Genomic DNA, 67,572 nt, shown 5'->3' on the forward strand with positions numbered 1-67,572 from the left:
CATGAGTTAATTTCGAACCCAGGTATGGCACCTCCAAGTAAACTCACCCCAAAGTAAACTCGCCCCCGCTGTTCTATACCTCCCCTCCCAAATCTAACATAGGATGGCACCTTCAGGTAAACTCATCCCTAAGTAAACTCACCCCTGCTGTTTTATACTTCTCCCAAAGCTATCATAGTATGGCACCTCAAGTAAACTCATCCCCGCTGTTTTATACCTGCTCCCCTTAGATCATGGGATCTGAATGCTGAACTCAATCTTGAGACGTGGACTGGATTTGATATTAGGACAGTCCTACATGATTTAGTTCTGCAATTTCTTGCTGAATTCTGGTTGCTTTCATTGTAACTACTCATGTAGTCATTTCCATCGGTGGAAATGTTCAAATAGTTACAGTGTTCCATCTCTTTTGGGGTGCCCCGATTGTCTCACATTTACATGACAGCATTAGAGATACATTCATAGAATGACTACTCTTCTCGAGAGACTCCCATTAACTCAATAGCTTACAAAATATGTCACAATAGCCATTAATGCAGTTTACTGCTGCAGAGAGGAAATGTAGTAGAATGATTCTAGGATCACCATGATGGTTGTGAACTAGAGACTCACCGAACTGGAGGGCTGAACAAATTTGTCATAATTATCAACACATCATCTAACTCGGTCAAAAACACATTTTTCTCCATGTATACTTAAAAACGTGCAGATAGACTAGTACATTCCCACACATTGATGATCGATGTGTTAGCTGTTATCAACATATTTTGATGGCGGTAGTCATTGAATTATTATAATCTCTCTGCATGCATCAATGTATATATGAGGGGAGAATGCATAGACTTTGACAGATTTGAGTAAAAGGTTTTCCAACTTTAGAGAAAATGACATTTAATTAAATTAATTTTGAAATTTACACATTTGCCTATGTATCATTTATACGAAAGATTTAGCGGATACTGGTGCACAAACTAAAAGACTGGAGTTTCTGGAGCTGTTTCTGAAATTACTGATATCATGATGTTCTCAATACTGTTACAGCTACACATACGGTACCAGAGTGAAACTACTACTTAAAGAGTTTGAAATGGCAGACAAATTTCTGGGGTCAGCTCGACACACTTCCTTACTAGAGGCAGATGCAGTACTTCTGGGTCACATGACACAAAAAGAAATCTTGCAAGAAGAATTACAGGAAAATATATTGTATTAATTTGTATTAAAGACATAAATGTGATGCATTGTTTGCTTCTTTATGAGGCCTGTAAAGTGAAAATAGTGTGGCAGTTCGATATTGCCTATGGCCAGATGTATGGAGCGCCAAATTAACATAAAACTCAAATAAAGAAGATATCTTGATGCGCGCAACAATTTGATCAAAGATCTCTTCAAATAATTAATAATATCTTCAATTCTGAATTATTGCACGCATTAATTGAATTGATGATAGCATTAATTCTTCAGCTGAATTGATGTGTGCTTTAATTGAATTAATGATCTCTTCAAATGAATTAATGATATCAACAATTGAATTGATGCACACTACAATTCAATTGAAGAGAGCAATAATTTATATAGTGTGCACATTAATTCATTTGATGAGAGCAACAATTGATTTAATGTGCGCATTAATTCAATTATTTCAATAGAACAGAACGATAACACGTATTGGCAGTCTTTGTCATGGCTTTACTTAATAAAAACGTATTTTCAATTCAACGACAATGTTCATATTAATACAAAACATCAGTATGTATAAATCCATGATCTACAACGACTTTTGGATAGTTATGTTGTAGCATCAATAGTCCATCCATGTTTCGGTCAATCAATCAATAATTCACTCAATATTTTCAATCAATCAATATTTCAATCCACCAATGTGTCAATCAATCAATATTTCAATTCACCAATGTGTCAATCAATCAATATTTTCAATCAATCAATCAATATTTCATTCCACCAATGTGTCAATCAATCAATATATCAATCAATCATTTCAATCAATCAATCATTTCAATTTGTCAATCAATCAATATCAATCATGCAATGTCAATAAGCCTAATTATTAGCCACGGACCTGGAATGAAACAAAATCTGTGGCAGGCTTAGCAAAATTCGGCCAAATGTCTTCATGTATGTATGAGAAATATTTACGTACATGAAGACATCCGCCACGAGCGGGCAAAATTTTGCTCGAGCCATGACAGGGAGACTGCTTATCAAATAGCCGTGTGGTTAAGGAAATATTCGAGCGTTTCTTTGGATGATGCTAAGCAATCCATCCCGGATGGTGTTTAAAAACGTAACCTGAGCAATATCCGACAAATGCGTACCGTCTCTATAAAACGTGGAAGAACATTGTTGAAGTCCTGGGTATTTTATGTATGCGCCATTGCGTGCTATTACAAATGGCGCTAAAGATTTGTTGATACGCTTACGTGCTTTATCGGCTGCAATATTTGAGAACATATGTCTATAGTAACGCCTGGGGAGAATTTGGGACCATATGAATCGAGTTTGTGGAAGAAAAGTTTGTAAATTTGCAAAAGTTAATTTCATGAACTTTTGCAATCTAGCCAAGGGCATTGTACCAATACTGTTACCCCCGCCATGAATTAATATAACGTCAGGTTTGCCCCTTTTTTGAACAATACTTTTAACTATTGGCTCCACCTCATCCCACACCATACCGCTCTTACCGGACCAAAAAATTGAGATATTGTGCTGTAGTAGATCCATATGCTGGTTTCCGAAATGCTTTTCTGCGTGGCGGGCAGCATGATTAATAATGGAAGAGCCAATGATCCAGACAGTAGTACGGGAACCTACAAACTTGGGTATTCAATTAGAACACGAAATGTTGCAGGTATACTAAAAAATTTAAACTTTAGGCTCTGATATAGGAATTAAATGCGTCAGATTTCCATCTGCCTCTAGCCTTAATTTCATCTTCGGGGATTCCTTGTAAAAACAAATGGGTAGTTCCACCTATTCTGAATGAATGAGACTTAAAAATAGAGGTATCTAAACCGATAAATTCAATAGACCTGTGCAATAATGATGTAAATTGATATCTAGTGAGCGGTTTGGCGTTAAGGTGGCAGAAAAATGGGCCACGTGATTGGGGTCTAATGGACAAAAAGTTGTGCAAGTGCTTGAACAATGAATCTGTTTGGGAGTTCAGTGGAATGTGCAAAGTAGAACCCTTATTGTATTGATCCGTTTTTGAACCAGTTATAAACAACGAAATATGTTCATCGCCTATTGATACGTCATTGTACAACAGTGTAGGAGTGGCATGACTAGTGAAGGTAATTTCGCCAACCCGCAACAATGCAAAAAATGCCAACTGAAAAGCGGTGGAAAACATAGTGGCTTCGTATGAGCTTGAACAAACTACAGGCAGGATAGGTATTAACTGGTTCAGTATACGAAGAGTGATAGGGGAACGGATATCCTTTGCTGGGTTCAGCATATGGAATCCCTCTAGCATTTTCCTTACTATGAATGCCCTAGTATTGTCAATACCGCCCTCTAACTGAATTTTGTAACTAATGCCACTTAGGTAACACCTAGCGGTTGAAAACGATACTTTGTTGGCACTCAAGAAAGCAATATAGTTAATAAACTGGTCAACTGGTGGGGGCCAACATAACTGCAATTTATATTTGATACGAAAGTTCAGAAAAGAGTTTAGGGCTTTTTGATAAGTTGATGCTGTGTTTTTTGCTATGGCGGCGTCAAGCAAACAATCTACTTGAGGTCTAAAAGAGTCAATAATGCCGGAGGTATGAGGGCTGGATTCTTGTCTGCATGTGGAGCGAGGGTCCTGAATTTTTCCCACTGAAATCGAGAAATAGAGTCTGCAATGGAATTTTTATAGCCCGATATATGAGTGGATTTAATCTGGATGTTGTACTTCAGGCATAACAATATTAGTGGCCTTAAGAGAGACATGGCGCGCTGAGACTTACTAGACTGAGAATTTAGTATGTGTACCAAAGCTATGTTGTCGGTGTTTATAAGCAATTTCTTTGCTTTAAAATGATCAGCCCAGACCCAAATAGCTAATAAGATGGGAACTAGCTCTAAAAAAGTAATATCCCGTCGTACCTCGTTACCCCATGAAGATGGCCAGGAAATTACTGCCCAATGATTCTGAAAAATTGCACCTCCGCCGTAGGATCCGCAACTATCGGTAAAGAGGTTAAGGGCCTGGTTAGTAGACCAATGTAATTCTGGAAAGGGGGAATACCCGTTGTAATGCTCGAGAAAATTGAGCCAAACATTTGCGTCGTCTCTGATTGCTTGTGTAACTTTGATTAGAAAGTAAAGTTTCCGTATGCCAATGGTGGAGTTATAGAATCTGCGGTTAAATGCCCTGCTGCCTGGAATGGCTTTAGCAAAGAAATTGAGGGAGCCGCATAATGATTGCATTTCTTTAAGGGTAACCTTTTTTAAAGCGACTAACGCATGAAGTTTGGACTGAAGTTCTTGAATCTTATTGTCTGGTATAAAAATGATCTGTGCTACCGTATCGATTCCCAGACCTAAAAAACACAATCGTGTGGTCGGGCCTTGTGTTTTTTTATGGTTTATTGGAACGCCTAATTCCTCACAAGTTGCCTGAAAATTATTGGCAATATCTAAACATTGTGAAGTATTTTGTTTACCAACGAACAAGAAATCGTCAAGGTAATGGGTGAGATTTTGATTGAGTGCCTTTCGGCCTACTAGCCAATGGAGGAATGATGAAAATTTTTCGAATGTTGAACAAGCGATGGCACACCCAAACGGCATACACATATCAAAGTAATATTGGTCTCGAATACACATGCCTAATAAAGCAAAATCTGATGGATGAATTGGCAAAAGTCTGAATGCACTAGACAAGTCCATCTTGCAAAGTAACGCCCCTTTACCCGAGGTTTGTATTAAGGAAATTGCCTGGTCGAATGAAGCATAGTGAACTGAACACAAAATGGGGTCAATATGCTCATTAACGCTAATACCTACAGGTGCCGATAGATTTGAAATTAACCTCCAACCCCCGTCTTTCTTAGGCAAAACGCCTATAGGGTTACAACGGAAATTGGGGAAAGGGGGGTTGGAAAAAGGTCCAGCTATACGTCCTAATGCGATTTCTTTTTCAATAATAGTCAATAACTGATTTGCATGCTCGCTTGCTGATTTCATGTTTTTCGGATGTAGGTAAACTCTAGGACCCGAGTAGTTCAAATAAAATCCGAAAGAGAAACCGTTAAGCAAAAATTGGGCATCTTCGGTATTTGGATATAGTGCTAAATATTTCGCAAGTACTGGGCGCTTAATTGGAGTTGAACCTAGGTTGATTAAATCTCGTCCGCTGTGGTTGAAAAGAATGTTTTGGTTTGTAATTTCGAAAATCGTTACTTTGTGGGGGATAGTTTTGAGCCGTGTTTGGACGAGGGGGAGTTGGGGTAGTAGACTTGGATTGAGGAGAGTTGAATGACCAACAGTGTATGCGGGGATGAGACTTGTTGCAGTGCATACAAACATGTTGGAATGTGCAGTGTGGTTTAAGGCATGAACCTTTAAAATTATAAATAAAACACTTGAATGCAGTTTTTGAGTGATTTGATGAGTAGGAGACCTGTGATTGCATATACATGAGCCATAACTCAGCATCAATGGAACCAAAGGAGATAGTGGGATTTTTTGAGATTTTTAGCCTGAACTGCCTATCGTACTCGAGCCAGTTACAATTTGTTTGGCGGCCATGTGCCATGCGAATGGTATGGATATATTTCAAGATGGCCTGGATGTCGGAAGGGTGCCTAGCGAGATATATACTTGCGAATATTAAAAACGCATCGATCCAGTTATCGATCGTGGCAATTTTAATATGTTTGACCTTGGGTTCTGCAACTAATTGACCCTCTATGATTGAAAATTTGTGCGCATCATGGCCGTTTTCTGATTCTGAATCGAGAAGTTTTGACAAATCAACATATTGTTTTGCCCAAATTTTATCTTTGATGGCTTGAGGGACGTGAACCCCAAGCTCATCAGTGATGCTTATAAGAGGATTTTCACCTGTTATGTAGGGTGTCTCAGGTGCTGCTGGTGGCTGTGTGGATACAGTTGCTTCCGTGATGAGGCTGGGAGGCTGCCTTAGTGGTTGAGCGAGAGGCGTGTCCTCTATCTGGTTCTCCACTTGGGGTTGGGTTGTCGAACGGGGTTGAGTCTGGGCAATAATTGCAGGGGTCGAAGTCCGTGTGGGCAATGAACGAAGTGCAGGGTGTTGTGCCGGTCTGGCATAAGGTGATTTGGAAGGGCGTTTCGTACGTCGCAACATTTTCGCAAATTATATATGTGTTTACTTTACCCAAATATGTTGGAAGTCAGTCGAGGACGGGCGATGGTGTTGAATTGGATTTCGTGATCGAGACAATTTGTATTTTCGTCGACATGGAACTCAAAAAGAACTAGCAATTCGCGCTTGCGCAGTAGATATACGCGGGTTAGAAAAGGGAAAGTGTCACGATAGGTGTTTGGGGGGATAGTGTCAAAACCGCGCAATTCTATCGAATGCGAGAGTTATGTTTCTTTGCCTGGACAAATACATGTTCTGTTCATATCAATAACTGGACTTAACTCATAGTGAGTTAAGTCGGATTATTGTTCTCTTCAATTGAATTATTGATATCTTTAATTCATTTGAAGAGAGCAATACTTCTTTTATAGAGAGCAGCTAAAGATATCTTCAATTCAACATATCCACAATTGAATTAATGATCTCTTTAATTGAATTGTTGCTCTCTTCAAAAGACTTATTGTGCGCATTACTTCCTCAGAATAGAAATGTGTTTAATGAATACTCCCTCCTTCCTGCTCATTTTCATGAAGTCCTCTGATGCATTTTGAATGATTTCACTGTCCTGGCAGAAAGAAACGACATCTTAGCGCAGAATAGCTCTGGTAAATACATATACAAATTAGTTTGTACACAAGACTGCATTTTGTTTTTATGGCTAATAAGTATGAAGAGAGATTCAAGTCAAAAAGGAAAATTTATGAAGTGATGTATGTACAAATTGATCTGAAATGGTTAAGTTCTGAAAGGACTTTCTGGGGAGCAGTTAGATTATTTCAATTAAAGATAACTTCAATTGAATTAAAGAGATCATCAGATTACTTATACTGAGCTCTGAATTAATTATTGCAATCTATATTTCTATGAAATTGATGCTCTCATCAATTGAATTAAAGAAGGCAATAATTGAATTAATACACGCATCAAATCTATTATTGCTCTCTTTAATTTAATTGATGCACACATCAAATGAATTGAAGAGAGCAATAATTAAATTAATGTGCGCATTAAATCAATTATTGCTCTCATTAAATCAATTGATGCGTGCATTAATTCAATTGATGAGAACAATAATTGAAATACTGCGCTTTAACTCATTTGATGAGAGCAATAATTGATTTAATGTGTGCATTAATTCAGTTAAAGAGAGTAATAATTGAATTGATGATGTCTTCAAATAATTGAAAATATCTTCAATTATTTGAGTTTATGTTAATTTGGTGCTCCATACAGATAGCTCAGGTGGTAGAGCAAACTTGCTAGAGAAAACGGGGGTCAGGTTTGAATCTTGGTCAGGATTTCTTGAAATAATCTTGAGTCAAAACTTTGTCTTAAGTCTGAGATTTTACTAAAATTTTGAGTTTCAAATAAAAAACACCTCAAACTTGAATTTGAGAGTTTTTCGAGAAATCCAAGCCTGGTCTGGTCTGTTGCATTTTCTACCTTCCTGTTACAGTAGTGGAGTGAAAGTATTGCAGATGTTGTGTAAAAATAATCTCCCTTTGATCAGCACTTGTCAAAATTTGCTTTCGATTGTTTCTCTTTTGAATTTATGCTGATCAGTACAGCAGAAGGAAGAACACTCAGTAAGAATTTTGATACTAGGCATCTGTATAATAATACTAAATGTAAAAACTTTTATGTAATTATATGGAGGAGTGGGGGGAAAAGTTTGGTAGAGTGCTCATCTGTAACAACTTGCTTTTTGGATGAAATCTCATTACGATAAATGCTATCTGAACCTTAGAAATGAAGCTACACACGACAAATTTCCAGCATGAGTTAAAGATGATTGTTTTTTAGGTACAAAAGGTCAAGGTCATTAGTTTGCATATGGTAAGAAGTGATTTCGGAATGATACGTCAAATACTATGTTAGCTTTAATATCGAAAGTTCATATGACTAAATAGCTGCAGAACTGTGGCTCTCCAGGAAAATGGTGCGTATGGGGAAAGACGAACATATCTTGTTTGTCCCATTATTTTTCAAGAGATCTACAGTTAGCAACCACCACCCATTTTTTAAAAATTATCCAAATCAATAAAAATCAGGTGTAATTACCAATTTTGAGTATGCTGATTTCAAATCTGGATTCCTTTTACTCCAATTTCTTATAGAAAATGAGATATAGTGTCTCAAACACCCCTACCGTCAGGTTGCCAAAAACGGAAAATGTTTCATTTCGCATCAAAAAGTGACCCAACTTTATTTCTTGAAACACCATTACCCAAAACAATAAAAAGCAGGTGTAATTACCAATTTTGAGTATGCTGAATCCAATTCTGGATTCCTTTTACTCCACTTCCTTACAGAAAATGAGGTATAGGGCCTTAAACACCCCTACCGTCAGGTTGTCAAAAATTGAAAATGTTCCATTTCACATTAAAAAGTGACCTGAAAGTTATTTCTTGAAATAAGGCATACAACAGAAAAGGAAAACAATTAATACTAAATTGTTCCATGATAATTCTTAGTTGTTTTGGAAAGAATATATCTCACCTCTGGACTTCACAGATACAGGAAAGGAAGAGGAATACAGATCGGATCAACGATCTTAAATTTAATCAGATTGGGCCATAGCCTAATGAGCTGATGAACAGGAGCAAAAGTACAATTAATAGGAAAACTGATTTATTAAACAACAGCAAGTCTTTTCCGAGAACTTCTGGTAGAGCTGTCGGGGGGGGGGGGGGGGGGGTGGCTGAGTTGCATCATTATCAGAATTTACCGAAACAGTGGACTCTCTGGCCAGTCTGGGGGCTGAGCTAGTTGCATCAGAACTGACAGAAGCAGAACTATCTGGCCAGTCGGGGGGCTGAGTGGTATCAGAATGTATTATTTATTTATTTTTATTTTTTCAAAATTCAGAAATTTAAAAACTGCATGATCAGATTTTTTTGTAACACTAATAATTAATGTCCCTTTATTGCGATGACTCTACAAGTACAAACCATGATATTAAAAAAAAATGAAATGAAATGATAGATAAATAAATAAATAAAATATTTGTAAGTTACTTTATTTATCTATAAGTAAGTCACTTATTAAGTGTAACTTGTGGCAGTGCAACTTGCAAGTGAAAATTGCATCATCTGTAGCTTATGACCCCTTTTGCCTTGCCTTGTAATTAATATTGTTGAAAATTTGGCAAATAGCATTTTTAACCCCCCAGTCCATACCCCACTTTTCTTTAAACGTTAAAAATCCAGCTAATTCAGTGAGGAAGAAATGTCACTACCATATTTCGAATTTCCTCTAGACTATATCAAATTAAATACCGCACTGCTATCAGTCACAGATTGACACTGGTAGGAGAATGGGGACCTGGTCTGCGAGTATGATGGAAAAGATTCTGATGAAAATAAAGATTCACTCATCATTCAGAAATGTATAAACATTGTATTATTGTATATCACCGGTACGTTGTGTGTACGTTAATAATGGGAGTTATCTTTCCTTGGATATCTAAATCAATCAAATACTATATGAACACGGGCAATTATCGTCCATGTTTGACCTCAGTATAATTTATTCATGCATAAAATGTATTAATATGTCACTCTTTGTTGCGTATTTCACCATTAAGTAAATGTTTACATATACTCGCTCTGCTTAATCGCTTCAATCTCAAAGGGATTTTCTGGAATATGCCTAATCACGTGAGATACGCTAAATATAGCTATTTTAGATCCGAACGATCAACTTTGCATCATTCGTAGGCTCTAGGTTTATCCATACTAGCCCGTAAAAAATAGGGTGGAACCTCGTCCCACTTTTCCTGTAGAAATAAAAATGGAACATGACGCGCCACCTAGCGAGCGTGGTTGTTGCTACTACAGTTCTGCAGCCAATGACTAAAGCCAAGGATATATTGTTTTTGAGGTTAAAAGGTTAAGGTCACCAGTTGAGATATGTTCTCTGGTGAATACTATTTGAACTTTAGCAACGAAACTTCCCTGGAAGAGTCTTTTTGACTTGATGAAGTCGACCCACATTATGTTCTAGGTCTTGGTCACTTGGTTAGAAATAATCAATGGTTTCAGAAACTGTTTTGAGATTTATCAATGAAATGTCATGGTATCGAATAATCTTGCACAAAAGAATTACCTCTATCACTTTTTAGATCTCCTGGGGTCAAATTAATCAGCTTACTAATTAAGGTAACAAATACATGATATTTATAATGTTATATTCAGGGCTGGAATTTGGCAGCTGGGGTCTTCCTGAAATGCTTCCGTTAATCGAATACAATTGGAAGATGGGGGACATTAATTTGTTAAATTTACCTCCCACTCACTCATCCACCTGAAATCCTGAAGGAAATTGGAAAAATGAGGGATGGGACCACCTCTCTTGTTCCCTGTCTCTCTTACCCCTTTCCATTTGACTCCGGGAATTAATTCTGAAAGTTATATTACTTGTTAGGTATGTTTCCCACCGGGTTGAACGCTACATACAGAGTGGCGATCCCGAAGCGGAGAAAAGACAAACAAGGTGAGTGAACGTGATTGTATATTGTTTAACGTCCTTCTCGAGAATATTTCACTCATATGGAGACGTCACCACTACCGGTGAAGAACTGCAAAATTTAGGCCTATGCCCGGCGCTTACGGCCTTTGAGCAGGGAGGGATCTTTATCGTGCCACACCTGCGGTGACATGGGGCCTCGGTTTTTGCAGTCTCATCCGAAGGACCGCCCCAGCCCCATTTAGTCGCGTCTTACGACAAAAAAGGGGTACTGAGGACCGATTCTAACCCGGATCCTCAACTTGAACTTCTTCATGTATCTATAGACTTTTAGGGGTATCAAAGTTATTAGGAAAGAAACTCTCTAAAGGTCAATTTTTATAGAGATTTGCGCCGAAAATCGAAAACTTTGATGTCCCGAAAATTAACATATACAGGGGCGGATCCAGGAATTGCGGTTACGGGAGGCGCCACTTTATGAGGCAGTGGGTCCAGGGCGAAGCCCTTGTGGGGGTCCGGGGGGCGAAGCCCCCGAAAGCTCCTGGGTTTTACAGATTTTATGGAGCTTGAAATATTTCTCCTATTTAGTCATTTGTACTATTTTCTATCATTTTTTAAAGGTGAAATTAATTAAATGACCCAAATTTTAAGGGTTTTTTGGAAAAAATGAAGTTCTCCCAATAAAGTAATTCTAAAGTAATTCAAGAAATCAAAAGATTTTGTAATTTATTTCTCCGGGAGTGGAAATTGTTGCTTCTTTTATCGTTTAGTACATTTTCCGAAACAAGATACCGCAATTTACCTTAAATTTACATAAAAGCTTCCTGCACCGCCCTCTAAATCCGTCATTGATATAGATATAGATACATATATAATATATATATATTTAAGAAATGAACATCACTTTTGAGCTGTTCATGGTCAGTATGAACGGATTTGGATTTGAGGCAAATTTTGCCTCAAATCCAAATACGTTCATATTGACCATGAACAGCTCAAAATTTGCCTCAAATCCAAATCCGTTCATACTGACCATGAACAGCTCAAAAGTGATGTTCATTTCTTATATTTATATTCATTTACTAAAACACCGTTTGTTTACATTGCTTCTATTTCGTTGCATAAAACGAACTCCTAGCCTCTGTCACAGTAGTTATTGTGACGTACGTCAACACATAGACATGACGTCACATTTCGTTATCAACATTGCAAGGTGCACTGTATTTTGGAGGTAGGAGACCGCAAGATTGGGATGATAATCCACGTAAGTTTACAATCTTAATCCAAAGATGTGACTTGCGAGATCTTTGTAACAGATGTTCTATTCTTTTCAAACCATTACGCGCTCTCAGTCGCGTGCGCGTGCTTTAAGCTAGTTCATAATCCGTTCGTGCAAACTTCCACCAGAGTTCGTTTGCTCACAAACCAAACTCTTCCACTTAGGCATTATGGGATAGCGATTTCTTAGGCCGCGTATACTGTGACGTCACTGTAGAATGACGAAAAAACATAACGTCAAACGTAACCAACTTTCAAAACAAGAACGTAAACATCAAATTCATTACTTTACACAATAATTTGAACAGAGTATCCCTACTTTTTAATGATCTTTTGATCATTTTATGTTTAAAATAAAATCCATACTTTTATATTAATGCTTTTAATATTGATATCTTCAGACTTTTAACTGCGAACTACTTCTTTAGTGTAATTTGTCTGCGTGATAATCGCGGACTCACAATATACAAATCTGTATATTGTGGTGCGTCACATAGGAGAGGTCTATTCGTAGGCACTGTGACGTAATGAGGCCTCGACGGGGAGTTTGTCCGTTCGTGCAGTCAATGTGAACGGATTGTGTCGCGCGCTGAAATTGGTTGGTTCATAGAGGAAAATGTGATTTTCAATATATGTATGTATATATAAATTGATGATCAGATGGAGTTCAATCACATAACATTTATTTCTCTACAGGCTGTTTCGTAAGGGGATGGTTTCCCCTCACTCGTCGGGAGAAAAATGACATCTAACATCTAATTTATGTAGCTCCGTGAGGCCACGTCGAGCACTCTAGAAGATTATATCGGAAATTTATCCCACTATATATATATATATATATATATATATATATATATATATTAGTTGATTCGGTACAGTTGCAAATAAATAATGAAAATCAAAATGACACATTCCATAAAAAACAATCATTTACTGCTAGCGCTTTCTCCATATACAATTATTGTTTTAGTCTCGTGCAACCAGACGCTCTGCTTTTTCCGTAAATATCCGAAGAGCAGAATCCTTTATGACATCATAATAACGTTAACCGGTCATCATCAATCCCGCTACAGCTACGGGTGACGTCGTTGGGGAGGCAAGAGGGATGAAGTAGCAGAAACCCTTCTCCACTCGGTTCTGTCTTGGGCCGTTGTGATGAGTGCTGGCATGGACAGTGTTGTCCACTCCTTCACATTATCTGTCCAACTTTTCCTTTGTCGGCCGCGGCAGCGTCCAACCTCCACGGTGCCCTGTAGTACGGTCTTTACGGTAGCGTTTGGTAATACGCAAGTTCCGAGATATCAACTTTTCTGAGGTACATTCAGTATTCCGTTGAACGCTTGGGTGGATACAAGATGTATACAAATGTTATAGACTAGCTATGTAAATAAGAATAAAAGTTATTAAAGCGTAAATTTTGTTTATATCAGCTGTTGCTATACATTAAACTGATCATATGAAGAATAATATTTGTTTGAATTAGGCCATTGAATTAAATATGAATTTTTTTTAATTTCCTCTTCTGCACGAGTGATACTTTAATCAAAGAAAGTTGGTGATTATCGATTTTTATTTGAGCTATTTTATTATCAAATAATCATAAACTTACTAAAATTGTGTGTCCTAGCAGTTTGGGTGCTTGCATGATGCCTGATAATCATCCTTTAGGTAATATGTGAAGGTAGAGATAAGCATTTGTACCCACCGCGTGTGGAAGAAAGTATGTTTTGCGTCTCACTGTGCGTAAGAGTTCCACAAAGGGAAAGAACTATTGGGCAACTCGGAAATTGTGTATTGTCTATAATTCCCACATATTTTGTAAAAATATTACGCTTAATTGTAGTTCATTTCTTCAAATAATTATTTTCTATGAAGCTTGGATTAAAAAGTTTAATAAAATAGTCCTCTTTGGCTTTGCGAGTTATTTCATTTTCAGTCCACATTTCAAAAGACCGCAAAATGTTCACTACATGGGGTGTCCGCACACTAGGATCTTTCATTTGTTGTTTATACACCCTCACTTGCGCATTAAGTTTGTTCGTTTGTCCTATGCAGTTTTCTCCACAAGTTGGGCAAGTAGCACAGTAAATAAGATTCTCAGATTTGCTGTTCATGATGACATTGACTTTCAATATTTTCATATCATAGCCCATACAGGGGGTCTCATATTTGCATTTAAATCGCAATATGGAGTCCTTTGTGCACATGTTGTGGTTTGGACGAATATTTTTAATGATATGAATCAAACTACAATTCCGCCATTCTGGAATGACCACTTATGAAAGGTAGCATAACTACTTGAAAGTGTTTTATGTAAATAATTCAAATTGAACACTTTATTTATATATATCATTATTGTACATTTATATAGGGCTTTATCTAAAAGACAATCAAATGGATGACATATTGCCAAAACGGCGTAAAACCATAATCAATCAATCAATCAATTAAGACAATGAATTACCCCCAAAACGCGTTACACGTAAAACGAACTAAAACAAAGAACAATAAATACATAAAAAGGGCATAAAATAAAACTAAAATTGAGGTGTTTTAAAAAATATATATAATTATATCTTAATGGTACATGTATAGAGAAACATATCTACATGAAAGTGTTTTCTGTAAAGAATTGAAATCGAACACCTCTATCGTTGTATATATAGAACTCTGCCTCATTCCATTCCTATCCACCCTGGGAAAAAGTAATCGGACATATCCGAGCTGAAGTCCTTCCTGAGACTGCTGTCGTTTCTTGCTACATTTTTGAAGTATATGGTGGTTCCATTTGCTAGAAAACTCCCCCACCAGCCAAAAGACCCCACAGTCATGATGGTGTGATTGCACATCGAAATTGCGCACATATCCACTTCCCGTGGGTTTTCCGGCGCGAAAACCACATCACTTCCATTAATATGGTATTTACACCATTTTACATCTTCAGCATTTGGATTTGTGAAGACGATGAACACAATAGGATGATATCTGTCTCTAAAATATTTGAAAGACCTATCTAGATATTCACCAGTGGCTAGAGTATAGCCATATTTGACATTTTTCTCTAGTTTATAGTCGCCCCGTCGTATATGAACCCCTACCACAGTCAGGTTTTCACTGGCGAATGGTTTGGTCAACGTCCTTATTAATGCGCTAGCTTTGTTTTGAATATCTTCCATGAACACGAACTGTTGTCGTATATCGTCCTCCACATTTTGGAAATATTTCCACGACTGTAAATATGACTTATGAATGTAGTTTACTTTGTTTCTTTTGAGGAAGAGGACGGCGCCCCTGTCGTATGCACACGGTCTCCTCTCCACGACTTTTTCTGCAGCATTGCAAAACTGTTTGCCGATCAAGTATTGGGAAGAAATATTGAATGTGTTAAACATTATGGACGCTGGTGTTATTCCGACCGACATGTTCCTGGTTCGAGCTATTCCGTAAGTAGAAGCATACTGAAACATATTGTTACCCAAGCCTCCCCGGAAGTAAACACACAACCGGTTTTCCTCGGTGTGGACAGGAAGTAGGTATTTTGGCCTTCTTAGGTACAAATAGAGGCAAAAAAAGTTGCTCATGAGACTGATGAACAGAATCATCAGCAGAAGATCTAAAAAAGAGAAAGGAACAACTTTCATGGACATCGGAAAATTTATGATCTCTGATTATTGATTATTGATTGATACGTAAAATCAGAGATGTCAAACTAATGATATATATCTATTAATTTCAATTTATTTATCTACATGTATATAGACAGTAGGATACTCACCCGTTCTGATAATTCGCCTCATCACTACACGCCCATGTCCCTAAAACGATACAATACATGTGACTAAAGATCGCTTGTTCTTTTAGGCATTGCAAGTTGTAATTGGTCAACAAAGTTAGTAACATGCGCATGTCGATATCGCGCCTTGCACTGTCTCAATACCTATCCATGTTATAGTACATAATTCATGGCTGCGCTAAATCCATAAAATATGAATCCCAGGGGCATCTGCTAATTGAATTTTTCTCCTTTTTTTAGAACAAAATCTTCTGTCTTGACAAACTGAGCACCACGCACAGCCGGTGTATTCCTAAACATTTCTTGTTATTTTTCTGAAACACTTTATATATACATAGGGGGGCCTTAAAAGACACAAACTCTTTAAATCATAGAATATTTGGAGTCTACGTTTTGGGTAGAGTTCTTTGTGTACAAATTATGACATACTTCCAGTGTTTTTTTTTTATGGTTTTGTAAATGTAAGCGTCATGTCAAGTTGAAATTTCTTACAGTGCCTTCATCGAGAAATAAAAACAATGAAACTGCAAAAGCTCACAGACCCTTGGTAATACGTCATTTAAGTGAGGATAACGAGCAGTGATCAATCTCATAAATTCTATAAAGAATAGAAAATAAAGAGTTGCGCAAACACGGACTCCTGAACACACCACACCAGAGGTACCCAGGAGGAGTAAGTATCCCCTGTTGACCGGTCACACCTGCCGTGTACCCTTTATCTTGATCAGGTAAACGAAGTGATCCGTAGTCAAAATCAGTGTGTAAAGAACGGCTCATTAATTGGTATGAAACACGTCAGACAGCAGTCGACTTAGGTTGTATATATAAATTAGATCATAATAACGACCACAAAATTTGCGAAATGCTAACTTCAAACGAGATTGTTGAAATCCCGGTGATATCAACTTATTTGTCAGTAGCCTGCCTCGATTTAATAATTAATCATACGCAGAATATGCTCTCGAATCAGTTGAAAGACATAAACACCATATGCAGGTAATAATAGAACATTGCTATATAAATACAGTGTATTGAAAGTTGATGATAGGGAATCTGAAGTCATCCCATTTGTCATAAAGTTGAGTTGTTAGTTTGCCATTAACATCTAAGTTCAGTAAAATATCCAAATATGAAGTAAATATGGAAGAATGTGTTGTCTACTGGGATACATCGAATCGACGTATGAATGAAAATGGGTATTGTTAATAGATAACACGTCATCGATATATCTAATGTCGAATTGAAGGCCACAGCAAGAGATTTCTTCTCATGAAGATGCTTTTGCACAAGACTTAGTTTTGCCTCATAAGAAACATGAAAACAGGTCAGCTAATAATAGAGCACAATTCGCGCTCATGTACATTCCAACAGACTGTTGGAAGATCTGATCATCAAAGACTACGTAGGGAATGTTAATGTGGAACTCCAGCATCTTTTCAATATCATATTATTTTGAATAGAATCGAGGTGGTGTTTAACAAAGTAATTATTTTGATGACTGTCTATGACATGAAAAAACCTAGTCTTTGATTTATCGCAAGGAATGATCGTGTAAAGTGTTGAAAAGTCATACGTTTTGGGAATGGTTTTGTGATTTTAATCTTTAAAAGTTCGTGGAATTTTTTAGAATCCACATTTGATTTACACCACTTCTCGCATATGTTGTGGCACAATATGTCGGAAGTTTCTCCTTCACAACTGTTAATATTTTCGCGAGGAGCAAAGAATAAGGGCTTGGTAGAGCATTTACTGGATCCAACAATGTGTCTATGTTTATATTAAAGGTGTTTAAAACTGAAGCATGATTTTGAAGAATTTCATCTTTTAAAAGGGAAGTTGGGGTATACTCCAGGTAAGTAGGATGACCAAATGTGGACTTAAAACCAAGTTCGTTTAAAAATAAGCTTTACAAAGACAATGTTGTTTCCAGCTTTGTCATCTAAGGACAATACATATTCCTTTTGTGACCTTTCTAATTCTTTCAACACTTCTGGTTTAGGGACAAGATCAAAAGCTCAATGTCTGACAAAAAACTAAATTCACAGTATTCACCAAGACCCACCCCCACCCCCCTTCAATTTAATTGTGATGAATGTTGAAACTAATCGATTAACAAGTAAAAAACATACGAGTATAAATGATACTCTGTATACCTTTCCTACTGTTTATTCACAAATTAAAGTATACAATAAAATGTAATATTGTGTGGTTTTTAACAGCCACTTGTTTAGCTCCCCCCCCCCCCCCCCCCCCACACACTATTTAAAGTATAATCGATGTCGGATAAAAGGAACTTACGGGAGTTTTTACTCCCCCTTCTCTTAACTATTTGAATTTAGATTTTTATCCGACATCGATCGATTTCGCCCCTTACTAAACACATGCAGAAAGATAAATGGTGCTTACTTTTATTTGTGTGTGTTTAAGATTTTATTTTTCCTCTTATACTCTTTATTATGCCCCCGTCACAAAGTGGTCGGGGCATACAGTTTTACCTTTGTCCGTCCTTCCGTGACACCCAGATTTTTTTTCCTAAACGCCTTGAGATATTAAACTGATCTTCTGTATGCAGATGTTTATTGATGAGCATTTACTGGATCCAGCAATGTGTCTATGTTTATATTAAAGGTGTTTAAAACTGAAGCATGATTTTGAAGAATTTAATCTTTTAAAAGGGAAGTAGGATGACCAAATGTGGACTTAAAATCAAGTTCGAGTATGAGTTCTGTTCCGGTTCGTTGGTTTTTGATGGAGTTGTGCCCCTGTAACGTTGAAAAATTAATGTTAGGTGGCAGGGGACAGTTTCTTTGGTTTTGAAACATGTGGATAGGGGGTATACACCAAAGTCAGATTATGACAGACTAATGAAAAATCATATTTTCCTTTTATGTCAATACTTGTATTTCATATTAGTGTAGTTAATAAATTATGACCCTAAATTACATGTAATCTATAGTGCTGGTGCACAAAACATGCTCTGAGCAGGTTCCCCTTTTTTGCTTTGATTTCCCCACAGGCACTCGACGTTTTAAATATCTATAATAAAAAAAATTGTCTTCCTGTAAACACAATATTATGTTTACAGGAAGACAATTTTTTTTTATTATAGATATTTAAAACGTCGAGTGCCTGTGGATTTTCCCTCATTTAGGCTAATCCGCACCACCCCCACACCATCACAGTACCAAACATGGGGATTTAGACACTGTGCACAATCAAGAACCCTATCTGCCCTTCTCAAAAATCTACCTCGCATATGGGGCCATCCACCTTCCCTCACAGCTACAGACCTTTTGCTAGACCATGCATGTTTTCACCGGAATTTCTTCAGCAACTGACCACGTGTCTTAGTTTCGTATTTGCACCCATCTATATGCTAGGAATCATGGTGACACCCAATCTCTCACCAGAGGGCGCATTACGCTGCGCTACTCTGGGTAGAGATTGGGTGACACCTACATGTTGTATATCAACATTTTTATGAAGCACTCAGCTACATTTGACATGCATCCTAAAATTATTGTATACATTTTTACACATGTAATATCATTTCAAATGTAGGGTATTTCCATTTTTTGAAAAAGTTAAAATTATTGTATACATTTTTACACATGTAATATCATTTCAAATGTAGGGTATTTCCATTTTTTGAAAAAGTTAACCGGGCTTATAGTGCGAAACTGTCCCCTGCTACCTTAGTACCGGTTTTCCAGACATTCTTTTCTAAACACCTTGAGATATTAAACTGATTTTTTTTTGTAGGCAGGTGTATATTGATCATTTACAGATCCAGCTTGAGTTTTGTTTCGGTTCGTGGAATTTTTTTTAATGGAGTTATACCCCTTTAACGTAGAAAAATTACTATTGCGACGACCAGATTTATTTCATTGCTGTTTTAAAAAACATTTAAAAGATTGTTGTTAAATTCTTCATTGTACTAAATGCGTGTAACATACAATCTGAATACCACATTCAATGCTATACTTCGATGGATTTCCAACATTTGGCTTTACTGAATGCCCCATTCGTGTCATGCCGTCACATCTATTTATTCCGACAAGGTTTCCTTTTGATAGCTAGCACATCGTCTGACATAATGTGATAATGTAACTTATCCTGAAGAGACACGTAAGCTATATGTACGTGTAATCGATCTAAACTATATGTATTATAACTGTCTGAATGATGAATATGCTGGGCCTTTCCCAATTATTGTAATTGTCAATATATATTTGCATATGTAAATATTTCTTATTAAGAAAGCGTGAGCAAGTTCTTCCTGTAATGTTTTCGCATATTATACATATATTCATATATATCTTTGTGTAGAATATCGTGAAAAAGGGGGGTGGGGTCTTGTTTTAAAAACATGTGTCCAATATATCTCAAGGTAAATGTTATACAGCGAAACCTGTCTAATCCGACATGCACTGGGAGACAGTTATTTTTTCAAAATATACAGTGTGTTGGAATAGAAAGTTAAAAAAAAAAAAAATGAAAATATACAATTGAGAATGAAAATAAGGATCGGAATGCCCAGTGAAACGAATTGAACAAGTGTCAGAATATACAGTTTTCATTGTATTGCAAATGAAATATATTATCATAAAAATATGTTCAAATCAAGTCATTAAGTACTTAATCAAATGCAAATAATTTCCCATAAGTTTTTAATATCTAAAGCACAGGCAATTATATCGTTTGGGTCTGAATGTACTACATGTATTAAAGATAACTCTTTAACAGTGAATTCGAACCCAAGCGATCTATGGTAATTGCCTGTGATCTACAGCGACAGATTTCGTTGTTTTATTAAATGACAATAAAAATACAAAGAATTCAATCAAAACGTCATTGCATGTTTTACTGGCATACTGCTTCAGTAAAAATAGCATATCCTTCTTTTAATTAATACCTTATACCAGACATGCACTCTGGTGTTTTAAAATTCTATATACGTGTGTATATGGACATATGCTTTTTCCCGAATAACGAAAAATGTGTGTTTTTTTAGGCAAATAAGATAATAAATTTTAAAATCCAAACTTTGCATTGATATGAATATCTGAAGACTCATGTAAATGTTCTAATTTTTTAATATTTATGAAAATTATAACGGTTTATTTGTTAATTTTTTTTTTAAATCTGCGACTTTTAAAAATCTTCAAGAATTATGTGATTTGGAGAAAAAAAAATATTTAGACAAATCAATTTTCAACAGAAATTGAAATGAAATAACTAAATTTCAGAAATATCGCTATTTTTTAGGTTTTGAATCAAATCATCAAGTATTCAAATCACAGTAAAATTTGAACAATAAAATCTTGCCAAGATATTTTACCCTCGGTACTGGGAACGGCTCAATATCGCCCTGAACCGGTGGTATCGGGCAACATAACATATTGAACTGTTTATCGCCCTCAGCCGGCGGTATCGGGCATCAGAACATATTGAACTATTTATCGCCCTCAGCCGGCGGTATCGGGCATCAGAACATATTGAACTATTTATCGCCCTCAGCCGGCGGTATCGGGCATCAGAACATATTGAACTATTTATCGCCCTCAGCCGGCGGTATCGGGCAACATAACATATTGAACTGCTTCCAGCACCTGAGTGGAATTACCCTGGTCTACTGACCGTCCTGACGTTTGATAAATGTATATCTAACCTCCTGATTCCTTATGTTTGATTTTAGCATGGTTCTGTGACCGTTAAATTTACGTACTGAATACCTTAATTTAAATACAAAAACAAAAATCAGTTACGCTTTTTTTTGTCTTATTTAACGTATGCTAACGATCCATGCCCTTTAGCGTTGTCTTAAGGCAACGAGCGTTCATATACATCAAATATTTTAAATCAAGGCGTGGGACATAGCAAATAAGAATTTACTGGACTAAGCAAAAAGTTACATGTGCTCTCTCTCTCTCTCTCTCTCTCTCTCTCTCTCTCTCAAAATTTCCCATTACATCTTACCTTCATAAACGATCAAAGCATGATAATGGTGTTTTACACTAAAACAGTACATGTATGTAAACAAATATCACGTGAGAGTACCGACCTACGATCCCGCCCCCGGGGGAACGTCATTGACTACACCATATGTAAATGGTAAAGAATCTGTTTTCAAGTGACAACAAAGGTAACAAAATAACATAATTCAAGTCCCACACATATGTGTACACTGTACACTGCTGTTTATTTCCATTTCCACCACAGACCGTCAACTAAAGAAGCACAGTTTCCCCGTCTTATGGAACCGAAGTTTAATTTTCACACTTAATTATTCCTATTTACCTGGACTTACCTTGTCATTAATGGTGAGGCACACACGTGTTGCTACAGTTCTGCGTCATGTCCCGGCGAACGTGTGGATGATAAGACCATCTTATCGCTAAGACTTAGGAGGGGATCTAAATGTCTCAAGTCTGTGGAATTCTGTGGAGGATCTCAGTATTTAAATATTGATCTTTGTAAGTACATACACAGGTATATTATACATGTTCATCATTCAACGAATTTTTATGAAACTTATAGACTTAATTTTCTAAATGATAAATAAATATTATGAATAAAATTCTACCGTATTATTTGTCCTCCGCTTTGGGGAGTGAGTGGGTGCAGTGGCGGATATATAGGGGGAAGGGGGGGGGGGGGGGCTTTTTGGCAAAAAAATTGCAAGACATTTAATCTACTGGATTGAATAGAAATATTGATGATAAGGTTAAAATCATTCAAACTCTTTGCAGGACATATTAAACTGCTAGTTTTAAAATAAAATTTTAGTTTTATCAGACATATGTCTTTTTTTTTTTTCTTTTTTTTTTTCCAAATTCCGGAATCCTATCGACTGTTGTGTATTCACATAGATTTATCACAAGGTCCTCCCTGTGACTGACGACACTGGCTTTATATAACGTTAATAAGCATGTAACACTATTTACAAGTTTATTTACATATAATCTACTTATATTCAAAATCACATGCTTTCACCTTCACTTTCAAACTTGATCTCCTTTTTCCCAAAGGTACCTCTTAATTTAATCCACTCACACAGGATCTTTTCTCAAACAAAATACATAACTTGATCAGCTCTTACTTTTATCTCTCAAACCAATCAACTCAAAGACCCCTAACATTCACTCTCCTCTCTAACATTCATTCTCCTATGGCAAGCCCTTTTACTATTTATTCGAAAAATAAGATATCTCTTTGAATTAAAGAGATATCTCTTATTTTAAAGAGATATCTCTTATTTTAAAGAGATATCTCTTTAAAATGAGAGCTATCTCTTAATCTTAAGAGATATCTCTCTAGATAAGAGATATCTCTTTCACTTAGAGAGATATCTCTTTCATTTAGAGAGATATCTCCTTCACCTAGAGAGATATCTCTTTCACTTAAAGAGATATCTCTTTTACCTTTAGAGATATATCTTACACTTAAAGAGATATCTCTTTCACTTAAAGAGATGTCTCTTTTACTCTGAGAGATATCTCTTTTACTTTGAGAGATATCTCCTTCACTTAAAGAGATATCTCTCAAAGAATTCCTAGAGAGATATCTATCAAAGTATAAGAGATATCTCTTTAATCGTTGAAAAAGAGATATCTCTTTCCAGTATTTTTATTAGTTTGAACCTAAAACGGAAGCCCGCCAAAGCAAATCTTACCATGATGGCTGGGGTGTTGCTAAAACGCGGAACGGAAAATGGAACGGAAAACGGAAAATGTATGCAATAACGTCATGAGGAGGTCAACATTTTGCAAAATCAAAAGGCTTATTTTGAACAAGGAATGCAGAAATTACAGAGAGAACAGGAAGTCATCCTCAGAATCCACCATTTCATATTGATACCTCTTACTAAAGCATTATTATGTATTTTTACACGATGTGTTTTGCGGATGAATGTACCAACAGGCGCTTGCTTAATATTTTGCATATAGTAAGTTTTATTAAAAATATTAAGCAAGCGCCTATTGGCACCATCTTTTTTCCCGGCTTTGTCACCCCCACCCCAGATTTTGACAGTATTTTGTTTCACAAATGAAGAAAAAATAAATAAGGTAACATACTGAAAAGACTTGAATTATAATTTATTACTTTATTCTGGCTGCTATGGTAAGAAAAGATTTTATGAGCCCATCCAATGAATAAAAGGTACACCCCCTCCCCCGAAAACAACATTGTAAAAGATAAAATAATTCTTTGAACAATTTTCCTTAAACATAGCCTTTTTAAATCGAACATGCTTTTAATCGAACTACATATGTTTAAGATAACTGAATTTGAATTTAGTTCTACACCTGGTACAATATACATTTATGTATCAAATCAAATTTTAATGCGAACGAGTGCGGTGAAGAAACAAGTTTAGCCTCATTTGGGATGAATCTATGCGAAAGTTCGTACATTTACCGATATCCTGCGGATTAGTGTTGAAACTGAAGAGATAAGCAGGAAAGAAAGATTGAAACAAAACCTATGTTAACTAGGGTGAAGTTTACGACCAATATTAAGAGGAATTAACAGATTTATTTCATAATATATGAAGTAGCTAAAAACCTAACACAGAATTTATACTTGAATGGAATTAAAAGTCATCTCATTCTTAATCCAAATGTTAAGCTATACAAGTATTTATTTTAAAAATTAACTGCCAGAAGTCCTCACTATTTAGGATTGGAGTGTTGGGGTTACTAAGTCTCCTGTTAGTTAAAAAATGATAAATCAGACAAAAGATGTTTAACTTGTTAACTAAATAAGATCATGAATTATTATTGTTTTATACATATCATACTCCTTGTTGTAAGTACACACATACACGGTATTATGTGTAAATACTTATTTTATGAATAAATAGTAAAAGGGCTTGCCATACTCTCCTCTCTAACATTCACTCTCCTCTCTAACTCACACGGCACTCCTGGGAAAAGGACTAGGTGGACAACGACTTGCACCCACAGGGGCTCGGTTGTCAAATATTGAAATTTTGTATTATTTGTTCTTGAATAATATAAATAAAACCCACCACCAAAACCCGCTCTTTTCGTCGTTTAAAAAAAAGGTATATCATATACATGTACATTATAAATGTACATATGATATACCCTTTTTAAAACGACGAAAAGAGCGGGTTTTGGTGGTGGATTTTATTTATATAATATTATTCAAAAACAAATAATACAAAATTTCAATATCTGACAACCGAGCCCCTGTGCTTGCACCTGCTACTTCAAACACACACACAATCTTTCCATTTCACAGTAATTAATTGACAGAGATATAGGCCTTTTTGACAGATTCCTTATTACGCCATGAAAGTATAATCGTTTCAAAGTGAACGTGTGTGTGTGGTGAACTTTCATGGGCCACATTTTTCTCACTGGGAAGCAACCGGCGTCCCTACTTAGCACATGTAGTCGCAAATTAGAATTGCAGTTAGGCCTATATATATTGTACGAATACATCGACAGTATTTTATTATTTTTTCGCTGTACAAGCGATGCTTTTTTATTCATGTTAAAAAAAAAGTTGGGTGTACGGTGGCTGGTTTGGGACATGTGGAAAAATTTGTTTTAAAAATTCGTCAGGTGACTGAAAATGGATGGATATTATTTACTATAATATATATTAATGTTATATACATGTAGCCGTGACTCTCTAGTTAAAAACAAAAGACGAGAGAGAGAGAGTTTGAGTTTTTGGTTTATTTCGGGAATTTTTGGTCTGTGCATAAATCATACATTTAGACACATACATATACTTCCTGCTTCATTTCACATCCCAACTCCCAGTCTCATTTGTTTTTACGATGAATACACTTTATACAGGCTCTCTTTACTTCGAGTAAGAGTGTGTTATACTTTGATGGCGCGGTAAGAAGGACGACCTTATCTGTTCTTGTTTCCATGAAGATGTGCACAACTGTATTGAGAATTTGGTGGCTCGTTATTTCTTGCCAGAAAAACAACGAGTCGTCAGATTCTCAGCTATGTAACCTAGTGTAGGGAATAAAAGGGGAGATAATCACGTTTGGGAAAGATGACGATTTACAAAATTACCAGTCTGATTAAAACCACCCATCGAGTGTAAGGAGGAGGAGGGGGGGGGGGGGGGGATGATGGTGGTTTTAATCAGACTGCAAAATTACAGTGGTCTAGCTTGAAATTTGCATAGCCAGCATTACACAGTATTAGTCAATTCAACCATACATGGTAGATTTTATCAGCTGTTTATATACTCCAGTGTATAGTATTTTTGGCTAGATGGACTGTGGATATTGGCGTAGATGCCTTCGTGGTTGGATCACCTTACTAATAATGCAGGGGCCCAGGTTCCTGATCCAACTATAGATTTTCTCCTTTCCTGTTAAATTTGGTGCCAGTGACCACCCTCTGCACTTGCAGGTGAAAGTCCTGCCAGGGGCAAAATAATCTTGGTTGTGTATCTTCTAGGGCAAAGACAACTTGAGGAGGGAGGAATGTAGTTGTTAAGGCTATATGGATCAAAGATATCAACATGGATATATCTCAGTCGTTAGAGCACCTGACTAGTAATGCAGAGGTTCCAGGTTCGATTCCTGGTTCAGCCATACATCTTAGAGAATATGATGTAGTTTTCAGCTGATTATCTACATCTAACAATCAAAAAGATATTTCTAGTGTTTTCCCCCTTAAATCTCAGCTGAAATGAATAATTTTAAAATAACTTCAAGTAAACTGCAAAAAAAAACAAACCCCAAATGATTTGCTGAATTCACAACTCTCCACTGCAAAGGTTTTTGATATCATTTTATGCTGCTTTTTTCAAAATCTCTTATATCCATCTGCATGCTATTTCAAAAGTTATAATTGTTTATGATGTAGGAGCTGAAAAAGTCCATGTCATAGTTTTACGATTATGATAATACAGGTGTCAACTGCCATGCTTAAGAGAAAGATTTAGTCTTGAAAAGGTTTAAAATATTGTCAGGAAGAAAATATACATGTATAATGTAACAAAAGGAAGTGGTCTTATCACAGATACCAGAATTTTAATAAATAGAAAAATGAAAAAAAAAATCAACTCTATATGTGTATTTATATATATGATAGAGTTCCTTTTTTCTATTTATATCTATTTATTGATTTAAATTCAGATACCTGTGATCTTATACAGATCCATATAGGTGTGTGCCACTTTGGATGTTTATCATTCAGTATATTCTTTGCTTGGCCTGCTCATTTTGCCATCAAAAATATCCCCAAAGTAGATGGTTAACAAAATAGGTATATTTACAAACTTAAGAATTGCATTACTGTAGATTCCTAAATATACGCGAGGAATATATTGTCACGTAATTTTGTAAGAGGCATCACTTGCGAAATAAAAGTACTCGCTTTTAATTTTCTGTTGCTAAAATTCCTGTAAGAACTTTTGATGAACAAGTAGAACATGAATTCGTGTTCATGCAATTTGACGTAAACGAGTCATTTTGCCGTTAAGGTATCTACAGTATATCTAGATGAATAGTTGAATAATGTGTATTAAATGGTATCAACTAGAAAACAAGCACAATTAATAGGCAGAAGGTTTGTGAGGGGTGTAATGCATCTTGAACTGCTTAGTTAACAATGAAAAATGCACAATTCATGATCTTTTTTGCAGACTAGAATGTCTAATTTGAGCTCAATATCTCCAAATGGCGAAAAGGAAGAGCAGTTTCTAGAAAATTATTTTTCTTATGTTAGTCACTGCGAACATGACAAGGCAAAAGAACTTGCAGTAAGTAACTTACATAGTGCTGTAAAAGTGGTTATTTACGCTGGGGGTTAAGTACGTGTAATTCCATGTCCAACATTACGTGGAAGGGGTGGGGGTGGGGGTGGGGGGGTACATGGTAACTGAATATAATACATGTATATATTATATCAAACAATTTATATGCTTATTATGTGACCATGTAATTAGTATAATTTCCCCCATATGTAAATAACCACTTTTACAATATGATAGTTTATGAATAAATTAATTTTGTGCTGTCATTCCTGACAATTATTATGGTTATACATGCTATTGTATATTTATGGCGTGTTTATTTAGACTCGGGGATTCAATGTTTTCACAGATTCAAGTCCAGGATTTGAAGTCTTTATTTTTAGTGTTCCGAGTGAGAAATGTTAAGTCTAGGATTTGAAATCTTTATTTTCGGTTTTCTGAGTGAGAAATGTTAAGTCCAGGATTTGAATCTTTACTTTCAGTGTTCCGAGTGAGAAATATAAAGTCCATGATTTGGAAGTCTTTATTCTCAGCAGTTTGTGAGAAATATGAAGTCTAGGATTTGAAGTGCATTGACTCTTTTGACAGGAGAAGGAGAGAGATGCCCACAAGGCATTGTTTGGGTCCTCCTGGGGTCTGTTCTTGATGTCCCTTTCACAGTTTGCCTCAGCAGAAAAGACCTATATGTCACTTGGGTTTTTGGAACAGAGAGGTTTCTTCACAAGATCCAAAGAGGTAAGGCCATGAATGCCAGTGTTTGCAGTGAGTAACTGAATATGCTGTTTAGATAAAACAATCTTAGATGATTTTAGTTTGATAAAAGTCTATTGGTATTCTGTTTATTGATGGATTGGTTGTATATTGTTTAACATCCTGCTCGAGAATTTTTCACTCATATGGAGATGTCACCATTGCCAATGAAGGGCTGCAAAATTCAGACCTATAATGCTCATGCAGTGTGTACTGCCTTGGAGCAGGGGGGGATCTTTATCATGTCACACCTGCAAAATAGTTTTTCTACATCTGGTAGAGTGCTTCCTATGTAAGATGTGTGGGTTCCTTCCTAAACCACTGCAGACCTGGGTCGATTAAAAACTGTTCTTCTATCAGACACTTGGCATAAGATTTAAAGTCTTTTTGATGAGATCTTAATTAAAACCTGAGATGTTTTTAATTGCAAAATCTGTTATTTGAGCACACATACAAAGGTTCTACGTATATTGTAGAGATTGAAATTTTGTGTGACCTTTTCAACTAACAATGAAGGAGTTTGGGAAAGTTTGGTTCTGTAGCTGTAACTACGGATGTGAATTTAATAAGGTTACACGTAGGCATTTCTATGCAAATAAGATAATTAAAATGTATAATATACAGTTAAACTCTTCTTGTTTATGATTTGATCATGTAAGTATCAGCTGTATGTGACATGCACTATGTAGTTTTGACTATGATGTCACAATTATACGGCATGTTACAATATGACATGTCATTTATTGCTTAATGAGGAAGAAAACCAATGATTTCAACAAAATGGCTTCGGTGCAAGGGCACACAATATCAGAAAAAGAGTAAGCTAAATTTTCCTCTCAACATCACTATTGCTGTGTGAATATCATCAGCTGATTATGAATGTATGATTCAGATTCATATTGAAAGTGTAAAAAATGACAAACTGCACAGACTGGTATCATTTACTTAATCTAACAAGGTCATACACAAGGTCGTACATGGGATCTGTTCTGCAATGATATGGGCATATAATAATTTCACCTTACATTATGTAAGAACTACCTAAAGGTTTTGAGCGCATGCCTCTTTGTGATTGATTTAGTGTAAATTCAATTATTACAGTTTAAGAAGTAATGTTATGTATTAAAATCATTCGTCAATTGTGTTCATCCCTGTCGAGTATGAAATATCAAATTTAAATAAATCAAAATTGTTAGTTCTGTGTTTTTTTAGATTCTCAATTGCATTGAAACATATAAACCTGACCTTATTGGTTTAACTTTGCATATATGCACATATATAATGTTGTGATGCAATATATAGTTATTTGAGGTGTAACATGTTTAGATATTGCCTTTGTTTCTAGAATGTATTTTGTAAGGAATTTCAGTATGTGGAAACAGATTGTGATAAAGTTGTTTAATATTTTGTTGATTGCAGACATTAAAGAGTGGCTACCAGACTCTGATGTACGAGTTCAGACGCGTGGAAGAGGCAGTGAAATCCACAGAGGAACAGAGTTTCGGAATGTCACATAATGCATTAGAATTTGAAAAGTTGCTAGCTCACCTTTGTGATCAGCTGTGCTTTTTTACACAGGCCAGGCAAGAGACAATCAACTTGTATCCTGTCTCAGTTTTGTAAACAATCAATGTGTATTCTGTCCTTATTTTATACCTTTACTGTTTGATAATGCAAACTGTGTGAATATCCTTTTAACACTTTGATCTTTGTTCTTATTATAGAGCTGGACGCCGTTTCATCAATAAGTGTAAATTTTCAACTAACTAAGTCTTACGCCGACTACGTAAATCTAGTTACGTATAATCTTAGTTTAGCGCAAACCGCGTTTCACGAAACGACGTAAATACATGCGTACGTTACTACTCGACTAAGTTTTCAACTAAGCTTACGTACTTAGTTACCGCGTCCTGAGCATGCGTACATCATACTTTCGGTTTTTTTCACTTGTTGTCTGGACAAAAATAATGAATGAAAAGAACGCAAAGAAAATGCACAAGCGGATTTGGAAGGAGACAGAGATTGTCGTGTTGGCAGAGGCAGTTAAATTTTCCTATACCATACTATTTGGGCACTGCATACTAAATCAAACATATCACTCCATAAACAAAATTTGTTTTTATCTATATAGGCCTATGTATATACAGTATTTTACATCTCTTCTTCTACAAAAAGTAGTTGTTTTATGATTTCAAAGATTATTATATTTTAAGTGCATGTAGGTCGACACGATACATCTACATTGTATCTAGAGCCATGTACCATCGTTTTGCAAAGTGACGGGGGGAGGGGGGGTTGCAGCTGGAACATAATTAGATGTTGGCTTTTCAAATAATCCTTTGCAGTGAATTCCTCAATTTTCTCTCTTTCAGGTTACATTTTCTTCAATCGTGGGGGTGTTATAGTCTTCTATTATGAGTGCCTCAAAACATTTACCTACAAACATGTAGACTTCTTCTATTAATGCTCATACCTCGATAAATAGTTTTATTCATAATTTCTCTCATTCACTTACAGTACAAATTTAAAAAAATTAAAATCGTATTGTTAAAAAAGTGGAGTAGCAACGCAGGGTGATCCCCCCTTCCCAGTCACTCCGATTCATGTAGATGTTTTTCTTTATTTGAGAACATAACATATATATCTGTACGGTTTATTCTGCACATCACTTATCACCGAAATTCGTCAAGTATCAAACTGTTATGAAGACTTTTTTTTATTTGGAAGAACTTTATTATTGATATTTTGAAAATCTTCCCAAAAAATCCCGTCTTAATAGATACATAATATAGTTATATGATGTATCTCTTAAGACGGGATATTTTTTCAAGATTTCAGACATACAATGGAAATTAGTAGATTTTAAAATAACTATTCATGAAATATACATTACACTCCCGTAAATCCACCCACCATACGACAGAGATCGAATCGAATCGGGCTCGGTAATCATTTGTTCCAAGTTAGTCCGAGCCGAAGTTTTGAAGAGATTTATAGATAGCCTATATATAATACGTTCCCTTTACGGTGGACTACTTTACAAAGGGATTTGGGAATAACACTGTACATTCATCATTCATGTACAGATAGACACTTGTGAAAAATAATTATAGCCATAAATTTACTAGTTTTCAAAGGGAAGTAACCCTTATGGCCTTACATATTTATCGTTGTAAACGTCTAAAAGCATTCTGTCTTGAAAAAATCGATCATGACACAAAGCTCGTCGGTAAAAATTTCATATATATCTACATACAGTTAACAGTCGGCCATGATTTTTACTTACGTAGATACTTACGTAAGGGTTCGACCTGACGTAGTGTTTCTACTAGTTAGTAGAAAACTTGCGTAAATTCTAATCTTACGCCATTTGATGAAACGGACTTACGTAAAATATTTAGCCTAGTCAGAAAGTTACGCCAAACTAAGTTTACGCAACTAGTTACGATGTTTGATGAAACGGCGTCCTGATGTTTAACCATGCTGGTTATTACATTCTAATTTTGGGGGATTGTTTTGGGTGAAAAGGTCATGGAAGTGCAGAAATGATCTTGGAATAAGTATAGTTTGGCAGCTAAGTCTAACTGTTCACCAGAATTTGCACTCTTATGTGTACATGGAGATGTCATCTTATAAGTGAATAATAGTGATATCGACCATCTGTAGTTAGATAGTAGGTCAATATTATTGTTTTGCTTTGGTACTATGATGAGAAATTACCTTGACAGAATGGACTAGCTATGAACAAGTGCACATCATGGGGATGACAAAGCATGTCAACTTTGAGGACCTCAACATGGTAATAAAGGAAATTATAGCTGTACACAGCAAAAACTTCCACCACCCAATTTTAGCTCCCTTGAAAACTGTCTTTGGGTAAGTCAGAGTTTCTGTGATGAGAAATTATTCAGGCTACAAAGGTCTCCATTGTGAATTTTCACACGAGACTTATGCTTATCAGCTCACAATGTGCCAGCATAGTGTTGTTTAAAAGGAAACCTTTATGACACCAGATCACGAATTTCAATTTCTTTGGGTAAGCTTCCATACTTTGTGTAGGTGAATGTTTCCTCAAATTATACAAATCTTAGATGATTGAAATTCGTGGGTATGTCCATACTAGCTATGAAAAGATTTCAAATCTTACTCCACTTAACATAGAAAATCTAATTCCACCCAAACGTTGAAAATCCAACTCCACTAAACATTGAAAATCCAACTCCACCTAAACATTGAAAATCCAACTCTACCAAACACTAAAAATTCAACTCCACTAGTGTTTTCAAATATGTTTATATACAATATAGGGAAGGTCTTGTCAAATCCCAGTCATTGGCGCAGTGAGCTTCAATTAGGAAATAAAATAAAAATTTTGAGATTCATTTCTCAGCAAGAGCAGTTTGACATTTGTGAGCATTGCAACCCATTAACCACTTTTTTCCTTTGTGAACTCATGATGTTACAGTCCAGTGCTAATATTAAAGTCTGTAGCACATGCTTTCAGGTTATGTAGCCAAAGCAACCATAATACAGATTTTAATAGTCAGTGTAATGTTTATTTTTTTTTTTTCAGATTTGAGTGTGATACTTTAAACCTCTTACTGGTTGCCCAGACCACAATGTCAGACTGGATGTTCCTGACAGCTCTACTACACATTCATGAGGCCCATACAAAGCTCTCCAGCTGGGGGGGACTCATCCAGCCCAAAGAGGTCAGTACTTGGATTAAGAGGTCAGTATCTGTGTAGGCACAAGTCAGGTTAAGATGTGATATGAGGAAGCGATTATCAATGTAATCACAGGCCAAGGGGGTGTTTATTTAACCACACAGACTGACTGTGATAAGAGGAGATCATACACTCATTTATAGACTGATGTTGATGAGAGTAGATCACACTTTTGTTTCTATATTTACAGAGTAAAAAGTCGACCTTTGGAGGCTCTATCACACACTTGTTTCTATATTTACAGATTAAGAAGTTGACCTTTGAATACTCTATCTCACACTTGTTTCTATATTTACAGATTAAGAAGTTGACCTTTGAATACTCTATCACACACTTGTTTCTATATTTACAGAGTAAGAAGTCGACCTTTGGATACCCTATCTCACACTTATTTCTATATTTACAGAGTAAGAAGTTGACCTTTGAATACTCTATCACACACTTGTTTCTATATTTACAGAGTAAGAAGTTGACCTTTGAATACTCTATCTCACACTTGTTTCTATATTTACAGATTAAGAAGTTGACCTTTGAATACTCTATCACACACTTGTTTCTATATTTACAGATTAAGAAGTCGACCTTTGGAGGCTCTAGTAAACATGGATCACCCCCAGCTCTCTATCAATGGCTGACCAAGTTCAAAAATCTCCTGCTCTCAAAAGTGAGTTCATGTGAAAATTTCCCAGGACTTCCTATCTGAAAATAAGTTTTATCCCCCACAAATTAGAATATCTGTTATTTGCTCAATATCTTCAATTTTCATTTTCAGTTTAGTATCTACTTTTATGACATATTGCAAAAGCAGGCATCACCCCCGGAAATGAAGTCTTTGATATCTAAAACTCCGGATGATTTTGTGACAAGGTAAAACTCTGGACCATATTGTGACAAGGTTAAACTCTAGACGATTTTATGACAAGGTAGAATTCTGGATGATCCATATGATTTTGTGCCAGGGTAAAACTCCAGACGATTTTGTGACAGGTGATTTGGGGACCTGGTATACTTTTTGAGGTTGTACTCTTGACAATTTTGTGATGAGGTAAACCTTCAGATGATTTTGTGACCAGCTAAAAACTCAAGAAATGATATCTAAAACTCTAGATGATGTTGTAACGAGGTAAAACTGTGGACAATTTTGTGACAAGGGAAAACTGGACAATTAGACGTGTACCGAAAATTAGATTGACATTTGTAGAACTGCTCTTGTTTACCATGAATCTAAAATCTTTAAAGATTAGTAGTCAACACAGAACTATACGATATTGTGCCCTGGGCAGTGTCTTGAGCTGTGATTAGACACATGGAATTTATATCTTGCAGAATTCAGACATTTCATAAGAAGGCTGATGCCTGTCATGTGTCGTTGGTTCTGAACACCCAGGGTCTGGACCGGGTGTTTCCTGAGGGGTACCAGTATCCCGGCAGACTGGTGGAAACTCCCCAGGGACTGAACACTTTTCCTGCTATTTTCTCCTTCCCTGGGGTAAGTTTTCAACCATTTTCTTTTTGGTATTGAGAAAATTTTCTCAGATTTTTCTGGTGTCACCTGCTAAAAAAGAGTTGCACTTGGAGTCACATAACATTTCATTTGTTTGTCCATCTGTCACACTCAGTGTTCAATCAGTTGAGTATGAAATAAAATTGAGCACAAAGTGCAGACATTAATTCCTATATAAACATGCCAAATGATAACTAATTTTGCATTTCCTTCAATGTTTTTGATTTACAATAAGAATAATGAGACATTTTGTGAAAGAAATTCTGATGATACAAAAATATTGTACAAGTTATGAAGAAGCGTGTTAAAAATGAATTGGCTGTGTTCTATGTTGAAGGAGAGACTATCCAATCATTTCCCCGCAGTGGTGATGATGCTGACGGAGTGGAGAGATCGGGAAGAGTTGATCTACGCCCAGGATAAGATACACTATATGTATGACAAGGGGTCACACTCCTCCTACTTCTACACACAGGTCGACACACGGACAAGTCTAGTCGTTATATTTGAGAGCAAGAAATCAGAAAAAGACTCGTATGTGAATAACTTTATGAATGACATAGCAACCCAGTTAAGGTGCACAAAGTTCTTTACATCATTAAAACCGGGGTCAAAGTGAAATAAACAACTGAAACAAACAAGAAGCGATATTTATTTTAAAAAAATTCACAAACTCATTCGTTATTTCAATAAAATAATATTGTAGTATGAGTTATCTTTCTTGATTAAGAAGCCGCTGAATTAAAACGTTTCAGTACACCAGAGCATCAAAACATGTGTGAAATATAAAAACGTATAAATAGAATGGAACACTGAACGGAGCGATGGAAGAGGTTATAAATTAACTTCCTTGTACGATACATCTTTTTCTTGAGCTGATTTTTCGAGGCTCTGATGTCCTAGTAGATGGACGTTTTCTTCGTCGTCTCGGTTGCGACAGCACAGGTAGATCATATTGATGGAGATCAAGAGAGTCACTAGTGCACCCCACTGAAAGGAAAAGATTCACTGGAATATATTATACGTGTGGTTAATAAACATAATGTACTGGAGTAATTATGAGTTATGAAGGAGATGAACCGTATGTACATTGTGCACAAAAAATACAAAGGACTTGACTTTCAACAAACCCCATGACGTCAAAAAATATTGTTTTTATGATTTTACGTCATGTGTCTTGATTGGATGTCTACTAAAGAACTGTTCTGATTACAAACAACACCGTATTAGAATACAAATAATAACTTCGTTGTTGTCTCTCGGTCTTCATCTTTTGTTTGAGATTAAAAACCTCAACCTTCGGTCTCGGTTTCCCCCCCATCGAAATTTCGAGACCTTGGGGTTATTTTCCAGCCTACTCCTTCAATGTGATCAATATTTCTCAATTTATTACCTGTACTACGGTAATGACGAGGGTCTCCCTCCCGAATTCATACCACTCCTCTCCATCGCCAGAGTCGCTGTCTATTAGGTCATACGCCCACCACCCGATAATAAATAGGGCTTCTACAGGGGCAAGGAATCTGTAAAGAGGTAGAGTATGTGATTTTATTCTTATGAAAACATCAAAACATGATATTGAATGACGGTTTATAAAATGCTCTATGTATGAATTATTAACAGTATCATTACGTACATGTAGTTTCGCGGCACGTTTAAGATATTTACCTAAATTACTCAGTTCTTTAATGTTATTTACACTCAGAAGCTTGGTCAATTTAAATACACTTGGTTTTGCGTAATAGAATTGTTTAATATTTTTTGTTCTTAATTCATTATAAAGAGGGCATCTTAGAATGAAGTATATTGTTCAGCCAATCAAATTGCAGGCTGCAAGCGAATTAAATACTGAAGTAAAAGAAGTTTGAACTCAATGCAGTCAGTCAAATTTCAAATTGAAAACTGTTTCAAAGTCTAGAATAACGGAATTATATTGGTATTTATTCATGTTCTGTAAGGAAAACTCCTAACACGAATAAGGATCACGTGTATGATTAAGCTTACTTAACCAGCCATTCCCAGACACGCGGCAGTTTCCAGTCCCCAATACTATAATTGTTGTACATGTCTTCTCGGAACTTCTTTGTCCCGTACTTAACCACCATGACTTGTAGCATAAAACCGTTGATAACCAGAGCGAAACCCCACACAAAGTCCTGAAGAAACAAAATACGGAAAAGCACTGTATCGCCATTCGGTTCAAGCATTTACAATGTCCAAATGACGTATGAACTCGACGGAGCATTGACTTACCTGATTGGTCAAAATATCTAAGTCGAGGGCTGAGGCAAGACCTCCGAGAAATGTTAACATCACAGTGCACGGCATACCGAATTTCCGGGGAACTAAACGTGAAAAGAAGGAAGAGATTAATCTCTGTTCATCATGGAGACACACCAAATTCGAACATTATTTTTCAAATAAAATTCATTTCATTAGGCATTACCACCAAAGTCGTATAGAGTATGCGTGACCATCTCCATGTTGGCCAGTAGAGATGTGACACCGGCGAGGGACAGACAAGCAAAGAACAACACGCACAGAACACGACCGAATACACCGATCGTAGAAAACAACACTGGAATCCTAAATAAAAACAAGTTTCTACTTCATTTCCATTTTAGAAAATCAAAAATCAGCCCATTAGATAAATTAGGTTAACTTTCATTGACATTGCATATATATCCATTATTCAGAAACTGAGATTTTGACAGAAAACGGTGTCCAAAGCTCAACAGGTTACCCTGGCCATGGACATTATTGCATTTCCTGTAATAAAGAAGTTAATATACATGTCGCAGTTTATGCAGATATAGGCAAGTTTCGAAATGCGTCTGAGTTATTTTCCTTGACAGAATAACGTGCTTAACAAATGTAAATAGACAAAAATGTCCATCACTTCAGATAAGCAGTTTCATCACCCAAATTCTTTTGATACATAATCCCAAGTAATTATTAATCGGGTAGTAAATTTTTGATAGCAATTTGTATCTCCTACATTTAATAGTCTTCCTCGTTGACTTGTAGGCGCACTCTGTCCTAAGTTCTGTCCCACTTAGGCGTTCAGAGTAACACTAAATGCACCTCCTATACAGAAGAGCTCTTATCTCGATACTTTCTTATTCCCAGCCGTCCTCGACTCACCAGATGAAAGTTAGACCAGTGCTTCCTGGCCCCGCTCGCTTCATTATTTCCAGGATTCCAGGTTTGGATATGTTTGGGTCCAAAGCAATCATGGTTGAGAATACCGTTCCGAAAAGCATGATCCCACAGATTAAGCTGAAAATAAGTCATGCTGTCTATTTCAATGACTATATTTGTTTTACTTGTATGTTTTGGGTCTGTAAATAAGTATGACTTTAACACCCTAGTTTCTGGATGTCTTAAATTCTGTTGGAGTTTTGCTATTGACATATTACGAGAACCATTTTAAAGTTATGAATAAAGATTGACCCCCTATTTATTTTGAGGTCAAAGGGCAAGATCATCAGATTGCAAATGGTTAGAAAGGATTTTTGAAAGATGAATTGAGCTCTGGCAATGAAACGTCATACAAGGAGTATTTATGATTAAAGGAGCACCCTATATATTTAGGTGAAAATCCAGGGTCATTAGATCCTATATGGTAAGATATAGTTTCAAGATAATAATTATATATCAAATGTTAACTGAGCTTTAATGAAGAGTATAATGAAATGCTGATTCTCACGGCTTTGAAGCTCAAGGTCAAATTTGCTTGTTTCGAAATTAGTTTCCAATCCATCTGGATGTTTTTCAGTGACATCTAAGGTCATATATCATGGTTCAAGGCAACTGTAGCTATTTGTTAAATGGGTCTATTGTATAGTATTACAGTTACACGAGTTTATTGTATTCAACAAGTCTATTGTATACAATCAAATAGGTCAATTGTATTCAGTTTACAGGGGCAGATCCAGGAAGTTTTGAAAGGGGGTTCTACCATTAATTTTGATTTTGGTCCATCCGTTATTTTTGCCGTTTTTGCAAACTTTTCTGACGAAAAAGGGTTGGGATTCCGGGGGTCGAAACTCCTTCCTCTGGATCTACCACTGGTTTAAACAGGTCTATTGTATACAGTTAAACAGATCTATTGTATACAGTTAAACAGGTCTATTGTATACAGTTAAACAAGTCTATTGTATACAGTTAAACAGGTCTATTGTATACAGTTAAACAGGTCTACTGTATACAGTTAAACAGGTCTACTGTATACCGTTAAACAGGTCTATTGTATACAGTTAAACAAGTCTACTGTATACCATTAAACAGGTCTATTGTATACAGTTAAACAGGTCTATTGTATACAGTTAAACAGGTCTATTGTATACAGTTAAACAGGTCTATTGTATACAGTTAAACAGGTCTACTGTATACAGTTAAACAGGTCTACTGTATACAGTTAAACAGGTCTACTGTATACAGTTAAACAGGTCTATTGTATACAGTTAAACAGGTCTATTGTATACAGTTAAACTACAGTTAAACAGGTCTACTGTATACAGTTAAACAGGTCTACTGTATACAGTTAAACAGGTCTATTGTATACAGTTAAACAGGTCTATTGTATACAGTTAAACAGGTCTACTGTATACAGTTAAACAAGTCTATTGTATACAGTTAAACAGGTCTATTGTATTCAGTTTACAGGGGCAGATCCAGGAAGTTTTGAAAGGGGGTTCTACCATTAATTTTGATTTTGGTCCATCCGTTATTTTTGCCGTTTTTGCAAACTTTTCTGACGAAAAAGGGTTGGGATTCCGGGGGTCGAAACTCCTTCCTCTGGATCTACCACTGGTTTAAACAGGTCTATTGTATAAAGTTAAACAGGTCTATTGTATACAGTTAAACAGGTCTATTGTATACAGTTAAACAAGTCTATTGTATACAGTTAAACAGGTCTATTGTATACAGTTAAACAAGTCTACTGTATACAGTTAAACAGGTCTACTGTATACAGTTAAACGGGTCTATTGTATACAGTTAAACAAGTCTACTGTATACCATTAAAGAGGTCTATTGTATACAGTTAAACAGGTCTATTGTATACAGTTAAACAGGTCTATTGTATACAGTTAAACAAGTCTATTGTATACAGTTAAACAGGTCTATTGTATACAGTTAAACAAGTCTACTGTATACAGTTAAACAAGTCTACTGTATACCATTAAACAGGTCTATTGTATACAGTTAAACAGGTCTATTGTATACCATTAAACAAGTCTATTGTATACAGTTAAATATGTCTATTGTATACAGTTAAACAGGTCTATTGTATACAGTTAAACAGGTCTATTGTATACAGTTAAACAAGTCTATTGTATACAGTTAAACAGGTCTACTGTATACAGTTAAACAGGTCTACTGTATACAGTTAAACAAGTCTATTGTATACAGTTAAACAGGTCTATTGTATACAGTTAAACAGGTCTATTGTGTACAGTTAAATATGTCTATTGTATACAGTTAAACAGGTCTATTGTATACAGTTAAACAGGTCTATTGTATACAGTTAAACAGGTCTATTGTATACAGTTAAACAGATCTACTGTATACAGTTAAACAGGTCTATTGTATACAGTTAAACAGGTCTATTGTATACAATTAAATAGGTTTATTATATACAGTTAATACACATTGAGTTTTTGTCAAATTATGGTTTGTATACTATATACCTTATAAAATTGTTGATACATGGAATAAACATGCCATATTTGACAATGTTGTTGTCAACTGTCATGAAAGAGGCGTATGGTATCATGAGTCCCATCCCAGCCCCTGTGTCAAAGGCGTTCTGACTCAGAGCATCTACCCAAAGTCTCGGCTCTCCGAAGGAGTCTGTAAAATATTACATAAATATGAAAGTCAAGTTTGTAAAACACACATGATCCGATGGAGTTTGTATAACACTGCGTAAACATGATACGTGAGATTCTGTATAACAATACATCAACATGAGAGATTCTGTATAACATTACATAAACATGAGAGATTCTGTATAACATTACATAAACATGAGAGATTCTGTATAACAATACATAAACATGAGAGATTCTGTATAACAATACATAAACATGAAATATTCTGTATAACAGTACATAAACATGAAATAGTCTTTATAACATTACATAAACATAAGAGATGCTGTATAACATTACATAAACATGATAGATTCTGTATAACAATACATAAACATGAGAGATTCTGTACAACAATACATAAACATGAGAGATGCTGTATAACATTACATAAACATGAGAGATTCTGTATAACAGTACATAAACATGAAAGATTCTGTATAACATTACATAAACATGAGATATTCTGTATAACATTAAATAAACATGAGAGATTCTGTGTAACAATACATAAACATGAAATATTCTGTATAACAATACATAAACATGAGAGATTCTGTATAACTATACATAAAAACATGAAGATTGTGTATAACAATACATAAACATGAGATATTCTGTATAACAATACATAAACATGAGAGATTCTGTATAACAGTACATAAACATGAGATATTCTGTATAACAGTATATAAACATGAAATATTCTGTAAAACAATACATAAATTTCAAACATTTCGGTTGAGCATCACTGAAGAGACATTATTTGTCGAAATGTGCATCTGGTGCATCAAAATTGGTACCGTATAAGTTTTACATAAAACATGAAATATTCTGTATAACATTACATAAACATGAAATATTCTGTATAACAGTACATAAACATGAGATATTCTGTATAACAGTACATAAACATGAGATATTCTGTATAACAGTACATAAACATGAGAGATTGTGTATAACATTACATAAACATGAAATATTCTGTATAACAATACATAAACATGAAAGATTTTGTATAACAATACATAAATATGAGATATTCTGTATAACATTACATAAACATGAGATATTCTGTATAACATTACATAAATATGAGATATTCTGTATAACAGTACATAAACATGAGAGATTCTGTATAACAGTACATAAATATGAGATATTCTGTATAACAAGACATAAACATGAGATATTCTGTATAACAGTACATAAACATGAGGGATTCTGTATAACATTACATAAACATGAGATATTCTGTATAACAAGACATAAACATGAAATATTCTGTATAACAAGACATAAACATGAAATATTCTGTATAACAAGACATAAACATGAAATATTCTGTATAACATTACATAAACATGAGATATTCTGTATAACAAGACATAAACATGAAATATTCTGTATAACAAGACATAAACATGAAATATTCTGTATAACAAGACATAAACATGAAATATTCTGTATAACAAGACATGAACATGAGACATTCTGTATAACAGTATATAAACATGAAATATTCTGTAAAACAATACATAAATTTCAAACATTTCGGTTGAGCATCACTGAAGAGACATTATTTGTCGAAATGTGCATCTGGTGCATCAAAATTGGTACCGTATAAGTTTTACATAAAACATGAAATATTCTGTATAACAGTACATAAACATGCGAGATTCTGTATAACAATACATAAACATGAGAGATTGTGCAAAACAATACATAAACATGAGAGATTGTGAATAACAGTACATAAACATGAGAGATTGTGTATAACATTACATAAACATGAAAATATTCTGTATAACAATACATAAACATGAAAGATTTTGTATAACAATACATAAACATGAAATATTCTGTATAACAGTACATAAACATGAGAGATTGTGTATAACAATACATAAACATGAAATATTCTGTATAACAATACATAAACATGAGAGATTGTGTATAACAATACATAAACATGAAATATTCTGTATAACAGTACATAAACATGAGATATTCTGTATAACAAGACATAAATATGAGATATTCTGTATAACATTACATAAACATGAGATATTCTGTATAACAGTACATAAACATGAGATATTCTGTATAACAGTACATAAACATGAGAGATTCTGTATAACAATACAAAAACATGAGAGATTCTGTATAACAGTACATAAACATGAAATATTCTGTATAACAGTACATAAACATGAGAGATTCTGTATAACATTACATAAACATGAGAGATTCTGTATAACAGTACATAAACATGAAATATTCTGTATAACAATATATAAACATGAAATATTCTGTATAACAAGACATAAACATGAGATATTCTGTATAACAAGACATAAACATGAGATATTCTGTATAACAGTACATAAACATGAGATATTCTGTATAACATTACATAAACATGAGATATTCTGTATAACAATATATAAACATGATAGATTCTGTATAACAAGACATAAACATGATACGTGAGATTCTGTATAACAATACATAAACATGCATCGAAGGACGATTCAAGATTAGGATGAACAGTTTGGTAAAACTTCTAATAGAGGATGGGAACAGGTCAGTAGTGGATCCAGGAATTTTCAGAGGGGTATTGAATCAAGGACGGAATAAGTGTAAATAGAATCTCTCGGGGGTGGGGTGTTTCAGGAGGCTTACCTGGTTTAAAGATGGATTCTTCTCATGTCTATTGGACGGGTTGAGGTGTGATATTTTTTGTGCAGAAAGTGCCAAAATTATATAGAGTATAATCGTTTTGATACATGAAACACTGGGTGTCACCTTCTTGTTTATGAGACAATGTTGCATGCAGTTCAAGGTCGTAGATGACCTTAAAATTGCACTATGGCAGACAATGTATCTATTAGTGGTTAGTGACAAGTTTTGAGTGCATAAAATATTGTATTATAGCAGACATGATATGTACTAGTGGTTAGTGACAAGCTTTGACTGTATTTGCAGCATAAACACTATGTACATGTATGAACACATTTATATCCTTTCACAAAGCAGAGGAAACGAACACTGACTCCCGTGGTTTATAAATGACGTACATGTAAATACATGATATGGTGTTTATAACTTCTAATTTGAAGGGGCCGAGGTCCATTGCTTTTAAGGAATGGAGTGATACTCGTACATTGACCCACTTAAAATCCACTGTAAACATTAATAAAAACTAAATTTTAATTTAATTTTAATCATGTCTTACGTTTTTCATTCTTTTGTTGCATGCATTTATATCTACTTGTATAAAGGTTGACCTACTTTCCGAACTCTCCATTCCTGAAAAATAATGGAGTGTTCGAACAAAAGAATGACGTCATAGGTGGATTTTAATCATGAATAGCTATATGCAATACCTTTCCAACGGTATAAACACGAGCCTTCAGCTCCACATAGTTTTAAACTTATAGTCATTTCAATAGAGCCAGTCGTTGACCACTGTTGTAAAAATGGTTGGGAAACGGGTTGAGAATATTGAAGAAATTAGAGAATATATAAAAGTTCGCACAAAACTCGGTCATTCGGTTATGTAGATTTTTACTGAATAGGGAGAAGTTTATGAGTCTGACAAGGTATCTTATGAGACAGTTTGTAGGTGGAGAAAGAACTTTCTGACTGGCACAGAGTCCGTCAAAGATGCAGCAAAATCTGGCCGACGTGTGACTGTAACAGGCAAGGCAAATGTCTCAAAAGTCAGGGAAATACTTGAAAGTGATGGCAGATACCACGATTCGTGATATTGCCAAAGCTGTTGGAATATCGCTATCGCGGGTGCATTTCATTTTGAAGCGTATTTTGAAAGTACGAAAGATTTCTGCCAGATGGATACCGCATATATTGACAGATGACCAAAAACGGGTACGAGTACAAACCGCTAATCAATTGCTCACAATGTTTCCCAAATTCAATCAAAGACAATTTGCAAACATTGTTACTGGTGACGAAACATGGGTTCACTATTTCGAACCAGTAAGATAAACTGGAAACAAAATATGACTAACTAAACACGGTAGAAGGCCTGTAGTTGTCAACAGAACCATAAGCACAAAGAAGGTTCTTTATTGCATATTCTTTTCATGTGATGGTATAACCGTACAAATTCTGGTGCCGAAGGGCAAAAGTGTTACGGTATTACCGAGATGTTATATTAAATAAGCTCACGAAATATTATCCTAAACATGGTGTCAGGATTTAGGCATGTTCGTCTACTTCATGATAATGCTCCATCACATAGCTTGTGAAGCTATGAGCTTCATTGAGCTTGTGAAGCAATTTTTGAAGTCGGAGAAGGTTACCGTCTTGCCACACCCACCATACTCTCCAGATCTAGCCCCATGCGACTTTTTCTTTTTTCCAAAACTTAAACAGTTCTTATCTGGTCGTCGTTACAAGTCCCGACAAGCCCTTGGCTCAGCCATCAGTCTCCGAGGTCTACCTAAATCAGCGTACCGTGACGCATTTCAGAAATGGATTCAGAGATTGAAATTATGTATTTCAAACAGCGAAGAATACTTTGAAGAGATGTAATGTTCATTTCACTATTTGAGTCGAATGCTTTTTAGATATCGTATAATACACATTACATATCGAACAGCCCTTGTAATACTAAAATTTCACAATCTCGTGGAATCGTTTAAATTCGTGTGTACCATTTTTTTTCGTGGATTGTCAGCAGTTTACAGTTTTGTTGATTGGTATGTAAGTTTGCAGATTTGATTTCTGTACATTGAAACATTGTATAAATTGTACATTTCATTGTGGTTTGAAATAGAATAGAGGTATTCACGAAAATACCAACCCAACGAAATAAAATTATTCCACAGTAACTAGTTACCCCAATTTGGTGTGAAGAGAAATCTGATGCCTACGTCAGCGTACTCTCTGGTTAAGGACCAGATAAAGGTGAAGAGAATGATCAGCAGCAATATCGGAACCAAGAACATGTTGGTTTTCTCTATTGTATTCACTCCTCTCGTTACTGCCAATCCAGCCAAGATCGAAGCAAGTCCATGCGTGAGAACTGGCCAATAGCTGTCCTGTTACGGAGGAGGAAAATGAAAATGTTGAAAATTCTACGTAAAGCAGAGTCATTTTAACTTCTTTTTGGGTACAAAGAAACCTTCAAATTGTATGAATCACCTTCGCAAAATCGTTGAATATTTGCTCCCCCTCTTCTGCTGTTTCTGGGAGATCATGTCCAATCATGTAAACGAAGTAGTAAAAACACCATCCTAACACCACCGAGTAGTAACATCTAAATATAGTAATACAAGCTGAAGTAGTAAAAGCTCCATCTAAACACCTCTAAATATAGTAACACATTTAGTCTTTCATTGTTGAGTAAATCGTGTTAAAATCCCAAAGATTCTTTAAAACTTATCACAAAATTATTCTTTCTTTGTATCTTGTCGTCATTTACTATACATTTCTTGTTGAAGTTCAACGCTCGAAGTTAAACTTTAGCTTATGTACACGATTTGATGTGAGTAGAAACTGAAAATGTATACTAGTATTTACAACTAACGATATTAGAAAAGTAACCATGGAGATCCATGCTCCACACCAGGCGGCGCCTTCTCCTAGGATTTCTCGAAATGAGCCAATCACAGCTTTTCGTGTATATCGTCCTGTTCCATACTCAATCAGCAACATAGGACTGGACCAAAGGACTAGAAATATGGCCCATACCAGCAGAAAAACCAGACCTCCTGTTTCAGGACAATCATATCAAACAGTCTGTATATGACATGTATAGAGCAGTTGTCTGCATGGTTTGAGCTATTTTTAGATCTCACCCATGTATACGCACTTCTCTATCACTTATGTAGCTTAACATCACGGTCAAAATTAGGGTTAGATTAAACTAATAATGAACATAACTATTATTTTCCTCAAAATTAAAAAGTCATATGTTTGTTCTCATCCGAATGAAAATAAATCGTGTCTTTTCATTGCGACTGTTTTGGTTTTCAAAGTAAGAAATGAATCTCACCTTTTTCCTCGCTGTTGGACGCTAGTATCCTTGGAAACCTCCATATGTTCCCTGTGCCGACCACGGAACCGAGGCAGGAACAAATGAGCCCCAAGCGATTATGGAAATGTGGGCGCTCCTCGATTCTCAGCTGTACAAAAAGTCAAGAAGTAATCAACTAGAATATTCTAAGGGTTGTTGGGTTGCGGCGTACACAAGGTTCGCTTCTACCGGCTATCTTTGTTATTTGTTCTCTCGTAAGAGTATCCATTGATAATAAAAACATTCAAGTTTTGGCACGCAAGTACGCATAGTACCAAAACTTATTTTATCTGAATTCATAACAAGTCATATCATATTCTAGTCCACAATTGTTCAACATCCTTTACAGTTCATCCATTCATTTTTCAATAACATTCATGCTTCAATGAAAAACGAAGATATTTTTTCAAACTAACTTCGCAGAAAGTTATGTCCCTTGTCCGCCATTTTGCGGTGAAGAAAATTTTATTATTTCTCTACGTTGGCCTTTGTAATTTTCTGATCTGTAGCTTTGACATTTAATTGTAATCAACTATACAATGAAGAAATAAATAAAATAAATATTTATTCGGTATATATATACATACAAACATAAATACCAAGGATAACTCATGAAAGCTCGAAAGCTTATTTCCAATGGGGTCCTTTGACGCACGGATGTTTGCGCTTGGGGGTCATTTTATGTAGGAGGAAACCGAAGTACCTGGAGGAAACCCACGTGTTCGAGCGGACGACCGCGCTACCTCTGCGCTACCAGGACACCCAATAACGCTTCAGAATGGAAAGGGACATAAACGTGTATGAAAACTTGATAATTAGCTTTAAAACATTTTTGTTACGCAATCCTTTGTCTTTTTAGGTTTTTATTGGTACCGTATAAGTTTTACATATAGAAGAAAGTCCACTTATAGTGAAAAGGTTACCTGCGTTAATTATTTCCTCATCCAAATATTCGAAAACACAATGCTATTCAGATCAAAATTTGGCTCCATAACCTTCTCACCCTCCATATCCAGAATATAACACTCATTAAGATAATATTCGCAGTACTTTCATTAAAATCCTTAAATTTTGATTGTGCAATGTACGAGTATCACTTAAGAATTTTAAACAGTTTTTGTAACATAAAAGTTTTGCTTAAGAAGTAGACAATTTGAAAGTGAAAAAGCAGTGCCAGGAAATGCTCAGATTGCAGGATTTCGCACCATTTACTCCTGAGCTTCTGGTGGCCTAGGCGACCTCCGGCCTATTGGGAGTAACCTTTAAATCAGCTTCTTTTCTCTCTCTTTTTTCCATTGCGAAATTTTATAAGGTCTGAGTATGGAGATTAGAATTTTGGGACACAAGTAGTAAATCAACTAAACATTTTCATGTACAAAGACAGTCTCACGATCTCCCTAAGATGTTATGTACACCAACAAAGATGTAAATGGGTAGGGGTGGAGGTTGTGAAAAGTACCTAAAAGATCAAGTGCTAGACCTCCCCTTTCACAAATTCCTGGATCCACCTATGGTATACATATTGCTATTTATAGACCTGAGTCCGGAGTTTCATATCGATCCAATCTAATTAAAATTAGATGTTAGATCCGCTCACATACTCGCTTGTGTAGCGAGTATGTGAGCGGATCTAACATCTAATTTTAATTAGATTGATATCGATCGTTTTCTCTGCACAGTATTTTATATACAAATCAGAATGTTATAGCATGTACATGCACCTTGAATTTGTAATTCGATGACATCATAGTACTACATTCAATTGAAACTTGTATCAAAGAGGGTGTTGCACAGAAGCGGGAATTTTCCCTAATCGGAGCTCCGTGCCAGCACTCGTGACGTAGAACTGACCTTCATCCATATACAGTCAAACCTGTATTAAGAGACCGTCCAACGGAGAATGGAAAAAAGGTCACATATGGCAGGTGGTCTCTTAATACAGGTTGTCTATTTTCCGCAGTTAATGGATAAAATTTCGCAAATAATTTGTACAATGGAGAAAATGACTACATGTATTTGGAATTTATCATTAAGAATATCAAGTATGGTTTTAATAGTTGTAAAATAAAATTAAATACACTGTAGTTAAAAATCTAGAATACAATGGGTTGTATCATAATTTTTTATTCTTCAAAAATTACATTTAATCTGTTTAAGAATGATAAATTTTCTAAAACTTATAAATACTTTGTTGTAAAGAGTATTTATGTATAGCCTACTTGTACAGTGTAACTAAATAATGCAATGCTTGTGGTAAGAAAGCAAATGGTGAAGTGTTGCGTCTCCTTTTGTACAAAAATGGAAAAATGTTATTCAATTTGAGAAACATTTAAAAATAAATCACAATATCCATTGTACATGCACAGCAAATCTTTTAAGCTTAGAACTAATGCAGGCAATTTTTTTGAACTCGGACGTATCAAATACTCGGGACATGTCGAATTGAGCCGCTAGTTCCGGTCATTATTCTGGAAACCGAGAGTATCTCATGCAGGAAAACGGCGAATACTCCGTTTAAAATTTCAGTCCTAAGCACAATATTTACCTGATTTATATCGCAATCGGGCAGATGTTTTACTCTTGTTGAACATAATGGTATAACAAGTGGTAGATTTTCATTTCCGATCTAGCCTACCCGCCACTTAAAGTTTGTCGAAATTCACACCTTCAAATACACCGGCCTTGATTCCCTGATCCTTGATTTTGTTAAACAAACAACAACTCGGGTTTTATTAATTAACCACACACGACACTGAATGTTGACAATTTATTCAGAGGGCTGACTAAACAAGATCATCGCCAAACTGTGCGTATTAAAACGAAAGTGTTAGGGGCGATAATTCCCAGAATAGTCGCGTGTTTGAAAACGAAAGTGTTAGGGGCGATAATTCCCAGAATATTCGGCTCAACCGAAATCGAAAGTAGTAATCACGTTGTAATCGAAAAATGTACAGTCGTTAAGGTATTCAATGTATAATGACCATATCTCATATCTAATAAATGGATGGTGGAATATTTGTAATCATGGTATCATTTTGAAGGGTTCATCAAATAAAAATAGTCCACCATAGGAATTTTCAAAATTTTGTTTACTGTTTGATTTATTTCACCTTGAATTCAACATTGAAGTATATGGGGAAAAGCATGTTTTATTACAATATTTTAAAAACAAATTATATTTTCATACAAATCTCTTGATAGAAAGTTACTTACACTTTCTTTTTATGAAAATATGAAATAAAATTAATCATTGACCACACACATTTTTAGAAAATTAGATTTTTCTTATTTTTACAAAGGGCAGACAACTCTTCCAAAAAGTCTTAAGTGCAAAAAGGTCAGCTTCTAATCATTTATCAGACATGTTAATTTCATCTGCTTCACTTTCATCATTATTTAACAATAAACTTTTATGTTGATCTAATTCCTTCAAAATTGTTCATTATCCTTTCATTATACACGGAATACCTTAAATAAAGGTAAAATTTCGTTAGAATACACGAAAAGGTTGTAAAAATCATGGTCGTTGGTCGCGTCAGACAGGTGGTCGTTTAATACAGATACAAGATATAGAGTAACGTCTTGGGGGGGGGGGAACTTTTTATGGTCACATACGACAGTGAGTCGCTTAATACAGTGGGTCGCTATGGCAGTTTTGACTCATTGCGTATTTGCCATTTGAATGCCCGAAGGATTCCCCAGTACAAGGGACAAGCCTAATACATTTTATGTGTCAATGCATTATACATGTAGTCTAAAGATAATTTTTGAAATCGTGAAAATTAAATTGTCTTCTTTTTTTCTGAGTATCAGATACAATGTATACGGTTACATGTTACGAGTGTATCAAATTTTTAATATTCTATACTACTACAGTCCAAAAGCTCTTATACTCGTATGTATTATTTTCTACAACCAACAATTGGCAACTGTACATGACTCTGACCACAAAACAAAATATGGGAAGTTTAATACGCATTAATAAAGTTCAACATTATTCGAAGTACATCTACCTGTAAAAATTTATTCAACATAGCAATTTGCTACTGAAATACACATAAACTGTTTAAAGGTAATTTACCTTGTTTGGCCTTAAAGTTTTTCTTCCAAAGCTTTGCAAAGTTCACAACGGTTTTTCGTAAAGACACCATGTCTTTGTCAATAACTTTCATTCAGAAAAAAAAAAACAAGTTCTCGTTAACAGCCTTGACTATTAAAACACGGGTATTGCATGCTGTATTCGGCGTATTTGTTGAGAGTCCTATTCACAAACTAAACAGTATCCAGGTTGGAAGCTTATTTCAAACTCGGCACATGGTAATAAACAGAGATTTGACATGAAACATTTATAAAAACTAGAAGCTTGTTTCAATTAAGAAAAAAAATCTAGATGGAAAATGAACAAGTGAAGTTGAAAATAATACCAGTGAAGCTGTTTCGATTTTCTGAAATTTACGGGAAAAAAATGCCCTCGTGAAACAAAATTTCAAAGCGACAGTTTTTTACAGGAAAACTCGAAGAACATGTTCATGCTAAATTTATTTTGTTTCACGGAGGCAGTTTTTCTGAAATTCGGGGATACCCCTCCATTTTAACGCTAAAAATCATATAAATCGCTTATTGCTTGATTTAAACTTGAAATATTTTGGCTAATTTTGTCAATACACGTCCTTTAAACTTATTTTCAAAAATTATTGAATCAAGACATACGTTCCAATTGGTTTTATCATATTTCAATAACTTAATTTTTTCAATCTTTCATGCAACACCTTTAGGGAAATTAACATGAGACGTGCAACACCTTCTCAACATGTGCGCAAGTGATAACGAACAGTGATTAATCTCATAAATCCCACAAGAATACAAAATTAAAAATAAGGCAGACACGGACCCCTGGACACACCAGGAATGGGACCAGGTGTCCAGGAGGAGCAATCATTCCCCGTCGACCGGCCACATCCGCCGTGAGTCCCTTATCCCGATGAGGCAAACGGAATAATCCGTAGCCAAAACGGCCTAATGATTGGGACGAAACACGTCAGACAATATGATCTCGCAATGGGATGATCAGCATAAATGCAGTTAATGTCAGATTTAGGACGCGTGTTCACATTAAGAGGGCACTCAAATGCCAGCTTGTTTGGGTAAATTCAAAGCAGTAATGAAAGATTAACTTGGACAATCAACTATCGTGGCCATATGAACAGTGTTATACCCAATGTAAGTCATCATCCACTACCCTTTGGAGGACCTATCTATCCCCGGATCTTCAAGAAGACCCGCCCCCATGGGAACCGAGGGTCGACTGCCACCGCCACAACATACCAAGTGTAACAGGGCCCCCTACCGGGCAGTCTGCACTATAGATCCAGTCGTCATTACACGGGAGGGGAGAAAATGCAATGATCAGACTGGGATTTGAACCCGGACCCATGGCCGTGCTATACCAACTGTGCTCTCTGACCACCCGGCGATCGAACCTATCTGACCGCCACATCTCTTCCTCCTTAAATGTCTTCACACCCAAGATCTTTATCCCCTGACAGTCTCGAATGAAATATTGTATTTTTATTTAGTAAAGTTATTGTAGTCTTACCACATTATCCATAGTATTGCGTGCTCGGTTTAAATCATCCAACCATTTTGTTGTTGTGTATAAACATCACGGGTTGGATTCTGATAACACGCACATCATATGATAACAGATAGTATATATGTTAGATATCTGTGGTTATAAAACTACCGAAAAACGTACAATGTACTAATGCAGCGGTCAATTCATAAGGAGATTACGGGTAACTCGCCTTCCTCTTTTGGTTAAAAAAAATGCTGATAAGAAAATCCCATTTTGGGTTCAGAATCCTCCTTTTGGGGTAGAAGATGTACCATCATTGGTATGACAATGATATCATTGGTAGCAACATCCAATTTGAAAATTTTCTGGATTAATCACGGTAATATTTGCCCATCCCGTATCCCAATACAAATTTTTAGAGTCGGGTCAATTTTTTGTTGTCTTAGTGTCGTCTATATTAAATATTTTGTACTACATACATCGATATATTTTTGTGTTCGTCAATATTAACTAAAATTCTAAAATGGTAAGATTAGGACCCCTCCTCCCTCAAAATTTTGTTTACCGTTTGATTTATTTCATCTAAAAAAAGAAATCATATTTTCATAAAATTATCTTGGTAGAAAGTTGCATACACTTTCTCTTTAAGAAAATATGAAATAGAATTGATCATTTACCGTACACATTTTTAGAAAATTAGATTTTTCTTATTTTTACAAAGGGCAGATAACTCTTCAAGCACTTATCATATGCAAGGTCAGCTTCTAATCATTTACCAGTCATGTGAATTTCATCTACTTCACTTTCATCAATATTTAACAATACACATTTATGTTGGTTTAAATCTTTCAAAATTGTTCATTATCCTTTCGCTATACATTGAATATCTTAAGAGTGTCCACACAAATCGGCCTCGTATTTACCATGTTACAAATACACCTGATAAAACTAGATTATCACGGGCTTCGTTTAAAATGTTGAAATGCCTCGACTGGATCACGGTTACCCGTGTACTGTATTGATTAAACACCTTTACACGGAAAGCAGGATTTTCTCTTGCGTTCTGAAGAACCAGGAAGTAGGATTTCCTTGAAATTGAGTCTTGTCGATTCGTCAAATTCGAGGGGGTTTTATGATTGGGACTTTCCTTTAACACCGATATACATTAGCGCAAACTCATCTTTTCCTTATCGTAGTGGTTTATGGACCTGACTAGATCCGAACTGTGATTCATCCTGAAGCTCGATCGATAGAACATTGGACTATCGTGCCAAAGGCACCGGGTTCGATCCCTTCGATATGATATTGCAAGATGAAATTTAGCTGCAGACTGGTAGCTCCCTATAAATTGGGAATGACCAGATATCAGTATAAAGATCTTTTGATTTACAGCGCATGATTGAGGTCTTGTATCGCAGTATTCTTACATCGCCGTCCCAAAAAATTTACATATTTTCCCACTATTTTCGTGTCTAAAACACTTCTTCAAATACTCATTACAGCCCCATGCAAACTGACAATTCACAGCTTCAAATCATTTCGTTTGTTGAGGTATGTTTCGATCTTCATTCATCAACATCAATAATCAATATGAAAATGTATATTTCCTCTAGACGTAAAGTTAACTTTTGTGTATTGAACAGTAATGATAATCCTGGAACATGTAAGTTATGAAAGCCTAGTCTGGTCCCCGCCCTCACCATTGCGTTTTCAAAAGCAAAGTGTAAAAACAGAGTGGCAGGGATGGGGACCAGCTTAATGAATGCCGTGAATTAACTTCAATATTCAAACCTATTTAAATAATATGGTTTTAACATTACTGGGATGATTCCTTCCATCATATTAGTTAACAAATACACTGTTTCACAAAGAACACGAATACAAAAATGAACCGGGGGTCAATCTAAATGACTACCTACATTGGAAAATGGTTTTAGTCAACAAACAAAATCATTTGAAGCTGCGAGTTTTCGTATGTTTTGACACATAAAGTATATGGTAAAACATGTTAGGATTTTTTTAATATTAAATTATTGAGACGGAATTCCAAGAATACAGCGATATATATATATATATATATATATGTGTGTGTGTGTGTGTGTGTGTGTGTGTGTATGTGTGTGTGTAAAGAGTGGATTTGTAGCTCTCTGGTTTGTTCCATTATTTTCCCCAGAGAGTTACAGATCTGCAGTCAGAGATAAATTCAGAGTTTCTTGTCCTAATAAAGTTGCTATCAAATTTTACATGCTTTTATCGTTTTCTTATGAGCAATACAGTTTTGATCTAGTCAATCATATTTATTTTTTAAAAAACTTTTTAATTAACACTTTAAGCAATGTAGGTATTAACAGACAGCTGTTATCTGAGAAAGCAAACCCCACATGAAACAATTTTTTATAATCACATGTATGGCAATCTGAAACATTTTTATTATGTTTTACGGCATTTCGGTGACTATATGTGGGAAAACACAAAAGGACCTGCAAAACAATTACATGTACTAGCATTGCTGCAAAGTGGAAATAAAATTAGATGATTTCTTTCACGTGTTTAGAAATCCTAAAATTCAACCAGTTTGTAAGACGAGATCAATCTTTAATATTCTAAAGGTTCTTATTCATAAATTGACACAGGCGTTGCAGGGCTAAATCACGGGATTCCTTGTGGTAATTTTGGCCGCTGTGATTGGTGAATGCATGATTGGCTCCTTCGTAGATGTACATTTCGTATTTGACCCCGCCCGCTTTCAGTTTTTCTTCCAGCTTCGCTGCGTCTTTCGGTGATGAGAATCCCTCTAACTGATCAAGGGCACCGAAATGACACTGCACGGGACATTTAATCGTAGAGACGTCACACAGGCTCTCCCCCGGAATTCCGTAAAATGGCGCTGTAGCATCGATGGCTTCCGGTTTTAATGCTGCCGTAGCCAGACAGAGGGCACCGCCCATACAGAATCCTGTCACGCCCACCTACATAATCAAACACAGGAATTAGAAAATAAAAAAATTATAGTATCTAAAAAACCACTCGTGAAATTTCAAGGCATTTGCTTGTTTTCCTTTTTTAAGATTTTTAAAAGGCCTACTCATGCCGTTTCGATCGCAATAACAAAACGAAATCGTAACATTATATACCCAGTCTAACTACTGCTACTGAAAGACCGGCTAATTTCTGTTCTCTCATTAAGTACACTGTAACAAAGCCTTATACAAATCTGTCTGAATGATAAAGCTGTAATCAATATGCGTATTACATCATCGGGTTTTTGATTCTGCAAAAACTACCACAATCAGCAGACAGTGGTGACCTCTGGAATGTTGCCCACGGTGCTCGAGTTGTGATCGTTGAAAACTAGTGTGTAGATTGATCCCAAAAGAAAAAAAATTGTTACGATCGTATCATTCAATGGATGAGATAAGAGACTAATTCCGAAAATGTTCAGTCTTGTAGATTGCAAATGCAAATCATGCAGACCTTAGGTCCATTGTTTCCATGTTACTAGTGTTAACTTGAAATAAATTTTCTTACTAGACCACTGCATGCGTAAATTCCAAAGAGCAGGTTTTAATAAGTTTTAGAACACAGCTGTATCTGCACTAATAGAATCTCAGCTGTGTCTTTATATATCTTTATATTCAGCTTTCTTCAACAGAGGATATTTGTTCAGGGTACTTACATTTGTACAGATGGAATATCTTTGAACAAAGTACATATCATTGTACAGAGTACATACCATTGGATAGAGTACATACCATTGTACAGAATACATACTATTGTACAGAAAACATATCATTATATAGAGGACATTGTACAGAGTACATACCATTGTATAGAGGACATACCATTGTACAGAGTACATACCACTGTATAGAGTACATACCATTGTATAGAGGACATTGTACAGAGTACATACCATCGTACAGATTACACACCATTGTATAGAGTACATACCATTGTACAGAGTACATACCATTGTATAGAGGACATACCATTGTATAGAGGACATACCATTGTATAGAGGACATTGTACAGAGTACATACCATTGTACAGAGTACATACCATTGGATAGAGTACATACCATTGGATAGAGTACATACCATTGTACAGAATACATACCATTGTACAGAAAACATTTCATTATATAGAGGACATTATACAGAGTACATACTATTGTACAGAACACATGCCATTGTATATAGGACATACCATTGTAAAGAGGACATACCATTGTACATAGAACATACCATTGTATAGAGAACATACCATTGTACAGAGAACATACCATTGGATAGAGTACATACCATTGTACAGAATACATACTATTGTACAGAACACATGCCATTGTATATAGGACATATCATTGTACAGAGGACATACCATTGTGTATAGGACATACCATTGTATCAAGGACATGTAAAGAGGACATACCATTGTACATAGAACATACCATTGTACATAGAACATACCATTGTATAGAACACATACCATTGTACAGAGAACATACCATTGTACAGAACACATACCATTGTACAGAGAACATACCATTGTATAGAGGACACACCATTGTACAGATCACATATCATTGTACAGAGAACATACCATTGTACAGAAAACATACCATTGTACAAATCACATACCATTGCATAGAGTACACACCATTGTACAGAGAACATACCATTGTACAGAGAACATACCATTGTACAGAGAACATACCATTGTATAGAGAACATACCATTGTACAGAGAACATATCATTGTACAGATCACATATCATTGTACAGATCACATACCATTGTACAGAGAACATACCATTGTACAGAGAACATACCATTGTATAGAACACATACCATTGTACAGAGAACATACCATTGTATAGAGAACATACCATTGTATAGAGAACATACCATTGTACATCCCTGGGATTTCAGGTGCAGGGCAGCAGCTTTGATGTCTTCCACAGCTCCCGGCCAGTCCAGATTGTTCATTAGATGCCCGGCTTCCTCGTTATCTGTGGCCACTTTCCCTCGATAGAGATCAGGAACAATTGTAACAAATTGACCCATTTTGCCAATATCATTAGCCTCCTCTTGGATTTGGTTATTCAATCCCCACCATTCTTGGATCACCACAAGTCCTTTTGTAGATTTACCCAAAAGTTCATCAAAGACAACGCATGGCAAATCACCCGCTTTATTTTCAGACTTTACAGAAATTTTCTTCCCACTCATGGTTTACAGAATCTAGTGAACAGAAGTAAAACAGCCATTTTATTTCTCTTACAATGTAATATCTCTTGGGGAATGCAAAATTTTAATCTAATTATCGTTGAGCTTCTGACGGGCCGCAGATTCCTGGCTGTATGAGGGTTATACTTATGTCATAAAGAAAACGTTAATAGAAAGGAACAGAGAGGTAGTCTCGTTCAACCAGACGCTTGCGTGTCTCCGCAAATCTCCGACGAGCTCGTCGGAGATTTACGGAGACAGCCGAGCGTCTGATTGCACGAGACTAACAGGAAGGCTTCACTGAAGAATGACGTCACTAGATAAGAGCAGAAAGAATACCCTGAAAAATGACGTCACTAGATAGGAACAGGAAAGATACACTGAAGAATGACGTCACTTGATAGGATGAGGAAGGATACACTGAAGAATGACCAATCGGATCACGCGTTCTTTCTTTACCGTAAACGGTAAGAAGACTGGGAAGTGGATCGGCGCAGAGATTGCATCAAATCGATGAATTTATTCGCCGGAAGCGCGCATGTGGATGAGGTTAAAAGGCTAAAACCGAATCCTTGTACAATGTGTTATTTAGAAATAAGATTGCTTTTTACCACGGATTCAGTTTTGTATCATTAACATCTTATTCAATGAAATACATAGACATACTGTATAAGTGGAAATTGATAGTGGTAGAATATCGTAGCTATGTATGATATTTTGGCTGCGTTTGTTTCTAAAATCGTAAAATCGTCTGTGACATTATAGTTACATTCGTGTACACATAGCAACGTACTCTGATGGCGTCGATCCACATACGAGATTCATTTGCGGTTACGAAAATAGCCGAGTAGTTACGATTGAAGAATGACGTCACTAGTAAAAAATAGGATTGATTGATTGTATCATGTTTAACGTCCCTCTCGAGAATTTTTCACTCATATGAAGACGTCACCAATATCGGTGAAGTGTTCAAATTTAGGCCTGTGCTCGGAGCTTACGCCACTGAGCAGTGATGACTCTTTAGCCTACCACACCTACTGTGATACGAGACATTCGTTTTCAAGGTTATCTCCGAGGACTCATGACATTCACACCCGATGCCGAGCGTTTGGCGATGGAACTGTCGCTACCTGTTTTAACGACCTATGTTTGTCGCGGCCGGGATTCGAACCCCTACCTTCCGCATGTGGGACGAACGCTCTACCCCGAGACCATCGCGGCGCGGTCTACACTAAAGAATAACACCACTAGATAGGAACAGGAAGGATACACTGAAGAATGACGTCACTAGTAAAGAACAGGATGGCTACACTAAAGAATGCTGGACTTTTCAATAAACCATTCCTTTCACACCTGTACATGTAAGTACAAATTCAAATGATTCAATCTACCCATCTTAAGCAGGGCGTCGTGTAACAGAAGAGGATTCTAAACATAAGGATATATTATAAGCCTACACATTATTTAGTTACAGATAGATGCTAGGAATATTCTCTCTCCAACGCTTTTTACGTATGTAGTTCACAACTGCAAACTATTCAGTTCTTGTCCTATTCAGCGGGGATCCTCTATTTCTAACATTTTTTTAGATTAATAGATCAAAGTAAAAAAAAAACAAACAAAAAAACCCCCCCAAAAACCACACACACACACACCCCCCAATCAAGAGGCCAATGGGCCACATCGCTCACCTGAGTCACCTTGGCCCATATTTAAAGATTTTCCCTACATATTCGCATGTAAAACTTTGATCCCTATTGTGACCCCAACCTACCCCCGGGGGCTATGATTTTTACAAACTTGAATTTGCACTATGTCAGGAAGCTTTCCTGTAAATGTAAACTTTTCTGGCCCTGTGGTTCTTGAGAAAAAGATTTTTAAAGATTTTGATTACATATTTGTATGTAAAACTTTGATCCCCTATTGTGACCCCATCCTACCCCCAAGCGCCGTGATGTTACCAAACTTGAATCTGCACCATGTCAGGAAACTTTTATGTAATGTAAACTTCTCTGGCTCAATGGTTCTTGAGAAGAATTTCCTTATATATTTCTATGTAAGAATTGATCCCACTTTGTGGTCCCAACCTACCCCCAGGGGTTAGGATTTTTACAAACTTGAATCTGTACTATGTCAGGAAATTTTCATGTAAATATTAACTTTTCTGGCCCAGTGGTTCTTGAGAAGATTTTTCTATAGATATTTGCATGTAAATTTTTAATCCTCTATTATGACCCCACCCTACCCCCAGGGGCCATGGATTTAACAAACTTAAATCAGCATTATGTCAGGAAGTTTTCATAAGAATTTAAGCTCTTCTGGCTCAATGATTCTTGAGAAGATTTTTAAATGACCACACCCTATTTTTGTGATTATCTCCCCCATTCAAGGGGGCATGGACCTTCATTTGAACAAACGTGAATCCCCATCACCCAAGGATGCTCTGTGCCAAGTTTTGTTGAAATTGGCCCAGTGATTCGGAGAAGATGGAAATGTGAAATGTTTACGACGACGACGGACAAATGTCCATCAAAAAAGCTCACATTAGAAGAGATAGAGATCCTTGTTAAAATATCAGTCACTCCGTCAAACTTTGTGTATAGCATGATATCAAGTAATCTTTTACTGATAAACACTGGACCGGACTGGGCAATGTTAGATTAACCCCAAGGCATACACAGGTTATAAAGTGAGATTTTACGGAGGTTAACGGGGCAGTGGACATATTGCATGGGGATTTCCATACTTTAAACTTATTACAGCACCGATTTTAAATCTGAAAGAAAAAGCAGTTTGAAATTTGCCTTTCCTATCTAGATAAACTTGCTTTATTTTCACACAATATTAATTTAATCGCCCACATGATGTACCATAACATAGCAGCATTTTGTACAGATATTATAATAGCAAAACTAACAATGTCTTGTAAATAATGCATTGCACACTTAGCAGTCCGAAAATTACCCATCATACTCACATTTACCTGCACATAGAAAGGTAAATATACCACAATGACTTGTCACATTGACTGTATGTAAATATACTACATGTAGTCTATAGTATAAATGTACGAAATAAAATATATGACCGTATTTAAGTCTCTGTACATTACTCTATGTATATTACACGACAGTGATAGTGAAAAGTTCCCATACCCTTACCTTTAGCTGCAGTAATTGGAATAGAGAACGAATTTCATTCAGTCGAATTTAAATACCGCGTGTCTGAAGGTCAAGGTAGAGTTTCACAGTAAACGGTGGAGCAGAATGGTCAAAATCAAATAAAATAGCGACATATCGCAGCAAATCTCATAGTTCCTTTCATCGACACTCCCTTAGTCTAACGTGCAAAACAAAACTAAGATTAAAAAAAATACATATGTATCATGGAAATTCGTGCATTCTTTGTCTATTGTTTCTTTTTTTTTATTTCAATTCCCAAAGCCAGTTTTAAAACTGTGTAACTTTGAATAAAAGCGCAAAATGGCATCGGGAAATGAAAAACAGGCGCATTTGACATAATGTCCACGAACTGTCAGGAAACAACTCTCATTGATAAAAAACAAAACAAAAAACAAAGCACCAGAGGTGGATCAAAGGGAGACTAGTGTGGTTATAAAATCCTCCAATGATGCGTTTTGTAAATATGCATCTATTTTTTCCTGCAATGGAGGCGATTTGTGGGGTTCGCACTATATTCTTTGAAGTTTTTGACCAGTCTCTATGGTCATATGTGGCAAGACATGAAAATCAAAATTCATTATTACCCTTTACATAAAAATACTCTGCATGGATTTCGAATTTGGTTGAAAATTGTTGCGTATGCTTATCAGAAAGTTAAAAGTTGAACTGTTCGGAAGTTTCGAATGACGAGGGATGAAAACTGAACACAGTAGTGACACAGCATTCTCTTCCACAGAGTTATCGGTCCTTTCTCTCCCTTATATAAGGGAGAGAAAGGACCGATAACTCTGTGGAAGAGAATGGTGACACAGGTGACGTTATTAGGTGGTGATTATTGAATTCCTTCACAAAGTGCTAGGCATTATTAGACCTGCGTAAGGCCGAGGCTTTCAACCGGTCGGTTTTCCTCAGGTATATGTAAGTGCGGGGTGGAACTAATTTTAGGCAGGTGTGAAGCCCCAGGCCCGAGGGAACCCTGCTAACTTGTATATACCGTCCCAAATACACAGGATCTGGTTACGAGTTGACTCCTCCTCTTCAATTGATGACAACTCGTACCTAAGGGATATGTCACTTATATGTGCATAGATATATTGCATTATGGACAGATTCTTGGGTACGAGTTGAATTTTGCCTTTTGGGTACGAGTTGACCTATTGGGTACGAGTTGACCTATTTGGTACGAGTTGACCTGGGTACGAGTCGGTCAGGGTACGAGTTGACTAGAAATCAATCGATGTTGTCTGTGTTACCTGCATTACCTGTACGTTTTTGTACGATTGAAAAATTCATGGTAGTCATTTTTTTGTGTGCAGGTTTATCGAAACGCTGATAATTAAATTTAATGAATCAAACATGTAAAAATTAAAGCTCATAGTAGAATGTTCTTTATTCTAAGTTTCCTTGTATCCATTTGACTGTCTTCGTCGGATACCCAGTATCCGACAATGTATGACTGCCAAACATACAGTTTCCGACGGGAGTTCCTGCGCACTGCGGCAGATTTTCTGGCTATGTACAGCTGATGTACCGATCATCGTCCCATGCCCCACGATTACTCAGCATATTCCAAAACTGTTTAGAATGTTTTATTCTGATTGTATGTGACAGTGCTTCACCGTGAATTGCGCACTTTTGCGGGGTTTAACCAAAAGTCAAATGGGGAAAAGCCAAGTTTTCTTATTTACCTACAAAAAGAATTATAGCTACATTGTAATTATCAAGTTTTCATACAAGTTTATGGGTTGTCCCACCTTGGGGGTATTATTGTAGTTGACTTCAATCGATGAAAAAAAAGAAGAAGATAAATGGCAAGTCACCGATCAGAAAATTACAAAGGTCAACGTAGAGAAATAAGATGTTTCACTGCAAAATGGCGGACAAGGAACATAACCAGCGCGAAGTGCTGATAGGCTAGATATGCGTCAACAATTTTCATAGGACATCATAATGATGATTTGAACATATTTATCAAAGAAATAAACTTTATTTTGCAAAATACAATTGGAGTATATAAACTGCGATGCTTCACGCACGGTGGGTATAGCGCGTGAACGCTTCATGAAAAGTATGCCGGTGTGAAGCATCGCAGTTCCTACTCTCATGTTTTCAAAAATCAAATACATTTCTTTTATTTACATTCAGATTCTACTTTCATATCTGTCGGAATTCCTGCTGTCTAAATAGAGGTACTATTCATACGCGCATTATTCACAACTGCATCACATGAATGAACAAATGGCTACTATTGATATATATATATATATATATATATATATATATATATATATATATATATATATATATATATATGGAACTCCAATATAATATGATATTATATATATATATATATATATATATATAAGCAGGAAAATATGTAGTTCCAAAATATATTCAAATCACTAGCGCTTTCTGGATTTTAACATCCATCCTCAGGTGAATACAATCCGGCTGAATAGTACGTCTATCAACCCCGGGTAGTATCCAAATAAAGTGAAATTTTCTGTGCTTTATATTAAATATTTCTTCACTTGGGCAGTTATGTTCATTTAAGAGTTCATTGCTATTTCTGTGTTTTATATATAAATATTTCGAATGCAATGTGTATCCTGTATGATCCTCTTAAATGTACGTTGAATAACTGTATCCCATTTCCATTCTCAATGACCGTGTAGCGTATGACAGCGTGGCGAGAATTCCAAAGTCATCGAAAGCAAGTGTCAAGACTTGCCTAGATGGTCGAGCGGTCTAGCGCGCTGGTTACATGCTGCTAAGAGATTTGGTTCCGCAGGTCGTGAGTTCAACCCCGGGTAGGGGCGGAAGTGGGTATCCAAATAAAGTGAAATTTTATGTGCTTTATATATATATATATAACACTTGATTATTAGGAAGTTACTTGGAGCTCCAATATAAATGTAACACAAATGATTCATCTCCGTAACGGTCTTTCATACTTTCAAAATATTGAGAATGTGTTCATAATGGTGGTTTTTGTTCAGTGTGACAATTCAAGGGCAAAATTATGAGTACACTTCGTTTCTTTTTCGTCAAGCGTTATAATCATTTAAAACTTAATGCACTATATGAATGCCAAACTGAAAACCTCCTATAATGTAAACTGTGATTTCTTGCACATTGTCAGTATCTGACATAATGGACAGTTTTCTACTTATTACTTACTTTCAAGGTCTGTGTCATCAAAATACACGTTCAACCAAAATAAAAAAACCAAAAAACTTTTTTGTGTTTGTACATATCAGTAACTGTTGATAAATCATTACAAAAAGTCGCATCGTGACTTCTATAATTACGGGGACAATTAAGAACATTGAAAATATCAGATGAATATCGTATTTAAATATTTATCGATGTGTCATGCAGATCGTTGGTCTCGGAAAGGGGAGGGGGTGTCCTTCGTTGAAGTTCTTCATAAAATGATAAATATGGACCTAGTCAAAAGTATTGTAGGTATAAACTGACCACCTACACAATTTTATGCTGATCATGTTGTAAAACTTCTCGGCCTACCGGAAAGGCCTGAGAATGTGCGAGTAGTTGTAGACAAGTCTAAGCCTCTATAGTGATGTAATGCCTCGTTCTTGGTCCTTCGTTCTGGAAATTTCCATGAGGCTGAGATTTGGAGTAATGTAAATTTTTTGGAAAGTGTATTTTCATTTCTATATTGAAGGAGAATCAAGAAATTAAGAACAAGAGGCCCATGGGCCACATCGCTCACCTGAGTCACCTTGGTCCATATCAGAAGATTTTCCATATCTATTTGCATGTAAAACCGTAGTCCCTATTATGGCCCCAAACCTACCCCCGGAGGCCATGGTTTTTGCAAACTTGAATCTACACTATGTCAGAAAGCTTTCATGTAAATGTGAACTTCTTTGGCCCAATGGTTCTTGAGAAGAAGATTTTTAAAGATTTTCCCTATATATTTGTATGTAAAACTTTGATCCCCTATTGTGGCCCCATCCTACCCCAGGGGGCCATGGTTTTAACAAACCTGAATCTGCACTATATCAGAAAGCTTTCATATAAATCTCAGCTTTTCTGGCTTAGTGGTTCTGGGAAGAAGATTTTTAAAGATTTTTCCTATATATTTGTATGTAAAACTTTGATCCCCTATTGTGGCCCCATCCAACCCCAGGCGCCCATGATTTGAACAAACTTGAATCTGCATTATGTCAGGAAGCTTTCATGTAAATCTCAGCTTTTCTGGCTCAGTGGTTCTTGAGAAGAAGATTTTAAAAGATTTTTCCTATATATTTGTATGTAAAACTTTGATCCCCTATTGTGGCCCCATCCTATCCCCGGGGGCCATGATTTGAACAAACTTGAATCTACATTATGTCAGGAAGCTTTCATGTAAATCTCAGCTTTTCTGGCTTAGTGGTTCTTGAGAAGAAGATTTTTAAAGTTTTTCCCTATATATTTGTGTGCAAAACTTTGATCCCCCCTTGGGGCCCCATCCTATCCCCGGGGGCCATGATTTGAACAAACTTGAATTTGCACTATGTCAGGAAGTTTTCATGTAAAAATCAGCTTTTCTGACTCAGTGGTTCTTGAGAAGAAGATTTTTAAAGATTTTTCCTATATATTTGTATGTAAAACTTTGATCCCCTATTATGGCCCCATCCAACCCCAGGGGCCCATGATTTGAACAAACTTGAACCTGCATTATGTCAGGAAGCTTTCATGTAAATCTCAGCTTTTCTGGCTTAGTGGTTCTTGAGAAGAAGATTTTTAAAGTTTTTCCCTATATATTTGTATGTAAAACTTTGATCCCCCTTGTGGCCCCATCCTACCACTGGGGGCCATGATTTGAACAAACTTGAATATGCAATATGTCAGGAAGCTTTCAGGTAAATTTCAGCTCTTCTGGCCCAGTGGTTCTTGAGAAGAAGATTTTTAAATGACCCCATCCTATTTTTGCATTTTTGTGATTATCTCCCCTTTGAAAGGGACATGGCCCTTCATTTGAACAAACTTGAAAGCCCTTCACCCAAGGATGCTTTTGGCCAAGTTAGGTTGAAATTGGCCCAGTGGTTCTGGAGAAGAAGTCGAAAATGTGAAAAGTTTACGGACAGACGGACAGACAGACGGACAGACAGACGGACGCCGGACAAAATGTGATCAGAATAGCTCACTTGGACCTTCGGTTCAGGTGAGCTAAAAACGGGGGTCGCAATGCTTACCGGTAACCATTGAGCTAGAGTGTTCTAAATATGACCTTTTTGAACTTAAAATTGACTCAAGATTTCTTGATTTGTCTGTTGGTGTCAACACAACATAAGCAACACAAATCAATCATTAAATAAAATAGATACATAATCATGTCTTCTACATGTAACAATACAGATAAAAAAGTTTTTGATACTAGTGATGGAAATAAATAATGCGAAATAATTCATGGTATCATTTGAGAGTTTAAAAGGACATATTAGAAGTAATGTCACCTTCTAAAATTTTACATAATTTTCAAGGTCTTGTCTTAAAGTTTAAAATGGAAGTGAAAAAAGTGGGGTGGGGTGGAGTTAGAGATCAAATTTTTATATCATTGGCGAAAATACTGAATTTTTATATAAAATTTCGAATAAATTGATTTAAACTTTTTAAGAATCGGTGTTCTGTTTGGAAAACATATCAACCACATCAATAAATTACAACATTTAAACTAGTTCCAAGTCTCAACCACTTGTATTATAAACCATAGTACATGTATAGGAGTATGGAAATAGAATGGATGAAACAGAATCTGTGATATGCAGATTTAGAATTTTTCGATTCATTAATCCCTCCGCCACAAAATATAGTCACAGCCAACCCCTTTCAAAATTTCAATTTACACAAAATTTTTCAATTGGATAGGGTTTAGTAATAAATGTGTAATATGTTTGCACCAATGGGATCAGTATTGAACCCCTAAATCCTTAGTTGTAGCATCCTGCGTAGTTGTGCTCAAAAGCTTAGGAGCTAACTTCCTTACTATTCACATCTGGTAAAACTGTATTTTGGCCATGAAAAATAATAATGATCTATAAAAAAGCGTCCTTAGTTTTACCTGTATAGCTACATAAAGGATCGTGTATTACCCTGCAGTAGAATAAATCCCCAACGAAGTAACACGACCAGACAAAATTTTACAGGTCAAATCAGAAGGGACATGTATGAAGTGTAAAATATGTAACTACTAGAATGTGTGGTAATGAAAACGATTAATCTCTCTCTCTCTCTCTCTCTCTCTCTCTCTCTCTCTCTCTCTCTCTCTCTCTCTCTCTCTCTCTCTCTCGTGTTATCGAGTACTTTCTTGGAAACCCATTGATTAAGAAGCACTTTCCGCCAGGTTATATTTAAAGATTGGTACACGTCATAGGAAAGTGATGAAAAGGGTGCACCTTGCAATCCACTTATCCTGGTGATGGAAGAACGCGGAACGTTTTCAATAGTAATAGAAACAAATTTATGGAACACAGTAACGGCCAAAATAAACAATTTAGAGATTGGCAAAGGCAGGGTACCCTATACAAAGGAACATTTCTCAAGTTCCTTTCTGCTGACATCGACCTTTACATTTGATAGAAACACATGTTTACACACAAAGTAGAATTCTTGTACTTCTAGTACAAATCTTGTATACAAGGCTTATACGGGGACTTTGAAATTTGCTCTAGCGACCTCGGTGTTTGACTTTTCACCTTGCAAATCAATACTAAACCCAAATATTTATCTTAACACAGATTTACACGCAAAGTAGCATTCCTGTACTTTTAGTACTTTTAATACCATAATCATGTAGGTGATAATGGAATTATATATCTACATAGATATCGAGAGTTAACGACCAAGAAGCCCAATGCGTTCCCTTGTCATAAAGTTGAGTTATTAGTTTGTCGTTGACATCTATGTTCAATAAAATATCCAAATAAAAAGCAGACTTTGTGGTGTATTTTATTCGAGTTCACTGGGATATATCGAATGACATATGCATTTAAATGAACATTGTTAATAGATAAAGCATC

General features: G+C 35.9%; 4 protein-coding genes across 10 annotated transcripts in view; 2 read left to right on the plus strand and 2 right to left on the minus strand.

The window, feature by feature from the left end:
- LOC125646771 (28S ribosomal protein S28, mitochondrial) overlaps positions 1–1,237 on the plus strand; it is a 2,860-nt gene extending 1,623 nt beyond the window's left edge. Inside the window, exon 2 of the mRNA XM_048873299.2 lies at positions 1,042–1,237. Coding sequence (XP_048729256.2) covers positions 1,042–1,213 — 172 coding nt within the window. The 3' untranslated portion in view covers positions 1,214–1,237. The remainder of the gene's footprint in view (positions 1–1,041) is intronic.
- Positions 1,238–14,424: 13,187 nt separating this feature from the next.
- On the minus strand, positions 14,425–22,346 carry LOC125646769 (galactoside alpha-(1,2)-fucosyltransferase 1-like). 2 transcript variants are annotated; one of them, XM_048873296.2, is made up of 3 exons: positions 22,207–22,346; positions 15,879–15,918; positions 14,425–15,716 (listed from the first exon to the last, which is right to left on the minus strand). In XM_048873296.2, exons 2-3 carry the CDS (start codon positions 15,898–15,900, stop codon positions 14,779–14,781), a joined length of 960 nt encoding a protein of 319 aa, XP_048729253.1. In that variant the 5' UTR covers positions 15,901–15,918; positions 22,207–22,346; the 3' UTR covers positions 14,425–14,778. The 2 variants fall into 2 exon arrangements, with proteins under 2 accessions (XP_048729253.1, XP_055995326.1); XM_056139351.1 differs by lacking the exon at positions 22,207–22,346 and adding an exon at positions 21,876–22,058.
- Positions 22,347–25,655: 3,309 nt separating this feature from the next.
- On the plus strand, positions 25,656–35,351 carry LOC125646768 (KICSTOR subunit 2-like). 5 transcript variants are annotated; one of them, XM_048873293.2, is made up of 11 exons: positions 25,656–25,777; positions 26,168–26,308; positions 27,549–27,665; positions 28,248–28,394; positions 29,829–30,010; positions 32,148–32,285; positions 32,983–33,121; positions 33,705–33,800; positions 33,909–34,003; positions 34,463–34,625; positions 34,978–35,351. In XM_048873293.2, exons 3-11 carry the CDS (start codon positions 27,555–27,557, stop codon positions 35,257–35,259), a joined length of 1,353 nt encoding a protein of 450 aa, XP_048729250.1. In that variant the 5' UTR covers positions 25,656–25,777; positions 26,168–26,308; positions 27,549–27,554; the 3' UTR covers positions 35,260–35,351. The 5 variants fall into 5 exon arrangements, with proteins under 5 accessions (XP_048729250.1, XP_048729251.1, XP_048729248.1 ...); XM_048873294.2 differs by lacking the exon at positions 26,168–26,308 and having other exon boundaries at positions 25,660–25,748; XM_048873291.2 differs by lacking the exon at positions 26,168–26,308 and having other exon boundaries at positions 25,666–25,777.
- Positions 35,277–60,679, minus strand: LOC125646765 (uncharacterized sodium-dependent transporter YhdH-like). 2 transcript variants are annotated; one of them, XM_048873287.2, is made up of 14 exons: positions 60,524–60,679; positions 57,042–57,377; positions 54,745–55,106; positions 46,542–46,672; positions 46,074–46,257; positions 45,689–45,803; positions 45,384–45,585; positions 40,334–40,496; positions 37,785–37,919; positions 37,087–37,226; positions 36,894–36,985; positions 36,645–36,796; positions 36,034–36,163; positions 35,277–35,630 (listed from the first exon to the last, which is right to left on the minus strand). In XM_048873287.2, the coding sequence occupies exons 2-14, from the start codon at positions 57,363–57,365 to the stop codon at positions 35,475–35,477; spliced, it is 2,286 nt and encodes a 761-aa protein (XP_048729244.1). In that variant the 5' UTR covers positions 57,366–57,377; positions 60,524–60,679; the 3' UTR covers positions 35,277–35,474. The 2 variants fall into 2 exon arrangements, with proteins under 2 accessions (XP_048729244.1, XP_048729243.1); XM_048873286.2 differs by lacking the exons at positions 54,745–55,106; positions 57,042–57,377; positions 60,524–60,679 and adding an exon at positions 52,159–52,294 and having other exon boundaries at positions 46,542–46,671.
- Positions 60,680–67,572: the final 6,893 nt, after the last annotated feature.

This window comes from Ostrea edulis, chromosome 6, assembly GCF_947568905.1.
Source record: "Ostrea edulis chromosome 6, xbOstEdul1.1, whole genome shotgun sequence".
Classification (NCBI taxonomy): Eukaryota; Metazoa; Mollusca; class Bivalvia; order Ostreida; family Ostreidae; genus Ostrea; species Ostrea edulis.

Bases quoted from the DNA above. Each gene is read 5' to 3' on its own strand.
- LOC125646769 (XM_056139351.1), bottom strand. The intron at 15,717-15,878 runs GTGAGTATCCTA...TCTCTTTTTTAG, and splicing joins GAGGCGAATTATCAGAACGG to ATCTTCTGCTGATGATTCTG.
- LOC125646768 (XM_048873290.2), top strand. The intron at 32,286-32,982 runs GTAAGTCAGAGT...TTTTTTTTTCAG, and splicing joins CCCTTGAAAACTGTCTTTGG to ATTTGAGTGTGATACTTTAA. The intron at 33,801-33,908 runs GTGAGTTCATGT...TTTCATTTTCAG, and splicing joins AAAATCTCCTGCTCTCAAAA to TTTAGTATCTACTTTTATGA.
- LOC125646765 (XM_048873287.2), bottom strand. From the start codon at position 57,365: ATGAGTGGGAAGAAAATTTCTGTAAAGTCTGAAAATAAAGCGGGTGAT. The intron at 36,986-37,086 runs GTAATGCCTAAT...TTTCACGTTTAG, and splicing joins TACTCTATACGACTTTGGTG to TTCCCCGGAAATTCGGTATG. The intron at 35,631-36,033 runs GTAATAAATTGA...TTTTCCTTTCAG, and splicing joins TCGTCATTACCGTAGTACAG to TGGGGTGCACTAGTGACTCT.